Here is a 72,089-nt window from a genome sequence, read left to right on the forward strand (position 1 = left end):
GACCAATAAGCTTGTTAACGTATATTCTCTTCATGGAACAAGGGACAAGTAAAACCATGAGACCTCGTAAGACCTAAACTTGGACCTAGGATGTAACGCTCACTTCACCCACTGGATTTACTGGGAGAAGAAGGTAAGCAGGTGTTGTTTGCCCCATCTGGGACCATTTAAATTGAGCATTTAAATTGAGCATCTCTGGCTGGGCGCCGTGGCTCACCCCTGTAATCCCAGCACTTTGGGAGGCCAAGGCAGGCAGACCACGAAGTCAGGAGTTTGAGACCAGTCTGGCCAACATGGTGAAACCCTGTCTCTACTAAAGATACAAAAAAGTAGCTGGGCGTGGTGACGCACATCTGTAATCCCAGCTACTCTGGAGGCTGAGGCAGGAGAATTGTTCGAACCTGGGAGGTGGAAGTTGCGGTGAGCCAAGATCACGCCATTGCACTCCAGACTGGGTGACAAGGTAACTTCTGTGATATGGTTCTGACCACTTGAGTTTGATCAGTACACTCCCTGATCTCTTCCCAGTTTATTATATTTGGCTTCATGCTCAACTCTGACCTGCACATATCTCAGATGCTAGAATATTATACAATTCATCCACAAAATACCTGTTCCCTCCCTGTCCCTGACCTCCAGACAAGGAAGGGACCTCATTATGAAAAGTGGGGATGATATGGGTTCAAGCAATTCTCCCTGCCTCAGCTTCCTGAGTAGCTGGGACTACAGGTGCCCACCACCATGCCTGGCTAATTTTTGTATTTTTTAAAAAAGATGGGGTTTTGCCGTGTTGGCCAGGCTGGTCTTGAACTCCTGACCTCAGGTGATCTGCCCACCTCGGCCTCCCAAAGTGCTGCGATTACAGACGTGAGCCACCGCACCTGGCCAGGATGATACTTTATAATCCTTGAACGAAATTGAACTAGTTTCTTGGATTAAAAAGAAAAAGAAAATTCAATTCCAGTGAGCAGTAGATCCAGGGACTTCAGGTGTATGCCTAGTCTGTGATGTCTTACATTAGGCAACATTAATAGAAGAAAGTAGTACATCAGTTCCTACAGTTGACTAACAAGATGGACAGCTGTGTGTTCTGAGATGCATGCCGAAGAGAGGTGGAAATGCAAATCAGCATTGGAAATGCAAATCAGCATTACCCTTAACAAAGCGGCATAAGAGTAGCAGAGGCTCTGGAATTCTTTTCCATGATCCTTCAGGTTATTGGCTAAATAAAGCTTCCTGTTGCTAACCTGAAGAAGGGCCTGTGCAGAGGCGGTGTGCTGGGTGATGTCATCCTCCATGGGCCCTGATGTCAGCCTGCTCCACCTCCAAACATTGCTTCTCCTCATCTCTCTCAGATTTCATGTCTTCGCTGATCCTAAGACTAGATCTCCCTTTTTAAAGTAGAAACTGATATTGTAAGATATACTCATGATTGCATTCAAATATACCAAGAGCCATTTCTGACCCTCCACAGGCAGCAAGAAAGCTTTAGGATATTTTCATGTAACTATTCATCAAAACAGAAAAAAAGAAAACTTCAGTAAGTTTGCACACTTATCTATAATTGATCCAGCTCCACATTCTCATAAAATTATTCTCTTTTTCATTTGGCTAAGCTGTCTTCTTACATATCCACTGCTTTTCCATTGTGAAGGGGTGGGGAAGACTTGATTGCTTGCTTCAATGTAAGGTATGTAATTTTCCTGAAAAGCCTACTTACACAGATGCGTTTTCAATCAGGGCTTCAGAGCACAGGAAAAAAATGTTTGATTAATATTCCTTCAGGGGTTTCAACATATGGTTCTGTGTTGAAAGGATTTTAGATAAATCCATTGAGGAGAATGTAACTCTGGGTATGGAGATAATAGTATCTGACCCTCCCGTGCAAATGCAGCTGCTTTAATAGTAAGACAACTGATCCTCTGAGGTCCATAGCTATAGAGCCTTGAAGGCAGGAACCTGATGTCATTCAGTGGGATCTCATTGCCCAGCACACAGTGACAACACAATCAGGGTTTAAATAAAGTTGTTTTGTGCCTAACAAAATCCATAGAAACTGTGGAGAAAAAAAAAAAAACAAAACAGTAATTTTTGAGAGATTCTCTGAAGGCCATATCTGTGTGGTTGGTGCCCATTGCTACATACAATTCCAAACTTTTAAAATAGACCCATTCATCCAGCAAAGATGTTGAGCACTCACTCCTATTAATATTTGTTGAGCACTCCTGTTTGTCCACTGGACAAATAGCTGTTATCTGGCAAGTGGCTGTTAGCCCAAGCTCTTTTCTCTTCTCCCTGAGGACACCAACAGACCTCCTTTCCCAGCCTCCCTTGCAGGGTCCATGGCCAGGTGCCTGGGTTCCAGCCAACGGAATGTAAAGACAAGGTTGTGTCTTCCTAGCATCTTCCTCAGTGTACTCCTGCATGCTCCTTCTCCATTTCAATTGGCCGGAATGGAACCAGCCATGATAACTTTGGAAACCATGTGTTGAGGATGACAGAACCTTTTTCATCCTGGGCCCTTGAAGGATTGCCCAACCTGAACCTGTATGTGAACTAGAATAGAGCTTCTAATGGGCTATGCCAACCCCAAAGAACACAATGGAGATGCAAAGTCAGAGGAGAGGCAGCCTCTCCCCTCAGGGAGCATCCAAACCTACCTTTATGCCTCGACAGAAGAGAGCCACATATATAGAGACTATCCACAATACATGCGATGAGAATGGAGTGGACGATGAGTGATTAACAATCACCAGGTCCTTCAGAAGGCTCAGGAGAAGACTCTGGTTGGAGACAACCAGCAATATACAGCCACAGATCCACTGCCCTCAGGGCTAATGGGATGTTGCCACCGGCCAGGTGCAGAACCTGAGCATCAAGGGACGGATTTCCCGAAGACGGCCAGCTGTGGCCTCTGACTCTTCAAGCCTAACCAAGGCACATGGGCCAGTGCTTGCAAGGACAGGTCCCTCATCCGCAGAAACGATTTCTGGCACATGATTAGTTCCAAAGCACAAAGCATGATGCTTGTTAGAAGGAAACCTATTTCCAGTACGTTCATGTAAAGGGCTTTGGAATCCTCAGATTTTAAGGTACTTTTGTTAGTCTGTTTTCACACTACTCTAAAGAACTGCTCAAGACTGGGTAATTTATAAAGGAAAGAGTTTTAACTGACTCACAGTTTAGCATGGCTAGGGAGGCCTCAGGAAAAGTACAATCATGGCAGAAGGCAAAGGGCCCCTTTTTCACAAGACAGCAGGAAGGAGAAGTGCTGAGCAAAGGGGAAGAGCCCCTTATAAAACCATCAGCTCTTATGAGAACTCACTCACTATCACAAGAACAGCATGGGAGAAAACATCCCCAAGATTCAATTACCTCCACTGAGTCCTGGGTCTCTCTCTCGACACGTGGGGATTATGAGGATTACAATTCAAGATGACATTTGGGTGGGGATACAAAGCGTAACCATATCAGTACTTTTTGTATGTATTTCTCATTTAACCCTCACAATGGCCTTGCTGACCAGTAAGACAACCTGGAGAAGTTAGAACACACATATCTGACACCTGACTCAGTGTCCTTCCCAACAAGGTTCAGTTCCAGTTTATGTCAGGGATCAAGACACTCTTTCCTCAAATAGTCCCTAGAATTTCTTTTTCTTTTTCTTTTTTTTTGACAGAGTTTCACTCTTGTTGCCCAGGCTGGAGTGCAATGGTGTGATCTCGGCTCACTACAACCTTTACCTCTTGGGTTCAAGTGATTCTCCTGTCCCAGACTCCTGAGTAGCTGGGATTACAAGCATGCAACAGTACATCCAGCTAATTTTTTATTTTTAGTAGAGATGGGGTTTCTCCATGTTGGTCAGGCTGGTCTTGAACTCCCAGCCTCAGGTGATCCACCCACCTCGGCCTCCCAAAGTGTTGGGATTACAGGTGTGAGCCACTGTACCCGGCCTCTTTTTCTTTTTTTGAGACAGTTTTACTCTGCCACCCAGTCTGGAGTGCAGTGGCGCAATCTTGGCTCACTGAAACTTCTGCCTCCCAAGTTCAAGCGGTTCTCATGTCTCAGCTTCCCATGTAGCTGGGATTACAGGCAAGTGCCACCACACCCAGCTTTTTTTTTTTTTTTTGTATTTTTAGTAGAAACAGGGTTTCTCCACATTAGGCATGCTGGTCTTGAACTCCTGACCTCAAGTGATCTGCCCGCCTCGGCCTCCCAAAGTGCTGGGATTACAGGTGTGAGCCACTGTGCCCAGCCAGACCCTAGTATTTCTTAATAGCCCCTGCGAACCCACAGACTAGCAGTAGATTAAAGCTCAGTCTGAGACCAGGACCCCACAACAGGTGCTCTGCCCCATCTCAACTAGCCTAGCACCCTTTAGGCAGCACTGCAGCCATGCAGTACAGTAAGAAATCATCACGAGGTCAGGATCAAAATGTCATGATGTCAATCTGAGTCTCATATTCAGTTCCCCAGGCAGAATACGTATGAAAAGGACCTGAGAATTATGAAGAGGAGTGTTGAGATATTTGCTATGATTGTCAGAGTGGTGCTGGGTCTGAGGTTGAACCTGTATGTTTGAATCTCAATTTCTGTAGAAATTAGAACTTCAGGTACCCTATGTGTCTCCTTTCTATATATTACAAACATTCCCTGCATGCCTGGCATGGTGGCTTATGCCTGTAATCCCAGCACTTTGGGAGGCTGAGGTGGGAGGATCACCTGAGGCCAGGAATTCGAGACCAGCCTGGCCAACATGGTAAAACCCCATCTCTACTAAAAATACAAAAATCAGCCAGGTGTAGTGGCATGTGCCTATAATCCCAGCTACTTGGGGGGCTGAGGCAGGAGAATCCCTCAAACCTGGGAAGCAGAGGTTGCAGTGAGCCAAGATTGCACCACTGCACTTCAGCCTGGGTGACAGAGCGAGACTCCATCTCAAACAACAACAGCAATAACAACAAAAAAACAAAAATAATAAAAAAAATTCCCTGCACATTATTTATTTCGATTGAGCAGGTATTTACTGAGCACCTCCTAAGGGAAGGGCTAGCAGACATCCATATGTTCTCTGTATCTTTAGCTGACATCTATATGTTCTCTGTATCTTTGATGGTATGAGTTTTTAGATTGAAAGTTATGAAAATATCCTTCAGATGGAAGATAAAACTCCATCCCTGACCAGGGACTTCCAATCTGAAATAAGGATCTTTACTTCTTTTCACCTTGAACTAGGAATTATTTAAGACATCATCAATTAAATTCAGCTTGCCTGATTGTCAAAGTGAAGTAAAATAATCTCAAATATGGGTTTATGTCAGAAGTACACAGATGCTTTTTGGACACACACTTTCTACGGCTTGTGTTTATTTTCATATGGAACTCTTAAAAGTGGGAGTGTTCATATCCTGAATTTGGGGTTGAGGGAGAAGCAAGAATCTTAAAATAGGCTACTTGAAAATGTTGCCGCTTTTGTAAATAATTGTATGATAACTTAATGAAGTGAAATTGTATGAACCAAAATTGTTAAACTTGAGTGATTTTATTATTTAAAAAGTGAAACATCACGAAGCTCTTAAAAGCTCTAAATGATAGAATACTTCCGAAAGAGTGTAGTTTTATTAGATTTCGATATATAGTACAATGTGTCGTGATAGACTATGTAGTATGGTAGAAAATTACCTGGAAACAAATTGGAGATCCAGTTTATAAATTTTGGATTATCTCTGCATTATTGAGACTTCACACTTCTGGACTTCACTTTTTTTCTCAAGTTCTTTTTTACAAGTTTTAGATTTACGAGAAATTGAGAAAATACTACAGTTAGTATCTCACATCTGGTTTCCCCTATTACTGACATTTTACATCAGTATACTCTCTCATTAATGAATGAATATTGGCACATGATTATTAACTCAAATCCACTTAATTCTGATTTCTTAATTTTTTCATAATGATCTTTTTCTGTCTCAGGATCCCATCCCAGATACCACATTACTTTTAGTTATCCTGTCTTTTTGGGTTCCTCTTGTCTGCGACAGTTTCTCAGACTTGTCTTGCCTTTGGTGACCTTGAAAGTTTTGAGGATGACTGGTCAGGCCTGTTACAGGATGTCCCTCAGTTGGGGTTTTTCTGATACTTTCCTCACGATCAGAGTTATTGGTCATCTCACTTTTTGTAACTGTAAAATGATTACACTTATGAGATTGAATGAGGATGGGATGCGGAGAGGATGCCTGGAAAACAGTGGCAAACAGGACCTGTCCTGAGCATATGATGACAGGGAGTCCCCCCATTTCTCAAGTCCTTTTGTTGTAAAATGTCCTTGACCCTCCGTACAAGTACACAGAACTGAACCAAGCTGAAGGAAATGTTCCACATAGCTTCTTATGAAATTCATTCTAATGTAATGAATAAATTAGATATCTTTTAGCAATTATGAAAGACTTCAAAAACTATTTGTTTGTAATTGCTTTTTCAACCATAGGAAGGGCTATCCTTTCTCTTAAAGATTCATTAATATATTAACATGTGCAGGGAATGCTTTTTCAATCTTCTGCACCAAGTAGGACAACTCAATCCCTAGCAAAGTTATCTAACTATATGGAGGTACCAGGAGTTTAATATTAGAATAATTGACTCCAAATGCCAAAATAACATCCTTTCAAAAAGCAACTAAAGTCAGCTCTATCTATTGCTTCTGTGTTGCTGAAAATCTAGAAATTTGGGGAGGAAATATTGACTGACCGCTGTGGTTTCTACATGCATTTGGTGAGTCTCCCCAACTCAGTGCCAAGCTCAGTGTAGCCACTGAGACTCTGCATGGCTTCAGCTCATTCCTTCAGTGATGAGCTCTTGTTTTTCATGTGAGAATGCAGATCAGGGTGTGTCAGAGCAACAGGAAGACCTTCCAGCAGACCAGGGCCTCCTCACTTGGAAGAAAATTGTGGCTATCACTCTTCAGTGTATAGCAGTCATTTTTAAGTTTTGGTTGGAAATGGGGATGTAAATCTCCCATTGTATCTTTCATTTCTGACTGCTGGTGGGAGAGGGAAGTGGCTCCCTTAATCTAAGCACTGAGAAAATTTAGACACTTTTCCCACTCACTTCATCCCACATCCAAACTGTTAGCAAGTCCCATACCATCTACCATCTAAAATGTGTACCAAATCCATCTACTTCTACCTACCCCTTCCATGACCACCCTAGTTGAAGCTGCCAACACCTTTCCTCTGAAGGACTTGCTTTCCCACTCAATTCACTGCGAGATATCAGCTAGTGTGGTCCCTTCAAAATGAAAATCAGAACACGTTACCCTCCCCTACTGAAAACTACTCAGTGGCTTTCCATTGAGATGGAATTAAAATCCAATCACCCACCACCACAGCTTGGGAGGCCTCGTGTGGTCTAGGCCCTGATTCCAGTTTCCTGTACTCATCCTTCACATGCCAGGCTGCTTCCAGCCCAGGGCCTTTGCACCAGTAAAGGTGGTGATCTTTGCATAGCTGGCTTCTATTTGTTACTCAGTTCTTGGCTCAAATATCACTCCTCCAAAAGGCCTTTCCTGCCAATCTAATTCAGAGTAGCTCTTAAATTACTCTATCACCCTCTCTTAAACTAATTCTCTATGTATGGCAACCAGTTATATCTCTTACTTGTTTATCATCTGGTTCAACACCTTGAATGAAATGAGAACAGAGACCTTGATTGTCTTCTTAACTGCTGCTTCTGCAGCACCCACAATGGGGCCCAGCACATCATATAACAGGTGCTCAATTAGTTTTTGTGGAATGAACCAACACAGAGCTAGAGCTACTCTGCACACTGAAGTAAAAGGCTGTTTTCCTTGGGAGAAGGGCATGTGTATTTTTGTTTACTTTTGCTAAGTCCTGGGAGAGGCATTCCAAAAGATCCAGAATCTGCAGAAAGAGAGGAAATGGGAAAAAGACTTTGAGGTAGGATGAACTGCAGCAAAATTTAAAGCTTCTGTCAATCAACACCATGAGAATAGAAAAAGGCAAGCCACCAACTAGGAAAATATTTGATGTATATATATATATATATATATATTTTTTTACCAAAAGATATAAGCACATATAAGAATTCCTAAAAATTAACAGAAAAAATAATTCTGTCAAACATGGGCAAATGGCTTTAATTGAAGCTTCTCAATAGAAGATATAGGAATAGCCAATAAGCTCATGAAAAAGTGCTAAACATCATTAGATATTAGGAAAATGCAAATTCAAACCACGATGAGATTGACTTCATACACACTAGAATATCTAAAATTTAAAAGGCCTGTCAGTAAAGGCAAGGTGTCTATATAAAAAAGTTAAAATTACAAAGACTGACAGCCCCAAATGTTGACAAAGGCAGGGAGCAACTAGAACTGTCATCTATGAGCAATGGGAGCGTAAAATGCTATAACCACTTTGCAAAACCATTTGGTAGATTCTTATGAATTTAAGTATGTATCATACAAATCCATTTATCTGTGTTTACTCAAGAGTAGTGAAAACATATTTAAACAAAAGACTTGTGCAAGAATGTTTATAGAAGTTATTCATAGTGGACAAAAACAAATACCCAAATATCCATCAACAACTGCACTTCTCAGCAATAAAGATGGATAAAACATGAATTCATATATCAACATGAAAGCATCTCAAAAAAATTCGTTGCACAAAAGAAGTCAAACAAAAACTGTGCGCTATTGATTTTATTTATATGACATTTGTGACAGGTTAAATGAATCTATGGTGAATGACATAAGAAAATGTGTTGTCTGTGAGAAAGGTGTTGGGCATTGACTGGAAGGGGGCACAAGGGAACTTACTTGGGTGATGGAAATGTTGTATATTTTGTTTATATGTTGGTAACATGAGAGAATACTGTCAAAACGCATCAAGTACACTTCAGATCTGTGCCTTTCACTCACTATATGTAAATTTTACCTGAAAAAGTCTAATATGAAAGATAACTACAAAAAAAGATGGAAACTGATTGTCCCTGAGTTGTGCGGTCTTTTGGGGGACTTTTCTGTTCATGTCCAAATGGAACTACTTGAGCTCCTTCCCCATTAGCTGTGGGAAGTCCAGTACTCTACTTGGGTTTTGAGAATTGGTGGATAAACAGCAGAAAGTGTCCTGTTGCTACTCTCTATAAATGTCTGTTATCAGCCCAGCTCTCAAATCCAAAGCATTCCCTGTCCTCCTGCAGCTGCTGTGTGCTCTTCATTCTTGTATTTATTCAACAAATGTTTATTGAGTTTATACTAGTTTCCTAGCACCATTCTACATGATGATCACGACAAGGCCCCTGGTGTCATGACAGTGTTCCTTACAATCCAGTGAAGTACCCAGCCAATTAGCCAACCAATAGTTATCCAGGATAACAGCCACTCTCGTTTCACCTGCAACACAAACACAATCACTCCTTTATTTCTTCTGGCTCCACCAGCACAAGTGATATGGTTTGGCTCTGTGTCCCCACCCAAATCTCACCTTGAATTGTAATCCCCATATGTTGAGGGAGGGAGATGATTGGATCATAGGGGCTGTTTCCCCCATATTGTTCTCATGATAATGAATGAGTTCTCATGAGATCCAATGGTTTTGTAAGTGTTCGGAAGTTCTTCCTTTGCACTTCTCTCTTTCCTGCCACCTTGTGAAGAAGGTACTTGCTTCTCCTTCACCTTCCGCCATGATTGTAAGGTTCCCAGCCATGCAGAACTGTGAGTCAATTAAACCTCTTTGATTTATAAATTACCTAGTCTTGGGTAGTTCTTTATTTTAATAGCAGTGTGAAAATGGACTAATATAGCAAGGCTGTTACACACAGGTCTTTTATTAAAGGCTTGGGGAAAAAGAAAGTGATTGTAGATTAAAATTAGGAACTCCTTCAATTTCTTTTTTTTTTTCTTTTGAGACAGAGTCTGTGTCACCCAGGCTGGAGTGCAGTGGCACTATCTTCAGCTCACTGCAACCTACCCATCCCAGGTTCAAGCAATTCTCCTGCCTCAGCCTCTGAAATAGCTGAGATTACAAGCATGTGCCATCACGCCCAGCAAATTTTTGTAGTTTTAGTGGAGATGGGGTTTCATCATGTTGGCCAGGCTGGCCTTGAACTCCTGATCTCCAATGATTCACCGTCCTTGGCCTCCTAAATTGCTGGGATGACAGGCATGAGTCACTGTGCCCAGCCAGGATTGCCTTCAAATGTAATAGCAGACTTCCCTATTTGTAACAATTTTCTGGCCGTTCTTCACCAAAGGGCTTGCTCTCATAAGATCCCAACCTCTTAATCTCTTGCCTAGTGAGCATTTCCTTCATCTCCTCTTGTGATAAATTGTGTGCCCCCAAAAGGTATGTTGAATCCTAATCTGCGGCACCTCAGAATATGACTTCATTAGGAAATAGGATCTCTGTGGAGGTTAAGGCCATTAAAGTGGGCTCTAATCCAATAAGACTGGTGTCTTTGTCAAAAGGGGAAATTGGAACACGGACACGGACTTGTTCAGAGGGAGGATGACATGAAGAGACATGGTAAGAAGGCCCTGTGAACACAGAGGATTGAGCGATGGTGTCCACAAGTCAAGAAATGCCAAAGATTGTTGGCCAATCATCAGGGGCTAGGAAGAGATAGGAAAGGATTCTCCCCTACAGGTGTCAGAAGGAGTATGGTCCTGTCAACACCTTGATTTTGGACTGCTAGCCTCCATAACTGTGAGGCAATGCGTTTCTGTTAAGTCACCCAGTTTTTGGTAGTTTTTTAATGGCAGCCCTAGAAACCTAATACACCTTCATCATTGAGATGCAAGCTCTTCACCCTCAGTCCACTGGGCTGCCTGTGTAAAAAGCAAACATTCTGCTACTTCACCATATAAGGCAAAATAATTCATTTTTATCTCCCATAGCCTGATCCACCTTGAAGGGTTTTCCAAAGCAAAAACGTCATTTGCCGCTATGATGAATTTTGTCACTTCCCTACACATAAGGAGTGACGGAAAATCATTTCAAAGAGATGAGCCTGGAAGGTCTTGTTGAAGTAGGGGCTGCTGGCCTGGATCTGCCCACCAGAAGGCTGCTCTCACCCATGGAACACTGGGGCTCTTCAGATCTAGTTGGGAAACCCTGGACTAGACAGGCGACTCCCTGTGTGAGTTAGGACGCACTCAGACTTCTAGATTTGAGGTTCAGTTCCCAAAAATCTAAGAGAGAGTACACTGATCCCCTATTTGGGTTTTCTCCCAGGATGCCAGTGCATATGCAGCCACCCTTTATGCTCCCCACTCCCCTTCCTTAAAGGTTCTGCATCAGAGGAGCAGCAATGGGGTGGGCCAATGGGGGAAAGAGATAAATGACAGCATAGAAGAGCCAAGAGAACTTTTGCAACAAATGGATATGGTGGAGACAGGGGAGAGAATAAGAAGACAAAGATGGCACTGAGGCCTTCATTCTTGGTGATGGGTGAAAACAAAATAAGAACAGACATCCTAAGTCACAGCAGAGGCCCAGATCTGAGGGGAATGGAGGTGGTCTTCATCTGGGATTCATGGTGTTACTTTTCCTTCCTTGCCCTTGAGTTTCAACATCTGACTCTAAAAGAGGAAAATGACATCCATAGCCATGGCCTCTCTATAACTGCGAGGGGAGTCAGAGCATATGTCTCCTCATCTAAATCTCATGTTCTTTGTACAAAAAAGAATTCTTGATTTCTTTTTTTTTTTTTTGAGACGGAGTCTCGCTCTGTTGCCCGGGCTGGAGTGCAGTGGCCGGATCTCAGCTCACTGCAAGCTCCGCCTCCCGGGTTTACGCCATTCTCCTGCCTCAGCCTCCTGAGTAGCTGGGACAACAGGCGCCCGCCACCTCGCCCGGCTAGATTTTGTATTTTTTTTAGTAGAAACGGGGTTTCACCGTGTTAGCCAGGATGGTCTCGATTTCCTGACCTCGTGATCTGCCCGTCTCGGCCTCCCAAAGTGCTGGGATTACAGGCTTGAGCCACCGCGCCCAGCCGAATTCTTGATTTCTGAATTCAATGCCTAATAGAGAATTTAAATGTAGTAAAACATCAAACATCAAGAACTTAAATGTAGAAAACCATCAAGCAAATGTAGAAAAGTCACAAGAACGAATGAGTCACCTACAGAATTGATCTCCAAGGCCCAACACAGGTCAGTGACAGTTCAGTTAAAGGTCATGAACAAATACAAATTGTGATTAATTATTTAACTGTAATTTAAGACAAATGTAGTGCAAAGCCTTCCCAAACCAGACACAATCGATTTACCGAAAATAATGTTGTAGTTCCAAGAGACCAGCCAGGCCCCAAATCAATAAAATTACTCCTAACCATAAACCTTTTATTCAAGGCCAATTTATCATCATCAATACCTTTTAACAAAACCAGTGTTTGATGTGCCACTAAACATTCTTTGTGGTTATTTTCCTGAAAAAGGTGATAAACAAAGAGCATAATCTGTCCCTCAGCTCACAGATACCATCCCCTCTGGGTGAGGGTTTTGTTCAAAAGAATGAAAGGGAATCCATTTTTCTATCTGTACTCTTCTGTTCTGAATAGAAACTGCGAGATTCAGTGTTCAATTCAACTCAGTAATCATTTATTGAGCTTCTACAACAGTGGATCTTAACCTTTTTCTTTTGCACATTCTTCAAATGTGCAAAACCTTCCCTGGATGTCCAAGGATAACCCTTGATTTTACTATTTCCTCTCACACTTAAGAACATGCAGCAGAATGCAGAAGAGTGACTGTGACAATATTATGAGGACAATCTCAAATCCATTCTAATTCTTGCAAATAAAAACAAAATGCTCACAGTTTGGTGCCTAAACTACTATTAGAGCCACTTTAACGGCACATTAGTGGTTGAAGACCACAGATGTAAAAGATACTCGGTGTTTGTGATCAAACCCCTTTCCCCAACAGATTATTTTAATGACTTTTACAAAGAATATGCATTCATAGAAAAGAGAGAAATGTGACCTGGAAACCTATTCATTACACAAATGAGCATCTGCTTCCTCCATTAATAGCTGAAAACTCATTCTGCCTTTGCAGTGAGGTTCTGTAAATCTTCATTCCGATCTGCAGTTCATTTAACTCTTCGTGGGGCAAATCGGATTTTCCTGTCAAGTCCTTGGGAGGATCCCCCTGTTGCCCCAATATTCCAATCAGCCTAAAAGGAGGAGACGGGGATGTGGGGAGAGAGCCAGGAGTCAGGTAATAGACAGAGAAGACAAAAGGGTCTGGTCACCAGATTCACTTCTCCTTTGGCCATTTCAACAAAGCGGGCAGTCTGGGGAGACAGTGGAAATGTGGGCTACAGGCAGATTGGTGGGTTTGAATCCCTGCTGCACCAGGACTGGGCCTCAGCCAGAATGCACAGGTGTGGGCCTCCCAGTCATTTATTCCCTCTGATTTTTCAGCATCCTCACCAAACTGCGTGTTCAACACGGTCTTTAACTTTTTATTATGGAAATTTCCGAACATAAAAAAGAGAATAGAGAGAATGGTATAATGCGCCCCATCTGCTAAGACCAGCGCCAACGATGATCAACTCATGGTCAATCTTGTCCATCTATATCCCCAACTCCACCACTCTACTGGGCTAAGAATTCTAATTTACCCCAGATGCATCCATGACTGCTTGATGAACTTTGGCAAATTACTTAAATCTGTGATTCTGTCGCCTGAACTCGGAGGTAAGAGCATCTTCTCCCAGGGAGCTGTGAAGGTTAAATGGGATATTTAACCTGTGAAGGTTGAACGTGAACGTCTTAAGAGCAGAGCTTGAAAGGTGGTAAATGCAACATTAGCTTACTACTATTTCTCTCCTGGAATTCTAAATGTAACCAGTACATCGAACCAGAGGACTCACTAGGTATAAGGATCACATCATTTGGTCTTCTGATATTCCTTGCAATGAATTCCATGCACTGGCGTCTTCTCTGCCCCAATAAAAAACTGGGCAGTTTCTTGGCTTTTCTGGCCATTCTTAGAAAACACACAGTCTCCTGCTAGTCATTAGAATGTAAGTTCCATCTAGAAGTGGAAGTTTACAACTTCATTCACATGTCCAGCCCCTCCTCCTCCTAGCCCAGGCCTGCGCAGGAAGTAGGCTGCACTTGAGCAGCGCAGGCACTGCTCCTCTTCTGCTCTACTTCCCTCCCACCTGTTCGCACTTAACACCCCACCCCCAAACACACACACACCACACACACACACACACACACACACAAACCCCCTTAGGATCTACTGTAGAGCTACAGGAAGAGTGGAAATTTCAGTTGGGGATGTTCCAATTTGACCAGCAGATATTTACACTGACTCTTTTTTGCAGAAGGATTTCTTAATTCTTTGGAGAAATCTTCCCCCGTCCCTGAGGATTTCTTGCTTGTCATTCCCATAATATGGACAAATGGCAGCTGGCTTCTTACCCCTTTGCCACTCCCTAGGAATCCAGCAATACTTCAAACTTCTCTGATGACGGTTTTTTCCCTCTAAGGACTCTATTTTGCAAGACCGAACATCTCTCCACAATGGTATCACCATGTGGACCGAATGGGAATGCTCATGGCTTCTTTACCCCAAGAAACTCTTGGTTCACACCCCAGTTCCTATGTGCCCGCCTGTCAGCCCACTGACAGCAGCTGCCCAGCGTCTCTCTGCTTTTGTTTTCTTTTTTCTTTCAGATGGAGTCTAGCTTTGTCACCCAGGCTTCTGGAGTGCAGTGGCCCAATCTTGGCTCACTGCAACCTCCGCCTCCCGTGTTCAAGTGATTCTCCTGCCTCAGCCTCCTGAGTAGCTGGGCTTACAGAAGCGGACCACCATGGTCAGCTAATTTTTGTATTTTTAGTAGAGATGGGTTTTCACTGTGTTAGCCAGGCTGGTCTCAAACTCCTGACCTCGTGATCCACCCACCTCAGCCTCCCAAAGTGCTGGGATTACAAGCGTAAGCCTCTGCACTTGGCCTTCTCTCTGCCTTTTCTACCCAATAAACTCTGGGGGCACATCCCAGTTCCTATGTGCCTGCCTCTCTGTTAGCTCACCAACAGCAGCTGGTCAATATCTCTCTGCCTTTCTACTTCTCAGGTGGAAGTCAGAGGCCAGTTCAGCCCTACACTGCGGGGAACATGCCTCAAGTTCTCCAAAGAGTGTCTGTGAAAATCCTCAAACTAACCTCACAGTGGGAGCAGATATCCTCACCCTGTACCTGGCAAAGGGTTGGGACTAACAGCCACAATAGCCTGCTCCTGGAGGGTATAATGCATCCCATCTGCTAACACCCGTCTTTAACAATTATCAACTCATGATCAAACTTGTCCATTAGTCCGTGAGTCCTGGTGTTAAGGATTCACATGGACTAGAAGGGTCTGTCCTTCCTTCCAATGCCAGGTGGAAGGAAAGCTGGAGCATCTGCCCAGGCAAGAACATTGCGGCTTTTATCGCTGACGCAGGGCCACATGTGAAAACCTGGCCAGCACATTTGAAAGGCATCTCTCCAACAACTGCTGCAGCCTCCTGAGTCCCAGCAGGGACTGTATGGTGTCCCGCCTTTGGGCTCCCAGCTCAGCTTTCGTGGGTCATGGTCAGATGCTCAGTTTCTCTTCCCAGGAGAAACCACTTGGCAGGTTGGCTGGGTCTAGAAAGCTTCCAACTTTGGCCACATGCTTTGCCAAGTCCAAGATATTCATTGGTTGTAAAATGCTATAACCACACATTAAGATGAGACTCAACCCATTGGTTCACCTGAGGCTTGAGACACTGCATTCCCATGAGACCTCTGTACAGAAATATCAATGCAGATTTTAAAATCTATTTGTGCAGCTTTTAAACACCCTCATCCATGTTGGGGCTGAGACTTGGAAATTGAGTGGGAAGGTTTATGAAGGGGATTTTTGGATTTTTATGGGATTTTTTGCCATTAAAAGTAATGGCAAAACTGCAATTACTTTTGCTTCAACCTAATAAAACCTAAAGGAAGAAAATGTAAGTGAATCTTCGTAAAATATTCAGGTAGAAGAGCGTGACATCAAAGGCAGAAATAAAGGAAAGTAATATCATGAGTGATCTTATGCATTTCTGTGAAAATCAGGAAAACCACCACCACAGACTAAGAACATTGACATCCTGGGAGAAATACTCTTAATCTGTATGAACTTTACTATATAAAGATCTCTTAAAAATAAGAAAAGTATTCTAAGGGGAAAATAAAGAGACATTTATTTCAAAACAGCATAAAAATATGTGAAGTTTTAATCTTAGAATTAATCAACAAACTGAAGGTTAAATAACCACATGATGTTATTTTTCATCTACATGTTGAAGGATAAACAAGAAGAAGAAGTGTTAGTGAGACTGGGGAACTCTCATATATTTCTTCTGGGAATATCATTTGGTACACTATTCCCTAAAAGACATTTCTTCCATATGAATTAGAAACCCTAAAAAAAGTACATGCTGCTCGATGCAGTAGTGGCTGCTCTGGTTTAGGGTAAGGGCTGTATTTCAGACCAGGCTGTGTGCTCTGAGTTCGTGGTGAAACCTACGTCAAGCAAGAGCTGTCACAGGGAGGATGACACCACGGTGGGAAGTGTGGCCTCGCCAGACTCTCTGGGCAAATCTCAATGGACCATACTGGAGCTGATACCCGTATAAAGACCACGTCCTAGAACCCTAGGGCTCCACCCTAATTTGCCTTTCTGTAGCCATCATTTTTCGCTTACTCTGCAAATACATATTTGTCCCTCATCTCCAGAGGGTTAATTTAGAAACCAGAATAAAAGCAAAGGAACATACAAGCAAGTGTTTATTATAAAGAGAATGGATTTGATTTGCTTCTATCTACTCATATTTCTTTATAACAAATATAGACATTCGGGCAGGGTGCAGTGGCTCACGCCTGTAATCCCAGCACTTTGGGAGGCTGAGGTGGGTGGATCACCTGAGGTCAGGAGTTAAGATCAGCCTGGCCAACATGGTGAAACCCTGTCTCTACTAAAACTATATAAATTAGTCGAGCATGGTGGCAGGCGCCTGTAATCCTAGCTTCTAGGGAGGCTGAGGCAGGAGAATTACTTGAATCTGGGAGGCGGAAGTTGCAGTGAGCACTACTGCACTCCAGCCTGGGCGACAGAGCAAGAGTCTGTCTCAAAAAAAAAAAAAAAAAAAAAAGACAAATATAGACATTGAAACACATTCTGAGGATTCCCTACATTTTCCCCTCCGCTCTTTACTGTCTGCATTCTGAACCAAGGAGATATAGAGAGGAGCCAGGCAGGAGATGAAAATACCAACCTTATCACTGACCAAAGCCCATTGGAGATATGGCTTAAGAGCTCAGCGAGGTGCACTTGCTAATGTTTTGCCATTGAATTAGCAGACACTCACCTGGCCGGGACACAGCTAGACACCCACAGGGCTTGGTCCTTAGAGGCAGTCCCTGATAGACCAGAACACACTCTCCCTGAAGGTAGGCAGGCTCAAGAAGAAGAAAGTAAAGAGCTGGACTGGAAACATTCAGGTCATCCTCCAGTAGTCACCTGGAGCAACTGACTTCTCTTCCTCCTGGAAGGAGTGAGTGGCAGATGAAGATAGGAGGTCTCCGCCTGGCTTAGTGGTTCTCAGGCCCATCCTGCCTGCACACCAGAGCTGTCTGAGGCTCCTAAAACAGCACAGACACCAAAACACTACCCGCGGAGGTTCTGATCAGATAGCCCAGGTAGAAATCAGGCACCAGCTTTTAAATGCCCCACAGGTGATTCTGATGTGCAGTCCCTGCTCTAACCAAAGTCCACCCACGTGGAAACCTCATGTGTCAGGGATCGGTGCAGCAGTTTGAATGAGGAGGTGCAAAATACAGCTCCAAGGACAACTTGTTGGAAACATACTACTGAGCCGTCCTAGAAATGATTCTAGAAGTTCCATTATCAACTTTTCCTGTGATTAGCAGATGATCTACCTATATTGCTCCAACTCATGGTTCCCGCCAAGCTTTCTGGATGATGGAAGAATGCGTGAAGAGTAGGTGCAAACAGTGGAGCTCTTGCATTTTTCCCAACTCATTCAAGTCCAGCTGGGGATCTCCATGGTACTGGCTCCTGACGCTGACATGTCACATACAGAGAAACACTGCCGATCTCTCATTCGAAGGCAGAGCTTTTTGTCAGGGTCTACCCCAAGCCTGCATTCAATAGGGCCTAATGGAGACAGCTCATATGAGGTTCCTAATCACACAGTATTTATTTATTTTTTATTATTTAGTTATTCATTTATTATTTTTTTTTGAGATGGAGTCTCGCTCTGTGGCCCAGGCTGGAAGCAGTGGTGCAATCTTGGCTCACTGCCACCTCTGCATCCTGGTTTCAAGCAATTCTCCTGCCTCAGCATCTCAAGTATCTGGGATTACAGGTGTGCTCCACCACGCCTGGCTAATTTTTGTATTTTTTAGTGGAGACAAGGTTTCATCATGTTGACCAGGCTGACTCAGGTGATCCACCTGCCTTGGGCTCCCAAAGTGCTGGGATTACAGGCTTGAGCCACTGCATCAGGCCACTAATTACACAGTATTTAAATTAAAGGGAGATAGATCTAGAGACATCACTGTTTAACAATACATGGGTTGTAAATAATTAGTGCTGATTTGTGCAGGGAAATGGCAATGATTTGTGGGCATTAACCATAACAAAGAAGGCCTTTCATTAGAACTTGCTATGAGTAAAACAAGTATTTAGAAACTGATCCATGCTAATGATCTGTTCACGTACTTGGAGGTCAGGGTTAACTATTATGCACTTCACTCAGATGTGCAAAAATATACACTAGTGTTATTTTCTATCACTGTTCCCCCTGTAGGTCAGAATCCCTGAACTGGGACTGATGAGCTTGGCAGGACCAGGAAGTGGGGCTCCTTTTTTGGTGGTCCCTGGCCCCCTCTTCCAGCTTGATGACTTCTGAATGGAGAGGAAGGTAACTTAACCTCACTGCACCAGGAGGCCAGGAAGTGGCACATTTCCTAATGAAAGGTGTCTGGGGCTCCTTTTCAGTGGTCCTTGGCCCTTTCTAGGTTGATGACGTCTGGGTAGAGAGGAAAGTGACTTAACCTTAACATTGGGGCAGGGAGGACCTCGAGCCCACATGCTGGTCCCTTTGTGTGCTTGGACAGGGCAAGGGTCTTGTCACCTCTCTCCCTGCTTCACGCCTCTTCTGACTTTGAGTTTTGAGAAGCTGACCTGTAAAGGCCACATGCATAGGGGCATCGCAGGAGACGGGAGGGAGGGGCGATGAGGCCAGGGTATTTATTGCCCTCGTTTTTTTCTCTCAAGTGTCACTGGGGGCTGCCTGGTCCTTTGTCAAGGTCTCAGCTGGTGGGAGGTACCCTCTCCATACACCATTCCCCTGTCCATGCACCCTCCCCCTCTCCATGCACCCTCCCCATCTCCATACACCCTTCCTGTCTCTGGCTTCAGTGACCCCCTCAACCCGAGGAGGCTGAAATGACCCTTGCAGGGCCCCTGCCCTCAGACGCACCTTTGGAAACAGTTCCTTTCTCCGCCTCTAGTCCAGGTGTCTTTAACTTCAGTGTTCCCTCTGTCCCTGGGAGAAATTCAGAATCTGGGACCCCCTCAGGCCTCTGAGTCACGTCCTGATTCCACTGGCGCCCGTCCGGCCCTCCTGTTAATGCCTGAGTTATGGAAACTCAGGCAGCTTCCCCAGCACACTCTGGGACCTATGGGCCCCGTGCTGGTTCTCACTAGAGCTGCTGGTCCTCAGGGTCTTGGTCACAGACAGCAGCTCACCCAGCAGCCTTGGCCATGGTGTCTGCCCACATCTGCCACGGGCCCTGGGTGGGCCTGACTTTGGACGCTCAGCCTCCTCCCTCTGGACCACTCCCCGCTGCTGTGGTGACCGGGGCAAGCTGTTTTCCTGGAACCCCAGTGGGACAAAAGCGTCCTGCTTTCCCCTTTCCTTTCTGTTTTTCCAGGGTCTCTAGCCTTTTCCTACCCACAGGAGAGCGCAGTCCGAGGAGGCCTCAGGACTCTGGCTTTCCACTTCTTTGCCCTCCTCGCCTCCCTGCAGCCTGCCAAGTCGAGTGGGCTTTCTCCTCCCTTCCATGCCCCACAGGGGTCTCCTCTAGGTCACACGTGCCCCTTTTCCCATCCTATGAACCTCTTTGCTCTAGAGGGCTCACTCTCTTCTTCCTTGGGACGCTAAGCCATGTGCTGAGTCTTATATAGGGCACAAGGAGAGAAGCATCAATACTGGAATTCCCCCACACCAATGAAGGCTCAGAAAATCATCTTTGGCTAACATTTGGGAAGTATTTTGTTGAGAACTTCAGGCTATAATGATGGTAAAAGCCCTCCTAAAAAAATAACTTGCGAAAACAAAGACAGGCTCCTCCCCATCCCCTGCACCCACCGCAGGACTTCTCAGAGCCTTTACTACACTGCTGTGCTTGAAGGCTCTCTAGGGGGTATGTAGCATGTAGTGTTTGACCACAGATCTTTTCTTTCTTTTTTTTTTTTTTCAAAGATTGTCTCATGGGATGAGTGTTCTGCCAAACACTCTCTGGAAAGCACTGTTCTAATAGGATTAAATTTAGAATGTCAAAGTTCAAAACCATTTCAGAAGATAAGAGCGAGCTAAACATATTTCTCTAAGGCAAAGGGCAGACAGGAAAGTGAGCAGGAGGCAGCATTAAAGCTGAGAGCATAAAACACAGCAACATAGCAGGACCACAAATGGATTAAACCCACTTATTAAAATCCAAGAGTCTCCCTGACATGCTACTTATAAAATACACCCAAAGGGGGAAAAACAGGGAAGTGAAAAATGAAAGGGTGAACAAGTGTACAATGTGCAAATGTTAGCATACATAAAGCAGATAGAAACATAATTGAAGAGAAATTAAATTTCAAGCAAATACTGTTGAATGGGACAAGTAAGACTATTTTAATGGACACAAAATCCAATGCAATGTAAGAAAAGAATTGTGTTAGAACTTTGTGTGTTGAATCAAAACTGGTAAAGCAAAAATGATTTTAATTCCAAAGAACACTGAACAGAAAAGCAATGGTAAAATTTTAAACTAATACTGTCAGTCCAAGAAAGATTAAACACCCAGAAAATACATATGAGCATAGTAGATTTGATCAAAGTAATTAATAAAGAGAAATTTATCGATATACATAAGCTTTTCTCCTTATTTTAAGTGTCCATGAAAATTTAGAAAATTGGTCATAGGCTCACCCCTACAGAACATATATCCCCCAAAAGTAGAAATTGTATAAAACATATTTTTAAACAAAATGCAAACAAACCTACAAATTAAAACCTGGGTTTAAAAGAAAGTACCCAAATCACTCATAAATTCAAAATAAATAAAAATGAAAATCATTTGTCTGAAAACCTGTAGGATTAAAAACCTGTAAATTAAAATATATAATGGTGGGTAACTTAGATGGAATGAAAATGAGAATGCACCATTTTAAAACACACACGTCTTACTGAATAAGGTTATCAGACAGAAAGTCATGACTTTTAAAAAAAGGAATGACACAGTAAGTTTCTAGACTAGATATTCACCTCAGATTGTGTGTGCATGCGTGTGTGTGTGTAGCATGTGTGTGTACGTGTGTGTGATTTGTTTATTTATTTGCTATGATTAAAAAACAAAATTAGTCCTAAGGAAACCAGGAGAAAAGAAATAAAAGAAATATGACAGACATTAGTTAATTGTGAAAAAAGAAATCTATAAATGGAATCAAGAGCTGCTTCTTTTCACAAAATCAGTAAAATGGACAAATCAAATTTAATTTTTAAGAATCCACCATACAAAGACATAAAATTAGAAAGTTGTCATTGTGGTGAGGTGCGGCGGCTCATGCCTGTAATTCCATCACGTTGGGAGGCTGAGGCAGGTGGATCACGAGGCCAGGGGATCGAGGACATCCTGACTAACATGGCAAAACAACTCCGTCTCTACTAAAAAGTACAAAAAAAAAATTAGTCGGGCATGGTGGCACGTGCTTCTAGTCCCAGCTACTTGGGAGGCTGAGGCAGGAGAATCACTTGAACCCGGGAGGTGGAGGTTGCAGTGAGCCAAGATTGCGCCATTGCACTCCAGCCTGGGCGACAGAGTGAGACTCCATTTGAAAGAAAGAAAGAAAGAAAGAAAGAAAGAAAGAAAGAAAGAAAGAAAGAAAGAAAGAAAGAAAGAAAGAAAGAAAGAAAGAATGCGAAGGAAGGAAGGAAGGAAGGAAGAAGGAGGAGGGAGAACTGGTCCCAGAGGGAGGAGGAGGGAGAGAGGGAGGAAGGAAGGAAGGAAGGAAGGAAGGAAGGAAGATGTAATTGTCACCAAAAGTTATAATGCTATTTCCAAAAGCCATGAGCCTACTTAGCAGAAATGAAACTTGAAAATATCAATAAATGAAAATATTCTGTGAGTTTTTTAAATAATAGAAACTTTTCCATGCTCATAATATAAAGACTCAATACAGTTAAAATGGCCATCCTGACCAGAGCAATTTATAGATTCATTGCCACTTCTATCAAACTACCATTGACATTCTTCACAGAACTAGAAAATAATATTTTAAAATTTATACGGAACCAAAAAAGAACCCAAATAGCCAAAACAATCCTAAGCAAAAGAACAAAGCTGGAAGTATCACACTACCTGACTCCAAACCATACTACAGGGCTACAGTAACCAAAACAGCATGGTACTGGTACAAAATCAGACATATAGAGCAATGGGATAGAATAGAGAACTGAGAAAAAAGGCCACACACCTATAACTATGTGATATTTGACAAACCTGACAAAAACAAGCAGTGGAGAAAGGATTCCCTTATTCAATAAATGGTGCTCGGAAAACAGGCTAGCCATATGCAGATTGAAACTGGACTCCTTCCTTACACCATATACAAAAATCAACCCAAGATGGATTAAAGACTTAAATGTAAAACTTAAAATTATAAAAACCCTGGAAGACAACCTAGGCAATACCATTCTGGACACAGGAACGGGCAAAGATTTCATGATGAAGACACCAATAGCAATTGCAACAGAAGCAAAAGTTGACAAATGGGATCTAATGAAACTAAACTTCTGCACAGAAAGAAAACTATCAACAGAGTAAGCGCAAAACCTACAGAATGGGAGAAAATTTTTGCAAGCTATGCATGTGACAAAGGTTTAATATCCTTAAGGAACTTAAACATCTATAAGGATCTTAAACAAATTTACAAGAAAAAAACAAACCCATTAAAAAGTGGGCAAAGGACATGAAAAGACACTTTTCAAAAGAAGATATACCTGCAGCCAACAAACATAGGAAAAAAGGCTCAACTTCACTGTTCATTAGAGAAATTGAAATCAAAACCATAATGAGACAGCATCTGACATCAGTCAGAATGGCTTTTATTAAAAAGCCAAAAAATAACAGATGCTGGCGAGTTTGCAGAGAAAAAAGAAGACTTCTACTTTGTTAGTAGGAGTGTAAATTAATTCAACCATTGTTAAAGACAATGTGGTGATTCCTCAAAGACCTAAAAACAGAAATACCATTTGACCCAGTAATCCCCTTATTGGATATATACCCAAAGGAATATAAATTGTTCTGCCATAAAGACACATGCCAGTATATGTTTATTGTCCCTGCACTATTCACAATAGCAAGATATGAAGTCAACCTAAATGCTCATCAATGGTAGACTGGATAAATGAAATGTGGTACACGTACCCCATGGAATACTATTCAGCCATAAAAAAAGAATGAGATCATGTTCTTTGCAGGAACATGGATGGAGCTGGAGGCCATTATCCTTAGCAAACTAATGCAGGAACAGAAAACCAAATACCATATGTTCTCGCTTTAAGTAGAAGCTAAATGATGAGAACATGTGGACCCATAGAGGGGAACAACACACGCCAGGGCCTTTTAGAGGGTGAAGGGTGGGAGGAGGGAGAGAATCAGGAAAAATAGCTAATGGGTACTAGGCTTAATACTTGGGTGATAAAATAATCTGTATAGCAAACCCCCATGACACAAATTTACCTATATAACAAACATGCACGTGTACCCCAGAACATAAAATAAAAGTTAAATAAGAAAACCTTTAAAACAACAGGGCCACTAATGAAAAAGTATCATAGGCATTTTCAAATAATTACTCTTTAAGGGCTCTGGCTTTAGTTATCCTTTCAAGTAAGTTACATGATTTCACAGGCAATGAGTTTTTGAAACGCTAACCTAAAGCTGATTTCAATGTGGATTAGCACAGCACAGATATGACAATTGTAAATCAGTCTCACGTATAAAGATTCTAATCAAAATTTTACCACAAACCTCCATACTAAATCTGAACATACACATACACAGATATGTAGGATTTATTCCAGGATTAGAAACATGTTATAAAATTGAAATAATGCATTAAACTGACATATGAAAAAAGAAAAAGATATGGAACCATTTCAAAAGCTGTTGACAATGATTTCAATACATTTTAATCCCCTTTCCAGATATAACTTTTTGAAAAGTAGGACTGGAAGGATTCTTGCCTAGCAGATTAAGAATCGTTCTTTGCAAACAATGCTCATTATCATAGGACGAATTCATTTGAGGTGCACTCAGGAGAAAATGAGAATTGTGACTATGGCTACATTTTTTTTTTTTTTTTGAGACAGAGTTTTGCTCTTGTGGCCCAGGCTGGAGTGCAATGGCATGATCTCGGCTTACTGCAACTTACATCTCCTGGTTTCAAGCAATTCTCCTACCTCAGCCTCCTGAGTAGCTAGGATTACAGGAATGCACCACCACACCCAGCTAATTTTGTATTTTTAGTAGAGACAGGATTTCATGAGGTTGGCCAGGCTGGTCTCAAACTCCTGACCTCAGGTGATTCGCCTGCCTCGGCCCCCCAACGTGCTGGGATTACAGGCATGAGCCACCACACTCAGGTATGGCTACAAATTTGTTCATTCATAACAACAAGTATTTGTTGCAGGGCATTATAGGTGTTGAGAACACCTGTAATTTAGTGTTCTGCTATGTCATCATCATGTTATTGCTATAATTGTTATCTCATGATTGTGATCACTATCATTATTTTAGTCATTGGTAGGATGATTATATATCCGTAGTAGTAAAGCATCCTGCAATGTACCGTGTCGGAAGATAATTCATCAAAGTATGTGGATAAAACCAATACCCAAAAGACCTTTCCTATATACTTTAAATCCTGAGTTACAGAGGACATGACAGAAAAAGAATACTATTCACTGTAATAACATGAAAGATTCCATAAAGTACCTCAAAATAATCTCAAAAACAAACATATATGATAGAATTTAAAAGCTGCATTGAGAGCTGTAGAAGAACTATCGAGAGGAAGGAAAGAACAGACATTCCACATTTCTCAGTGGTAAGGCAGATATTGTTAAAAATGTCAATTTTCCCCAAGTTATTTTTTAAGTTTAGACAATACTATAATTTGAATGTATCCCCTTCAAAATTTAGGTGTTTACAATATGATAGTATTAAGAGGTGGGGTCTATAAGAGATGATTAGGCCATGAGGGCTCCTTCCCCAGGAAAGGGATTAAGGCCTTTAGAAAAGAAGCTTCACGCAGCATTAGTTTGGCTTGCTCTCTTGCACTTCTGCCTCTGCCATGTGAGGACACAGCAGTAAGTCCTCCCCAGAGGCTAATGCCATGATCTTGGACTTCCCAGCCACCAGAATCCTGAGAAGTAAATTCGTTTTCTTTCTAACTTACTTAATCTTAAGTATTCTGTTATAGTAGCACAAAGTGGACAAAGACAGATGATTTCAACAAATAAATAGAGATATTTTTGCTTGCTTGTTTGTTAGATAACTTAAAATTATATTCTTTTTGTTTTTTTCTGGAAAAGTAAGCAGACCAAAGAAGCAAATAAACAGTTTTTAAAAGAATATGGTGGGGAAAGCTAGGTCCATGTTAAGATATGGAAGAGACAAACACTCCATTCAGTCACTTGGCCAACACTTATTGCATCCTGGTGTGCAGCAGGCACAGTTGTAGCTACGTGTGAGGCCACAACAGTAAATGAAAGAAAATCTGCTTCTGCCCTCTTGGAACTTAGAATCCTCCACTCCATCAGGTGGTGGGAAGTGCTGTGAAGAAAAGGACACAGGGTAAAGCAGTAGACAGTAACCAAGGGCATAAGGTGGAGCTATTTTTGATTGGGTAGTTGCGCAAATATGTCTCAGGAGGTGACTCAGAGACCTCAGTGAAGAGTAGGCCCAATGGCTATATGGGAGAGGAGAGTTCTGTTGGAAGAAAGAGCACAGGCTTAGGATAAGGGCTGTCTTGACAGGTTTGAGGAACAGCTAAGCTATCAGTGTGACAGGGAGACCTGTAAGAAATGAAGTACTGAGGTAGCCAGGAGCCAATGCATAGCAGAGGACTTTAAAGTGGTGTGTGGTCATTGTCCAAATTTTCCCAGATCTGTCTAGTTTATACCTGCGGACTGCTCCATAATTAATAGTGCTTTCTTCCTTATAGAGAAGAACCAGAACTTTATATGCAATCCATAAGCAAAATCAAATTCAAGCAGGATTGTAGATCTAAGCATGAAAGCCTGTAGAAAAAAAAATCACAGGAAAATAATTTCCCGAACTTGTGTTAAGTAAGCAAGGATTTTCAAGTCAAAATACAAAAAGCAGTAGCCATAAATAAGGTGAACTTGTATTAAGCAAGGATTTCCTAGTCAAAGTACAGAGTGGTAGCCATATATTAACAAATTGAACTTGATCAAGAAATTATGATCATCAGAAGACTATGAGTAAGCCTGGGATATATTGTCCATAAATCAAGGAAGTGTTAAAAGATCACACCCCTCCAACATGACGTGTGCAAACTGGCATCAAGGACATTCCATTGGTGAAGTTCAGGACAGCTCTGTTTCTCAAAAGAATAAAAACAAAAGTGAATATAAACATTGAATATAAAGTGAAAACAGGAGTCCATACTGTCCTAAGCATATAGATGAATGAATAAAGGTAAAACATTTTTTACTGTAGAATGACAAGTAGTACATATAAAAGGCATAATGAGTTTAAAATTGCCGTTTTTATAACCACTATATTAATACTCACTTCAGGCAAGAATTTGGGTGAATCTTTACTGGGAAACATGATATCAACATGGTGTCAATCTCCCTATCGATTATGTATTAATTACATGGAAGGAAAATGAATCTTTTTAGTGGAGAAATCTAGTGGACACCTCTTTGTCTGAGTGATCAGAATGATGTCACAAGCTTTCTGAAGTGATGCATTGAGACGTAGACACAGCCTCAATTATGAAATATTCTGATAAAATAAGTACCTTTAACTTAGTCTTGGAGAAGAAACCAGAAATAGCCAAATTAGAGCACTTTTTACCACATGAATACTCTATATTCTTAAAAAAAAAAGTCAATATCATAGAAAAACAAGGCTAAGAACCTATTTCAGATTAAAGAAGACTAAACAGATGTGAAAATTAAATGCAACATATGATACCACATTAGGAGAAAATGCTATTCCAGAGACATTATTGAGATAATTGCCAAATTTGTATGACAATACATGATATAATATTAATATAAAATGTTAAATTTATTGGATTGGATATAGTAATTTTGAAAGAAAATGTCTTTGTATTCAAGATATACTTAAGTATTCAGCAACAAAGGATTATGGTGTCTACAGCTTACCCTCAGTGATTCACAAAAAAGCTGATTAGTACATAAGTAGGTAGACAGATAGAAAAATACAACAAATGTGGCAAACATTTTACAGTAGAATGGTAACTCATAAATGTAGAAGGCATAACAGAGTGGATTTTGCAACCACTATAGTAATAATTATTCCAGATAAGAATTTTGGTGAATATTGACTGGGGAACATGGTATCAACATGATTCATTCTCAATGATTCACAAAACAGTTGATATATAGAGAGATGGAGAGAAAAATACAACAAATATCATTAATGGTTAACAACTGATGAATCTAGATGAAAAAATATATGATTATTCAGTAGGAAATTCTGGCAACTTTTTTGTAGATTGACATTTTTTCAAAATTAAAAATTAAAAAAATATAAAAAACAGAAATTAAAAAATTAAACCCAAGGAAAAAATCTAGTAGAAAAATGAGCAAAAGCTATTGAATAATTGGCTGATAACTACTTGAAAGTGGGGGTTCACATCATTCATCATGAAGAACAGAATTAACAGTATCCAGTAAATAAACTGTGGATTGTTATGAATACTACACAGCAGTGAAAAGAAACAAGCAATGGCTGAACAACAATATGGATACAATGCACAAACCTAACAGCAATTTAAAAAAAAGAACACCCAGACCAAAGAGTATAGAGCATCTAATCCATTGATATAGAACTTCAGGGATGGACAAAGCTCATCTATGATTTTAGAAATAAGGGCCCACGGGGGCTTCTAGGGTGCTGCTAATGTTTTGATTCTCTCTCTGGGTGCTAATTACACCAGTGGGTTCACATTGGGAAACCCCATCCTACTATATGCTTCTTATGCATGTTTGTTTCTTTATGTTACTATAAGAAATAAAATATTTTTTAAATAAAAAAGGAGGTTTTGTTTGTTTGTTTGTTTGTTTTTTGAAACAAGGTCTTTTTCTGTCATCCAGGCTGGAGAGCAGTGGCACAACAACAGCTCAGTGCAACCTCTACCTCCTGGGCTCAAGTAATCCTCCCATCTTGGCCTCCCAAGTAGCTGGGACCACAGGCATACGCCACCACGCCTGGCTAATTTTTTAAAATTATTTTTGTAGAGACGGGGGTCTCACTACATTGCCCAGGCTGGTTGCAAACTCTTGGGCTCCAGTGATCCTCCCATCTTGGCCTCCCAAAGTGCTGGGTTTACAGGCGCAAGCCACTGCACCCAGCCTAAGAATAATCTTATACTGGAAAAAACCTTTCATTTCAAACTCAAAAGAAGAGAAATAGCAGTCGTTTGCCAGATTACTTCACTCTCGCTCATTTCCCGAAGTACAGACTGGATAGTCCCTGCTATTTGCTCTGGAATTGGAGAAAGATGAGTCATGCTGATGAATGCAGCATAGTTTTGAGAGGAGCTGTGAGTAATTCCCACATGAAAGAGAACCTGAAATCAATCACTGGCTATTAACACAGGACAAGTGTGTGAATTGGTAGCCAAAAAAATAAAACAAAACCTATTCAAACTTGTTTGGAACAGAGGATTTACACTTGAGACATGTGCTCCAGACACAAGTGTGTCTTCACACTGCATCAGTAGGAGTTCCACCAAGCACGGGCTCAAGGCTGTCAAGGCTATTTCAACTGCACAGACAGCACCAGGCTGCCACACACACGGATCTAGGAGTTTCAGTCTTGAGATTCGTAACTGCAATACTATGAATTGCTTTTTTAAAATTCTAGGCAGGGTGCAATGGCTCACACCTGTAATCCTAGCACTTTGAGGGGCTGAGGTGGGAGGATCACTTGAGGAGTTTGAGACTAGCCTGGCCAACACAAGAAGACCCTGTTTCTACCAAAGATAAAAGAATTAGCCAGGCATCGTGGTGTGCACGTGTAGCTCCAGCTACCTGGGTGACTGAGGCAAGAGGATTGCTCGAGCCCGGGAGTTCAAAGCTGCAAGGAGCTGTGATTGCACCACTGTATTCCAGCCTGGGCGACAGAAAGATCTCTTAAATAAATAAATAAATAAATAAATATTCTATCAGCATCCCAGAGTTTGATTTTTACCCTTAGCATTGGTAGCTAAATGACAGTAGAAAGTATTAATAGATTACAAAAGCACGGTACTATTAACCTGAGAAGACAAAGTGAAATTTAAGAACACACCCTCTGAAAGCAAGACCTCCAGTCCAGTCTTGCCATTGCATCCTGCAGTTGGAGGACCTGAAGTCTCAGAAATGTGGTCCAGGAAGGTCACCTCGAAGTCTTGTGGAACAGCAGCACTTGGGTGGTTTCCCATAATTCGGGGTCTCCTCATGTCCAGAATCTTGATTGGTCAGCCCACCCGGAGCTGCCCAGTCTTCTTCTAGCTAAATTCAGCAAATCCTGGAAATTGCTTGAGAATGCCAACCTACAAATTTACAATGAGAACCGTGGAATGAATTTCATTAAGTTGAATACGTTTATGGTCATCCCATTAACAAGTCTCTATGAGAAAACAGTACATAAATGGAAGATGACTTCGTGAGCATAGAATAAAAATAGAAGGAATTCACTGGATGTTCTTAGTGGCTAAAATCAAGGCCCATAATGGCCAGGAAGACAGGGTTTAGGTAGTTATAATGTATGTCAGGCTCTTCTCTAAAGAGGGCAAAATTCGGGTTCAGGAGGGGTTTGGACCTTGGTGCTGCCTGTTTCTGGTTGCATCACCTGGAGTAAATCACCAGATCCACATGAACCTGTGTCCTGATCTATACAGTGTTGATGATTGTGCCTGTTCCCAGGATGAGTGGAAGGACTGAGAGTTGAGATGTGTCATGCTGCACACACATGCTACATGACCAATCTCAGTCTGCTCTGGCGCTTGTCACTTCTCGGGTGCCGAGGCTCACATCCTTTGCAGTATGCAGCGTATACCTGTTCCAAAGGGCGGTATGATCAGAATCAATGTTGTTCCATTGAATGAGATTCCCTCCAGGGTGCCAGGCGTCCCCCAGGGCATACACAGACCTTGAAGTATTGGTCTTCCTTCAGTGCCCACCATACTATTTCAGGTGATGTCACAAGCCTCCTGCATGTGGATGTCACAGACTCCTGATTTACTCCCTGGTTTCTGTTGAGATGAATTCACTGATTCCCATTCCATGTGGATGGATCTTGGTGGCCTTTCCATAGCTTACCAGTTTCCTCTTCCTTGGGTCCTACTGGGCTTTCTTTCTTTTACCCCAAGCCAGTATCTGGGTTTCTGCCAGTGTTGGAAATTTCTAGAAACTGATACCACTCGTGCAGTAGGACCTGAAGTGCCCTGGAGGACAACATTGGCCCCACTCTAGCCCAGTTTGCTGTGTATGAGATATCTACAGCCTTCACTCAGAATACCAACCCACCATGGCATGCAGCTGTAGGTGTTTAGGTAGCTCCTGAGTCTGTGGGTTGGTTGGGGTCAGCTAGCCTGGACTCAGCTTCACTGCGGGTGGCGCGGCACTGTGGGTCTCTCCTCCTCCTAAGACTGGTAGGCCAGCTGGTCATACATATCCCTGGGAAGTGGCAGAAGCACACAGGTACAAGCAGAAACACATATGCACACTCGTGCCTGCTGCATCAAGTGGGCTAACAACCCCCCGGACCAAAGCAAATCACAGGGTTGAGTCCATCATAAAGATGTGGGGAAGTTTCCCTGCCCATTGTGGGTGAGCACCAAGAAGCTACATGGTAAAGGGAGCAGATACTGGGAAGAACACCGCATTCCCATTTGTTCTTATCTGTTTATGAGCTGGTTCAGAGGCTCTCATACCTTCGGTGCCTGGTGCCAGTTTCCCTGAAGGTCCCTGCCACCCCTCATCCCTCCCTTGTTCTGTGTTGCAATTTGCCACTTCTACTCATGCTCATGTCTCCCCTTGCTCCCCTTGCTCCTCATGCTCAGCTCCCCTCTCAGAGCTGCTGACTTCCGTGGCCACAAAATAAGCAGGGTCCCCCATTTCCTTGTCTCACACTGCTCTGAAGCTTTCCTTCCTAACACTTACTTCTGGGGTGAAAGGAAGTAAATTATAGAATCAGAGGACCTCCACAGGCCTCTAAGGACCTGGGGATTCTCGGGTCTACGTTTCTTGCTTTAGCGATGCATAGTCTGAGGCTCTGGCTGGATGGAACTCATGCTTACTTGGCTGGTGAGGAGTGGTCAGGAAATAAATTTAATTCTGCTAACAAAGGCCGCAGGAGAGAAATGGACAGAGATCCTGACTGGCCAACTCATACAAGAAACGTAAGCAGTCAATGAGCACATAAAGAAAATAATATTTTACTTGCATTCATAATCAAATAAATAAAAGTAAATCATGTATATATACATATGGAATTTTACTGGCTACAATTGTTCCAGACACTAAAAGAACAAGCACATTTAGAGTTTATGTAAAACATTAAATAGTACTGATGAATACTGTGAATATTCAACTAGAATAGGACAACTAGAATAGTCCCTCAGTGTGTTCCTTTGGTTAGGTTTTTTAGTTTATTTTGGAGGGGGGAGCATGTTCATTTCAGCTCATCATGAATATTTATTCCCAATGATCAGTTTGAAAAAAAATGGAGCTGAGAGCAGCAGACAGAGACAATCGATCCACAGAAAACAAAGCAGGCAATCCATTGTTGCTAAGAAACGTCATCCTTAACAGAGCAGCAACTTAACTCAAGCCCATCTGAAAACTTGGTCCAGATATTCCAAAGAGGAAGGGGAACCTGCTCCAGGGTGAACCTGCTCTAGGGTGAACCTAACTCAAGCCCATCTGAAAACTTGGTCTAGATATTCTGAAGGGGAAGGGGAAGGGGAGCCTGCTCCAGGGTGAGGAAACCAGTTTGAAGTGGTAAGCAGGGACATGGATCCAGGTAGACACAGGAAGGAAAGATTCTGCAGAAAAGGCTTACATGCAGAATAAAATAACAAGAACTGACTTTGGAAACCTGTTGCATAAAATCAGTACAAATTCATAGACTATCTAAAGATAAACCTACCTGTCATCTTTAAGCCATGGCAACTAGAAACACTGCATTTTATAAGCTAACTGTGCAGCTTTGACTAAGACATAATTAAGCAGTAATTACCTGTTAGCCCTGGAGGACAGGGCTGACTGGACATATAGGTAACGGCATTATGCAGGGAGTATAGCGACTATCGTCATTTTCATTAGACACCTGGCAGGAGGCAATGGAAAGCTTCCACAGAAAGGCTCTTCCTTCCCCACAGGGAGACCAGGGTATGAGAGGCTGCAGATACAGGGCTTCCAATTAGAAGCACAAGACGGTCTGCCCTGTGGTTTGATCCACTAAGACAAACTGGAATTTGTGAATCTTTCACATATATGAACGGATGAAAAGTCAGATCTCAAAGCTTGAGCTCTGGACAAGTGTGTAGAAAGAAACCAAGACTTAGCCAAAAGAAATCAGACCTCCTTGCACTGACAGAATGGACCAGAGCAGGATGGACCCCACAGGAGGGAACTGCAGAGCCTAGAGCTGAGGAACACAGGTCAATTGAACTGTGCTCTCAAGCACACTGGCCCAGGAAGGCCACCACTTCCTCAGGACGGTGGAGCTGCAGAAAGACACACACGCGGGCCACAGGTCCCTGATGCACCCTTAGATATATATAGGCATGATGAATTCTAGGTGGCTGTCTCATGAGCATGGCTTCCACTCTTCTTAAAAAAGCATTTTCTTACTTTCATAAAGATGTCCAGAATTTTCTTTTTAGTTCCTTAGGTGGTGTTATCTATATATAGCTGGATTGGATAGACCCTACTTCCTAATGATTGTCACCATTTCCTGATGCCTGAGTGTGCAAATCTAGAAAATTGCCTATAGGTGCTCTATAAGTTTTCTGTTGGGAAGGAAGGAAAGAAGGAGAAGAAGAAGGAAAGAAGGAGGAAAGGAAGGAAGGGAAGGGAAGGAAAGGAAGGGAAGGGAAGGAAGGAGGAAAACAAAAGAGAAAGAATGAAAGAAGGAAGGAAGGAAAGAAGGAAGGAAGGAACGGAGAGAGAGAGAGAGAGAGAGAGAGAGAAAGAAAGAAAGAAAGAAAGAAAGAAAGAAAGAAAGAAAGAAAGAAAGAAAGAAAGAGAAAGAAAGAAAAAGAAAGAGAGAGAAAGAAAGAAAGAGAAAAGAAAGAAAAAGAAAGAAGAGAAAGAAAGGAGGGAAGGAAGGAAAAAGGAAAGAAAGAAAAGAAAGGAAAATAACAAACTGCTTAAATTGTTGATTAACTTTCTCTCTCTCTCTCTCTCTCTCTCTCTCTCTCTCTCTCTCTCTGTGTGTGTGTGTGTGTGTGTGTGTGTGTGTTTGGATGTTATTTTTATGAGCGTCACTGGAGTTCCATCCCAACCATTGAACAAATTTATCCTAGGAAACACCTTTATGGCAGAGTAGTTTGGAGAAGTACAGAAAAACTCTAATATCCTCTTTGTCTATGGAATGCATTTGCTGTAATAAATTTCCTTTAGTAAAAAATATTTCCAAAGGATTTTTGAAGTGCTTTTAACTGCTCTTGACATTTGAGTGGATATAGCTTTAACAATCATCACCAAAATACTAACTTTATAAATTTAGAAACTTAAATTCTCTAATGTGAAATCATGGTTATAGAAACACTGTGTGGTGTGTGTGTGTGTGTGTGTGTGTGTGTGTGTGTGTGTATGTGTGGTCTGTGGCTTGTGTTTCTGAGCCCAGAATATTCCATGGACTCCACCTCCCCATGGTTTTTGGTCCAAGAAGCAGCCTGCTGCCATGTTCCTGTCTCCTGTCCTCCTACTCCATCCTCATCTGTCTTCCTGGTCTCCCACTGCTCCTTCTTCTGTGGGCTGCACATGTTCAGATCTCTGAGCTTCCACTGTATTTCTTTTGAAAATTCTATATAAGCTGGGCACATCCCTGACTATGCCCAAAGCACTCATGACTCTCAAATCTGTATTTTTAACCTCCTGTTTTCCTTCTGTCTCCCAACTGTGGCAGCCAGACATCCACTCCAGCATCCTAGCCTCAAGTCCCTTCCTCTTCAATCCATCCTCTTCTTCAGTGCATCCTCCTCACTGATCTCCACGTACATTTTTAAAGACTGACGTGTTGTTTTAACCTGTTGCTTAAAGTCCTGCTCATCACCTAGAATATGGTTTGGCTCTGTGACTCCACCCAAATCTCACGTTTATTTGCAATCCTCAGTGTTGGAGGTGGGGCCTGGTGGGAGGTGATTGGATCATGGGGATGAATCCTTCATGAATGGTCTAGGACCAGCACTTTGGTGCTCTTCTCAGGATGGAGAGTGAGATCTTGTGAGATCCAATTGTTTAAAAGTGTGCATCACCTCCTGTCTCTCTCTTGCTCCTGCTCCAGGCATGTAAGAAGGCTTCCCCTTCATCTTCCACCATGATAAGTTTCCTAAGGCCTCCCCAGAAGCCTTGAAAAAGCCAGCATCATGCTTCTTGTATAGCCTGAAGAACCGTGAGATAATTAAGCCTCTTTTCTTTATAAGTAATCCAGTCTCAGGTTTTTTTTTTTTTTTGGAGATGGAGTCTCACTCTGTCGCCAAGACTGGAGTGCAGTGGTGCAATCTCAGCTCACTGCAACCTCCACCTCCTGTGTTCAAGAAATTCTCCTGTCTCAGCCTCCCTGGGAATACAGGTGCATGCTGCCACACCTGGCTAATTTTTGTATTTTAGTTGAGATGAGGTTTCACCGTGTTGTGCAGGCAGGTCTCGAACTCCTAAGCTCAGGCACTCTGCCCACCTCAGCCTCCCAAAGTGCTAGGATTACAGGCGTGAGCCACTGTGCCTGGCCTTCAGGTATTTCTTTATAGCAGTGTGAGAATAAACTAATACAACCTACAAGCTGAAGTGCCTACTCCCATCTCTCCTCTTGTCTGTGATGATTTTTCCCAGCTCTTCTCTTGCTGCTCCCAGACACTGTCGATTCTTCAGTGAACCAGGAATGTGTGGAGCTCCTCCAATGCCAATGTTTTTCATGTCTCTGTGCCTTTGCATGTGCTGGCCTGGCCCTACCACCCCTAATCCCTTCCCTTCCTGATTCCCCTGTATATTCCTCCTCCTCCTCAGAACCTCACTCAGTGCAGTCATTTCTGTTTTGGCCAGGGTCCCTCCTCTGCACCCCTCCTATTAGCATTATTTAAATTTATTTGCTTATGTGTTTGTTCCTCTCCTGGAAGGTGAACCCCTCCATTGACTTCCTCATTAGCATAATTCCCGGCATGTGGTATCTGCCTAGTAAATGTTTGCAGAGTGAGTGCATGCGTGAATGTCTGTGGATTTGGTTCATTGACCGTGGTTTCATGGGGAAAGCAACTGAGGGATATAAGAAGTAGGTGCATTCCTAATAATTTAGGTAAGGCCAAAGGTCAATCTAATGTAAAACTAAGCCAACCAAGAGTACCTGTACTGAGTTGAATAGTGTCCCCAAAATTAATGTTCTTCTCGGAACCTTGGAATGTGACCTTATTTGGAAATAGGATGTTGTAAATGTAATTAGTTAAGGTTCTATTGGAGTAGGGTGGGTCTTTAACTCAGTAGGACCCATGTCATTATAAGAAGAGGAAAAGAGATGCAGAGACAGTGCCATGCAGGGTGAACACCATGTGCCAACCAATAGAAGCAGAGATTGGAGCAACACATCTACAAGCCGAGAAATGCCAAGGGTTGCCAGAAACAGCAGAAGCTAACAGAAAGGCATGGAATAGATTCTCTGCTGGGGCCTTCAGAGAGAGTTTGGCCCTACTAAGAATTTTGACTTCAGACGTCTAGCCTCCAGAGCTGTGAGAGAAGAAATTGTCATTATTTCAAGCCACCCAGCTCGTGGCACTTTGCTTCAGCATTCCTGGGAAACTAATACACCATCTTTGCCTGAGTTCAGTAATTCCTAAGGAGGAGTAAGGGAATAGGATGCTGATAAATTACTGCATCTCTTTGCAAACAGGAAACAGGGTACCACACAAACCAGTTTGTCAACGTGAAATGCGATATGCTGACTAACTAAAACTTTCCTCCACCTTTCTACAAATGCCTCCAAAATAAGGATGATGATTGAGAGCACATCTAACGGAAAAGGCACTGGTGATTGAATGAGTGGCAAAGATTGTGGGCCAAGGCCAGAGTTATTTTCTGTCTTTTCTTTCCATTGATCCCTCGAGCAATTTGGTCTTTCAAACAACCATGAGATTCTGAGTGATCTGTGGGTCCACTTTAGCTTTAAATTCAGTGATTCTCAGAAAAGGGATAGGTCAGAGGACCAGACAATGGCAAGGCCAAAAGACAGGGGAAGGGGAAGAGCCTCAGGTCAGGGGGCAGCTGGGGGAAGGCAGGGTCTGGGGAGGGAAAGGAGGTGAATCCTGGAGTCTGGGAATGCCAGGCTTCCAGGGATCCAGTGCCCTCTTACCTCACTACTGAGGAAATGCCCAGGAAAATGATTCCCTGCCCCCGACCAGGCTTGGCCCACAGCCCTGGCCGCCATGCTGGTTTATGTGTTTGTCTTTCTGAGATGCTGAGTTCTATCATTGTGTTTTCAGCCTGACTGCCTTCAATAGCCTCCTTCCATTATTTCTCCTCTTTCTAGCTCTTTCTTCATTCTACCACCAGCATTTTCCATGTCAAAAACAAATCGTATGGGGCCATTTCCTTTCTTTGACATGTTAGGGCTCGCCTCTGTCCATAGAGGCAGCTCACACTCCTACCGCTCCAGACTCCTGCCCTACCTTTCCCTCCATCTCTACCCAGTCACGCTAAACTTCTAGTTTCCAGAATGCTTTTATTATGAGCCAGACTTTTACCCTTTTGCAGTTATTTATCCTTTAAAATCTAGATCAAATATCAGATGATATTTCAGTTAATTGTGTTCATTTGTCCTCACAAAACTCCCTGAGTAATACCCTCATTCATACTTACGAACTTTTGAACTATTCCATGGCAAAAATTGTAAAAGTATTAATAAAATTTTTTGTTTTAAATAATATCGTTTGTTTCAGTATCAGGAACTCTTATCATTATAATGGCTTCTAAAATGTCTAGATTCTGTAATAAAATCTTAGCCCCATTGGGCTTGCAGATTCTTGGGAAGCTGTAATGTAGGGAGTAGGTAATAAGACATCTCAAACCCAGCTTGAAGAAGTAAACGTTGGCACATTTAAATTGCAGACAATGTCCCTATTTACGATGTGGGATCTTTCACAGTCTTCTCTCAGATTAGCTCTTCCTGCCCCTACCGTCACTATGACAATGCACACCCCATAATGAGCAATGGAGACTTTCTCAAGAGAGCTTGCAGGACTGAGCTTGCCAGCCTAAAAGCATAGAACCATACGTAATTACAGTGTTAATTTTCAGTTATCTGATTACTAATGTTTCTGAGCGTGTCTTTGCAATCTTCTAAGTTTCTTGCGTTTTTTTCTCTAACATGCTTATTCATCGTTGTCCTTTGCCCATTTTTTTTTTTTTTTTTTTCTGTTGGGATGCTTTCATTTCCTTATTGTTTTGCAGGAGTTCTCTGTGTTCTAGATAGCAATCCCCTGTTTATCATAGGTACGGCAAGAATCATCTCCTGTTCTGTGATTTCTCACTGATTTCGTTTACACTGTTCTTTGATGAATGGAAATTATCAATGCTAATGTAATCAAATTAATCACATTTCACCTTCCGGCTTTGCTTTTGAAGTTTTACTGATTCAACTGGTAATGACAAAATGAGGCACTTTTATATTTGCCCAGTTGATTACTTACAGACCGAAAGAAAAAGTGTTTAAGTCAAAGGTGCCGGCATCCCTCAGTCCTTGTCCCATACACCAGAAGGGTGACAAGAAAACAGAAAAGGTCAATGACTGCAATGAAATTATGGGATACCTCACTGGTGAGTAGCAAAGCCTAGACCACAGCTGAGTGGGTGGTTTATCGTCTGCAGTTCTGTAGGCGGCGCGGGCCGGGCGGGGGGTGAGACTGGAAGCCCCAGACCTCATTAGAACCCAGAGAACCCAGGAAACCATGAGACACTGTCTCTTGACAGCCTCCCAGGGGAGACAGGGCAATGGGAGGGCAATGGCCTTGTAGCAGCTCCTCACCAGCCTCTTATCCTCTTGTGTTCTGGGAGGAACACAAGGCATTTTGCCAGGACTCAGATTCAGCTGCAGTTCAAGCCTTTGCCTGAGAGGCCAAGTGGCTACGTGCAAGGTTGCCAGTAACGATGCTCCTTGCTCTTCCAGGTTTGTTAGAGTTGCATCTTAACAAAGGCTTTTTCAGCACATTGGAGATAATTGCGTGATTTTCCTCCTTGAATGCATGAATGTGGTGAGTTACACAGATTCATTTTCCGATTTGAAATGTCCTTGTATCAGAGCAACCCTCATTCTTCATTACAATGAATGCGATGTGCTGTTGGATTTGGGTAACGGACTCTTTATTTGGGCGGTTTGCTCCTACGTTCAAATATATAACGGGCCTATGGTTTTCATTTCGTGAATTGTCCTTATCTAATCTTAGAATCAAGATTGCAGATGACTTATACAATGAGCAGTAGCCTATTCCTTTTTATACTTTCTAAAACAACTTGTGCGATACAGAAATTAACTACTCTCTGAAAGTTTGTCAGGATTCACGTGTGAAACCATCTTGAGGGGGAAGGTCTTCAATGACAATTTCAACTTTTTAAATATTGCCAGTCTATTCTTGTTGTATTTTTTCTTTTTCCAGTTTGGCATTTTATTTTTTTCTGGGATTGAATCCAGTAGCTTTTCACATTAAATGTATACATGCTCCCAATAAAACACTTATTGCTAGACTGTAGTTACTTATTTTTGTTATTTATTTTGATTATTTGCCTCCTCTCCCTCCCTCTCTCTTTCTCTTTCACTCTCTCTTTCTCTTTCCGTATCAGCCTTGCCAGCAAATTATTTATTTTGATAATCATTCCAAAGAACCAGCTTTTGGTTCGGTTAATTTTCTCTGTTGTCTTCCTGTTGTTGTTTCTCGGTTGGATTTCTGCCCTTGCCTGTATTCTACCTTTCTATCTTCTTTATTTGGATTTGCTCTATTGGTCTTTTTTCAACTTGTTGAGGTGAAAACTTCATCAATTTATTTTTAATATTCTTGTTTTCTGATAAATATAAATTGATGAATGTCGTCTCTGGATACAACTTTTTGGATACAACAATTTGGACATGAAATGTTTTCATTGTCGTTCAGTTTTAAATATGCCTTAATTTACTATTTCCTTCTTAACCCATAGACTCTTTAGTAATAGGTTAGTTTCCAAAGATATAGGATTTAAAAACCAGTCATTTGATGTTAATTTGTAACTTTCTTGTGTTGTAGTTGGAGAACAGAGTATGTAAATGTTAATCCCTTAGAGCTCCCTTTGTGATGGACTGTGCATTTTTCTGATAAGTTTTTTAGATTTAGTTGAAAAGCACATGCAGTTCTTTTGTTTGTTTGATACTGAGTTCTATATATATCTAGCATCTCAAGTTTATCAATGGTATTGTGAAAGTCTTTGTATTTCTGCTTATCATGGTTATTTCTGATAATGCTGCATGATTAATCTGTTTCAGGGAAAGATGAGTTAAAGTGTCTCATACAGTTGATTTGCCTATTTCTCTGTCCTTGCATCAATTTTTGCATCTTATATTTTGAGGTTGTGTTGTTTGATACTCATACATTTGTGAGAGAGAGATAATTTTCATTCTATTGCACCTGTTACAGACATACAAATGTAAAACATCCCTCTTTTCTCCTTATAATTTTTTAATTTAAATCCATTTCATCAGATATTGAAGTTTCTACTTCAGCTTTGTTCTGCCTTGTATTTAACTGCTTAATTTTTTTCTAATCCTTTCATTTTCAAGCATTATGTATCCTTTTCACTTTAGGGTCTTTTGTAGACAACACATTGTTGCAATTACCAAAGGCCAAGCCTTCATGACCTGCTCAACTTATGGAGAGATGAGGACTGACTTCAGAGTGGACAGTCCTGAGCTGCCCAGGCGGTGGCATCCTGCCTGTTGCTACCACAACCTTCGTTTGCTCTTCTGGTCAGGAAGAAGCAGTGGAAGGAGCAGTCCCTGGGGTTGAAATTGATCAAGTCTGTTGATTTGGAGGAGGGTGTGAAGACAGGACTGACCAAGAGAGGCTGGGCAGCCACCCCCTGTTCCCATGAGTCTCCTCAGCACCCACCCAGCAGGGATTTTGCCTTGCCCCATGGTATCCTATCCTTATACAAAATCAGCCGAAGATGGCCTCTGTGCGTTGGCCTCAAACTTGCTTATTTCTTCACTACAGGCTGAGACCCGTTAGTTCAAATGCTTGTTGGTGCCAAACTCAGATTTGTACACATCCAATTACTTTAAAAACAGCCCAAACAAGCAAATGTTTAGCCATGTAGAACCTGCCTGCATTGCACATCCTGTGGAGCCTCACCAGAGCTTGTTCTTTATTGACAGAGTTACAAGGCCATGAGCCTATACTGCCTTTCAGACGAGATCAGGTGCGTTCAGGGTGCTATGTCCGCAGATCCATGCTGCTTTTCAGAGTTCTCTGACGCAGGGGATCTGCTGTGCTGCTGAACAACATCACCTAGACATGGAGGCCCTCTCTTCCACCCCCTTCTGCCTTAGGAGTTCCTTTGCCTCCCTCCCCTTGGGAGTAGTGACCCTGCAAAATCCTGCTGTGAGGGGTGTTCTCTACATGCAAAGTTGTCAAAGCATCCCCAGACAAAGCTTGTGTGTGCTACTGCCCCGTGTGGTTATATCTTTTTCCTTGATTAGCCCCTGAATCCCTCGAACCCTTATTCTGGTCAACGCTGGAAGCAATGGCCGAGGCAGTGGTTACAATGTCTGCAGTAAAGTGACAGGTAGTGACTGTGCCAAGGGTATGCTAGCAGGACTTGAGAGGCTGTTCTCTAAACCATCCTCTTGCTGCTGCCTCTTCCCATCTTCAACGCCAGGCTGAGACTTCCACCTGCCCCTGACAGCAGTTTAAGGAATCATCTGCCCTCCTCCCCAGGGGCTTCTCTTGGTTTCACTGGTAATGTTAAAAACATTATTTATTTCTGTGCTTGTTCTCTGGCTTTTACCAGTTAAAAGAACATGTTTTTTTCTGTTATCAAAGTAATACTCAGTTTTTTTTTTAAGTAGAGAAACTTAAAAAAGTGGAAGAAAAGGCAAATATTTTTATCATCCAAGACATGCACAGTTAACAGTTGGGTGCATTTTTTCAAATCTTTTTTCTATTCATTTTTTGTTTTAAAGTTATTATGATCATGTGGTACATTCAAAATTGTGCATAATGGCATTCAAGTCTATTTTTCCCTGCTTGTAAAGAAATTGCATGCTCATCACAGAAAAGCTGCTTCTTAGTGATGTATTGACTGTTCTCATCTAAAAAATATCCAAAGATTCAGGCCCATCATTATGAGTTTTGAAGATGCAGAATCTCACCACCCTAGTTTTTGGCAGTGAAAATGGCCATTATGCTGTTCTATGCATTCACACTGTTTTTGGAGTGAAAAGAAACAATCTTTTTGTTTAGCTGTTCTCATGACACAACCACATATAGCTTGGCCATTATTAGCAAGTATTAGAACAGAATGGTCATTTTTTTAAAGTAGTCATCAACACTGACAAGACAGTCCATCTGAGTTGAGAAAACAAATGGAAGATGTGGAGTTTTTGTATGTTTCCTTAGACCAAGGATCGGAAGTATCCCTCCCCTCACCATGCCTTGGTAAGACCCTGTAATAGCCTTGACAAGACCCTGAGAAGGGGGTGGAAAGATGCAAGTTAATGCTTTCACCAACCAGGAAGAATGACTGTTCCATCAGAACCTGACAAAACTATAGCAAACACCTGTGTGCCTGAAGGGAGAGTCACAACCACAGCAAACACACAAGCCACCTGGAATCCTGAGTTTCTGAGACCCCAGGGGCCCTTGCTTTTTCAGTGATGTGCTGGAGGCGACTTGTACAAGTTTATGAGACCTGATTTTGTGCAAATCTGCCTAGCTCCGTGTGCAGTGAATCGGTACCTTGAAATTGGCTACGGTGGTAGTAGTTACACTACAGAAATTGGCAAATACTACAAGTCAGCCTTTTTTTCCCACTCCTAAAGCCAATTGCTAATCATTCATGAGCACAACACTGCCTTTGATGCTCTGAGACAACAGAATGTAGGAAAAACAAGTCTCACATGATGTGGGACTGGCAGAGTCTTTTGCTATACTCATGTGAACTGCAACTCCCCAGGTGCAATGCGCCACCGAGAAAGAGCCCACCTCCGTTTCTGCTCGGTGGTTTCCTGAGTCTGGTACAAGTGGGAAGAGAGAAGGAGATGGAGGTGGGAGGTTAGGGGTGGAACATGCTGACTGCCTTAAACAATCGCTCCCACATATTAAAGGAAATGCTACCGAATTATTTTGTTTGTAAAGAAAGTGTCATTGTCTTCTTTTTTCTTTGCTCTATGTCTGAAACTTATCTTATCAATTCATGTCTTAAATATTTTTGATATCTACCAGGTACGAAGCACTGTTCTGTGTACCCGGGATGCAGCAATGGACCAGACAGACAAATCCCTGCCTTTACACAGCTTATGTCCCAGGGGTAGAAACCATCAATAAACTCACAAATTAAAAAAAAAACACACACACACACACACACAAAAGCAAAAGGCAGCAGAAGTGCTCTGCTAAAAACAAAGCCAAGTCAGGTAACTGACAGTGAGTGGAAAGGCAGCTTGGCTCAGTCAGGATGGTGGCCATGGAGATGGAGAGATGGCAACAAGTTGAGAGTAAGTGCCAAAGACACCTTACACTCCTGTAATCAGAAAAATGTAAAAGTCAGTGTATTCATCCATTTTCATGCTGCTGATAAAGACATATCTGAGACTGGGTAATTTAGAAGGAAAAGGGGTTTAATGGACTTACAGTTCTACATGGCTGGGGAGGCCTCACAATCATGGTGGAAGGCAAGGAAGAGCCAGTCATGTCTTACATGGATGGTGGCAGGCAAAGAGAGAGAACTTGTGCAGGGGAACTCCTTTTTACAAAACCATCAGATCTCATGAGACTTATTCACTATCTTGAGAACAGCACAGGAAAGACCGGCCCCCATGATTCAATTACCTCCCACTGGGTCCCTCCCACGACACATGGGAATTGTAGGAGCACAATTCAAGATGAGATTTGGGTGGGGACACAGCCAAACCATATCAGTCAGCTTAAAAAGAATATGTAGAAGGATCATCTACTTAAAATATGGAATATGAATAAGTAAGGAGCACTGAGATGAGCTATCAAAAAATAATAGAGACTTCTAAGTGTCCTAGAAATATTACTGAAAACACAAAAAGGAGGTGCTTTTAGAAAAGCCACATGTATTAATTAATAATATTATACTGTATTCTTATTTATTTAGTTGTATTATGTTATAAATGCCAGCTTATATTATCCAGACAGCCTGTGTGTGGCTGAAATGATTTAACCACAACCCACCAGCTCACTCTGGGATCACCTCTTCTATGTCCCTTTCATGCACTCAATTCTGGAACTCAGTTTACTCTCCAAATGGCGGTGGTGGCAAAGGTGATGTAGCCCTTCTGGGAAGACTTCCAGACCTCTCTGATCAGGTCATAGCCCTGCCGTGGACATCTGTGGCACTGCACATCACTCCTTAGTAGTTAATTTCACATCGTTTGTGTCATGAGATGATTGACGCCTGTCTCCTCCATCAGTCTGCAAGCCCCATGAGGACAGGACATGTGTTTACGGAGCCTGCCCTTACAATAGGGACCCCACCAAGATATCTTGATTGAATGGTAACTGTAGAAATTCTGAAGCCACATTTATAATTTCAATTTCCTGCCAGGCAGTCTCTTAATTACAATAAATAATGGACTTTATAAAAAGTTGTATTAATTTACTGATTGAACAACTATATACAGAGCATCCACTGTGCACCAGGGACAATGCTAGGGGTATATGGCTGTGACCACCATAGTCACTGTCCCTTTCTCATAGAGCAAATAATCTTTTTCTCATTGTATACAATTTTCTTTTCAGCAGTATCTCAAGTGTCAGTTGATAATCTGCTCATGCCTTCATAAACAGAGCATGTTTAAAAAGCTGGTTAGAATTCCTTTGCACAACAGATTATGAATTTTATGTATGTAACAACATATCTCATTTTCCTCCTTCATTGGAAAGGCTAGTCACTGCATGATGTTGCCTCTTCAATTAACATGAAACAGAAACCTTTGTTTAATTAGTGCAATGTAATTTGGATCAACTCTTTATTATAACTCTTCCCCCCAATATGACCATCAGGAGGTTCCTATGGTCCTGGCTTTGCCATGTTCGTAAAATCTTATAGAAACTTAGCTGAACCCTGTTGTGTTTATAGTCCAGGAAAATCAATTGAAAAATATCTATATTCCTTTGTAAAAACTATATGTCTGAAATTTACATCCTGCTATCGTGAATTCCTTTGGAAGGTTGACAAACTTCACATTAGCTTAAAACTAAAATGCCCTGTTTGTTAAGAACTTGGAAGAATGACTTTCTCTATAACTAGCAAAAAGAAAAACAGAGCACATGTTTCTTTATGTTGTTTCTCCAGACATAAGTTAGGTTTACATGAGAGAAGGATGCCTAAATTTGTATTCTAAATAATATAGGAAAGAATTCCAAAGCTGTTGCACAGATTGGAGCAATACCATTTTTATTATCAATACATAAATTCCTTCAGATAAAATGTGTCTCTATTTCTTTTTTCTCTCTCTTTCTCAGTATATCTCCTTTCCATTCCTTCCACTGCCAACCTCTCCCCTTCTCACATCTTCACATAACCACACATGCGTGGACACAGGCACAGAAACACGTCACAACTTCAAGGGAAGAGGAAGCCATCCTGTGAGCACTGCAATCAACATTTTCCATCTTGGTTTTCTTTGAATGCATTTTTCTGGAGCAGAAGACTCACAGAAATAAAGGACAATAGGTTCCAAACCTGCTCTCAGCTCTACAGTTCCCAGTTCTAAAAATGTCCATCAAAGCACGTAAATGGGACAAATCTGCATAATCATTGGAAATTAAGAATATGTTCCTTTACATACTGGAAAGCCAGAGGGTTTCCAGACCCACGCAGGACTCAGTTTCCCGGTTGTAGCACATGCTCATTTCCAACAGCTGCCATAACTAAGCACCACAAACTGGGTGGCTGAAAACATCCAAAATGTAGCCTTTCACAGTCCGGAGTCTCCGAGGGAGAATTCATTCTGTGCTCCCCTCCTGGCCTCTGGTGTTGCCGGCAGTCCTTGCTGCTCCTTGATTTGTGGATGCATCACGCAAATCTCTGCCTCCATGGTCACATAGCATTTTCTCTGTGTGTCTGTCTCCAATTTCCCTCTTCTTGTAAGGACACCAGTCATTGGGTTAGGGCCCATCCTAATCCATTATAACCTCATTTTAACTTGATTTTGTCTACAAAGACTCCATTTCCAAATAAGATCATATTTACAGTCATGTGATTTTTGGGGGGATGCTATCCGATGCAGTACCCGACACATGGAATGAGAACTTGAGGGGTGGTCATCATGGTTACCTCCCAAACATCCAGCCCACCAATGGAGAAGAGCCCTCTGGTTTGGGTGGTACCATTCCCACACACATCCAGTTATTTTTTGTTAAGACAGCTGATACAGTTTCATCCTCTTTGTCACAGTGATTATTCAGAAATCAATATGTCGTGAATCACTAATTAGTGATTAGTAACACTGATTAGTTTAGGAGTAGATGAATGACTCCAGTTGGTTTCTTAAAAGGGAAGCCAAGACTTGTATCAATGGTCCAGGAGACAGAAGTCTTTTTCCATCTCAACTGCCAAGGCACAATGATGCAAAGCATAGTGCTGCGGAAGCTGTTCAGCCAACACCAGGAACATCAGCCTGACAGTGAACCCAATGCAAGGGGGGAAAAGTGAAGCATCGGGGAAATGCATCTGGAGCTCTGATCACACCCGGCTGAATTGCCTCTATTGCTGGGCTTCGTGGTTACTGGAGGCAAGACTTTTGCCTTTGATTGTTTGTCAGTTTGAGTGGATTTTCTTTCTCTCTCTTTCTTTCTTTCTTTCTTTCTTTCTTTCTTTCTTTCTTTCTTTCTTTCTTTCTTTCTTTCTTTCTTTCTTTCTTTCTTTCCTTTCTCTCTCTCTCTCTCTTTTCTTTCTCTTCTCTCTCTCTCTCTCTTCCTTCCTTCCTTCCTTTATTTTGACAGAGTCTTGCTCTGTCACCCAGGCTGGAGTGTGGTGACACAATCTTGGCTCACTGCAATCTTCGCCTCCCAGGTTCAAAGGATTCTCCTGCCTAAGCCTCCCAAGTTGCTGGGATTACAGGTGTGCACCATCAGGCCTGGCTAATTTTGTATTTTTAGTGGAGACAGGGTGTCCCGCTGTAGGCCAGGCTGGTCTCGAAATCCTGACCTCAAGTGATCCACCCTCCTTGGCTTGCCAAAGTACTAGGATTACAGTCGTGAGTCACCACGCCCAGCTGATTTTCTTTTATTTATAGATGAAAGCATCCTCTTTGGTAAATTCCTTCTAAGAAAGAATACTTTCTACTGGAATATTCCAGTAGAAAGGAGAAGGGGCCTCCAACAGATGTCCACTAACACCCTGGGGATATAGGACCGGAGGGAGGCTGGGATGAGGTCATTAGGAGTCTGCCCTGAACCCCCACTTTGTTGTTTTGTTTTGTTTGGTTTGGTTTGGTTTGGTTTGAGACAGAGTCTCACCCTGTCACCCAGGCTGGAGTGTAGTGGCACGATCTCAGCTCACTGCAACCTCCACCTTCCAGTGAAACCCCTTTTGCTTCTGCAAGCAGCATAAGAAACCAGGACAGTACAGGCAAGGATTGAAATCTTATTCACATGCCAGTGGCCACACCAAGCAGATAGTTGGCCCAAAAATGAGGAGAACATGGCTTCCTTCCTTCAGTAGGAAATCCTTTCAGGCAGAGACCTGGGTGTGATCTTTGGGAGATCGCCAAGATTTGATTCCTCTTATCAAAGAGCAATGTGCAAAACCCAGACACATCTGGTGGTGGTAGGCTGAGGGGGTTACGCTTACTCATTGCACATAGTGAGCACTCAATAAATGCTAGCGATTGTTACTACTGCATGAGAAATCTCTTCAAGACATATTGTTAAATTAAAACTGCACATTATTGAACAATACACGCACCATGATTAGTTTTATGAGGAAAAAAAGGAACCCACAATACATTCTGTATGTGCAAGCATGCTGTAAATTATAAATTCCCCTAGACAGAGAGCAAGAGGAATACACACCAAAGTCAATAGTTGTTATCCCTGGAAAGTGAAGATGGAACGGGGGCTGGGAAGATGAAGAAACACTCTCACATTTTACTACTGTTCTATTTTAATATATTTTACAATAAAATATGTACTCATGTACTTCCTTGGGTAATTAAAAATTGTTTTAAAATTCTCAGACTTACTAAGAATAAAAAAATGCATATTGGAAAGATAGAAAGATGTTATTTTTGTCCATCAGAGTGGCTAAAGTTGCAGAAATTTGTCATATCCGGGGCTGCTAAGCATCTGAAAAATGAACATTCCAATATTCTCTGAGTAATAGAATTGGTACATAGTTTTAGGAGGAAATTCGACATTATCTTTCCAAATTTAGATGTGTTTACATTGTAACCCTAAAGTGTCTATTCTGGACATTTAGTCTCCAGAAACCCTCCCCCTTACACAAAAGATGGATGTTCAAGGATGTTCTTTGGAGCATCTATGATAGTGGAAAGTAAGAAAGAGTCTAAATGTTCTTCAACAAAGAATGGTTGAGGAAACGTTGGCTCATGTGTAGTGCAGAGCAGTGCTGGGCAGCAGAGCTTCCACAGGTGACGGAAATGCTCCCAGTCTGCTCCGTCCCGCACAGTAGCCACTAGCCACGTGCGGCTGCTGAGCACTTGAAATGTGGTCATTGCAATGGAGAAACTGAATTTTAAGCTGTATTTCATTTATTTTATTTTATTTTATTTTACTTTATTTTATTTTTGAGACGGTGTCTCGCTCTGTCGCCCAGGCTGGAGTGCAGTGGCCGGATCTCAGCTCACTGCAAGCTCCGCCTCCCGGGTTCACGCCATTCTCCTGCCTCAGCCTCCCGAGTAGCCGGGACTACAGGCGCCGCCACCTCGCCCGGCTAATTTTTTGTATTTTCAGAGACGAGGTTTCACCATGTTAGCCAGGATAGTCTCGATCTCCTGACCTCGTGATCCACCCGCCTTGGCCTCCCAAAGTGCGTGAGCCGCCACGCCCAACCCGTTTTAATTATTTTAAATGGAAATAGATCCATGTAGTTAAGGAATACTATATCGGGCAGTGTGGGTCTGCAGACGACAGCTCAGCCAATAAAAAGGAGATAGATATACAAAACTGACATGCAAAGGGATTTTAAAATTGTTAAATGTTTAAAAAGCAAGTGCTGAGCCATTTTATACATCATGCATGTTTTTTGTTTTCAAATATTTGTGTAAGTACAAATATATGTAAGTAAATGCATAGAGAACGTTTTGAAATAATACATAGCTGCTAATCTTTGGGAGAAGAGTAGAAATGGGAAGTGTAGGCAAAGGAACTTTTATATTTGACTTTACATTTTATGACAGTGTAATAATGTGCTACTTGAGTAATTTTTAAAATAATTTTAGAAAAGCAAGAGATAAGCAACATTGAATAAATCACTGTGATGCATATGTAATATTTTGAATGTATTCACACAGTCCATTTCAAATGCCCCAACTTCTTGACATCTTTCTTGACTCTCCAACCAAATCTACTCTCTCCCTCCTTCAAAACCACAAGCTAGGACTCTCCCCAAGGCCCTTGTCATATTCTGCATTAATTGTTCTCAAGTCTGTTTCTCCCCACGAGACTGTCAGTTCCTTGAGGGAAAGACAGTTTCTTCCCTGTCTTATTCATTGCACAATATACCCCAAGCACATTGCCCTGCATGTTATGGATACTCTACTTACTTACGCATGGAATTGGATTTTGAAAGTCTTTTATGGAATCCAGTAATCATTGTTCATTTTCTCCTTTTTAGCAAACATCCTTTTCTTTCCATGATTATAATCAATACCACTTTCCAGGGCAAATGTGTATTCTCCGGCTGATGAGCTCAGCTAGTTAGAATTCTGCGTTCACAAGACCGTAATCCTGGTGAATATCTGTCCTCTGTTCCGTGGCCACAAATGGTACCCCTAATTCCAGCCAGCTGTTACTAAAATGCCAGTTGTATACAATAATAAATATTAGATGGAAAAGCTGGTGGAATCTGCCTTAAACTGTCATGACTATTCTGGGTAAGGAGATATATTTACATAAGCATGCTTCATGAGGGTGATTTCTGCTCTCATCTGCCCTTCTCGCTGACTGCAGACCTCATAAGGAAAGGAGACATGACTCGTTCATCTTTGTATCTGCTTCAGTGCCTTGCATTACTTAGTGCATATGTTTAATAAGGGTTTTTTGAATTGAATTTTACTAAAAATGAGTATTTTGCTGGTGGTGTGTTATTGCAATACATGATAGCTAAGTGGAAAAGCAGCCAGAAAACCAATGTTTTTACGTGCCTTCTATGTTATAGTTCCTATAGTGGGCTTTGAATCCACACTATTTTTAACCCTATAATAGCCTGGTAAATTATTCCATCACTGCTATAAATTTTTAAAATGAGGCAAACAAAGTATGAGTTCAGGGACACCTGGATAATAAAAGGCTGAAGTGATATTTAAACTCATTTAGCATCTAAGCCCATAAAAGTTATTGTTATGACATAAAAGCACTCAGTTTTGTAAACCCAGATCATCCTAGTCTATAACGAGGTATCTGCATGGCCCAATATACCAAGATAGAGTCCATATAGTGTGTGCAAGTCCTAGAAGCAAATCAGCCACACATGAGGTAATTGGATTTGAATTGTGGTATAATTCTGTTTGTGTTTGTTTAAGCATTGCCTGAAATTATAAGACTATAACATTGAGAGGGTTGGTATCCATAAGATAGAAAAGGCAAGCCTAAGGAGAACAGAACTATCGTTCAAAATACTTTTTTTTTTTTTCAGAGAGAGTCTTGCTCTGTTGCCCAGGCTGGAATGAAGTGATGTGACCATAGCTCACTGCAGTCTTGAAATCCTGAGCTCAAAGGGTTCCCCTGCCTCAGCCTCCCTAGTACCTGGGACTACTGATGTGCACCACCTCATCTGGCTTTCTTTCTTTCTTTCTTTCTTTCTTTCTTTCTTTCTTTCTTTCTTTCTTTCTTTCTTTCTTTCTTTCTTTCTTTCTTTCTTTGAGACAGGGTCTTGCTATGTTGCCCAAGCTGGTCTTCAACTCGTGGCTTCAAGTGATCCTCCCACCTCAGCCTTCCAAGTAGCTCACAAGACTATTTTAATGAAGTTGCACTGAAATATGGATGGCTTCCTTTGTAGGATTTAGCAAAAACAAATATGGGAAGGTGAGTTATGTTTTTATTTTCCACTAGTTCCAATGTGAGATGCAGGGGCCATTGAAAATAATATGCTAAGAATGGATAAGGCTCAAGGACAGTATCTCTAGCTAGTTGCACTTTCAGTGAACTCCAGTAGTCAAGGACAGTATCTCTAGTTGAACTTTTAATGAACTCTAGTAGGCACCAAGAAGGCAGACAAAATAAGAAAGAACTTAGAGACAAGGAACTAAGCAGAAGGTTATATCTGGGTGCAGAAAGTTTGTTTTGCATTGTGTTATTTTGCTGACGTGGAATTTATGGAGTATAAATAAAGTGAGGCGGAGGCTCTAGGCGCGGCCGCCATGTTCTCTGTTTGTCTTTGTCTCTTGTGTCTGTTCATTCTCCACCACCCCCGGCACGGTCCCCAATAGTGAGAATGTTGCATGATACATATTCAAGGAAGATCTTTAAAACCAAATTAAACATCCAGACCCAGACAACCAACAGCCCATGCCATGTCTCCTCCAACTCCTGCAGACACATGAATATGAAAATCAAACTTATTATTTTTCCTGAAGAAGCTGTTATGGGCGGCAGAAAAATGGCACCCAAAGGATGTCCACATCTGAATTCCCAGAACCTGGAACTTGTGGATATGTTACCTTCCATGGCAAAAGGGACTTTGCAGATGAAACTAAGTGAAAGATCCTGAGATGGAGAGATTATCCTGCATTATCGGGAGGTGAGTGCAATATACTCACAAGGACCCTCATAGGAGGAAAGCAGGAGTCAGAGTTGGAAATGGTGACATGGCTGCAGAAGCAGAGATTAGAATTTTGCAAGGCCATGAGCCAGGGAATGTGGGCAGCCCGCAGAAGATGGAAACAGCAAGGAAATGGATTCTCCCCGAGAGCCTCCAGAAGGAACGCAGCCCTGCTGACCCACTGTAGGCTTCTGACCTCCAAAACTGTAAGAGAATAAATTTGTGTTGCTTTAAGCCACTGAGTTGGTGACAGTTTATTACAGCAGTGGTAGAAAACAAACACATTTGTCATCCTTCTTACAATAGTCAGAAAAGCTGTAGGAAACAAGTAGCTCATTCAAAAAGAGTACTTGAGGACAATTTTATGAAAGAGTCATTTTCAAGGTGTGGGCAAAGTTGAAGAAAACCAGCAAGGGACAGTGAGGCGCCTCTGCATCAGTCACACCGGGGAACCATTCAGGCTGGACAGTTCTTGGCACCCAGAGTGCAGCAGGACAGCCTGTAGCCGCTGTTTGCCTGCAGCCTGGCACGGAGGCAGCCATGGATAAGTGGCCTCACCTCTCCCTCCTCCCATTCTTTGATCCTTTGCTGGCGCTGCTGCTTGGCCAAACCCAGCCAGAAGCCACAGCATTAGGGGCCCAGTTGAAATAGTCCAGAAAGATCAGCCCCGCAGGACACAGAGTGGAAAGAGAAAGAATAGAAGACATATCTGGTCTTTCTCTACATTCCAGATCACGGTGAATGGTTCCATCATCACCCAACCGCCCATTTGGCAGCCTGGAGTTGCCTCTGCCTCCTCCTTTTCCTTCCGGCTTCAACAGGAAGATTCAGCTCACACAGTCACATAGGTTCGCACTATTTCTCTTATCTCTCGGTGCCCCTACTCAATCACAATGCCTGCACTGCCCCCTCTCAGAACTAACCACCTGCATGAATGGACAGTTATCTTTCTTCTCACACAGTTCTTTATATCATGACTAGATTATCCCTAAACAATACAGAGCACTATTTCACATGCTTTAAACTTAATACAAAATGATAAAAGAAGAAAAGTGATACCTTACTGGAGATGATATTCAGTAATTTGTGGAATATTTTTTTTTTTTTTTTTTTTGAAATGGAGTCTTGCTCTGTTGCTAGGCTGGAATGCAGTAGTGCGATTTTGAGTCACTGCAACCTCTGCCTCCTGGGTTCAAGCAATCCTCCTGCTTCAGCCTCTCCGGTAGCTGGGATTACAGGCACACGCCGCCACACCCAGGTAATTTTTTTTTTTAATTTTTAGTAGAGATGGGGTTTCCCCATGTCGGCCAGGATGTTCTAGATCTCCTGACCTTGTGATCTGCCCACCTCGGTTTCCCAAAGTGCTGAGATTACAGGCATGAGCCACCGTGCCCAGCCAATTTGTGGAATTTTGGCATACACTTTTGTTTTACATAATTGCATAAATTATATTTGTGAACCCCATCATATATATATGAACATACACGAACATATTCCTAGACGGCAGATCTAATTAGTCTGTTGTCACTGCTGTGTAGAACCCGGCTGTGAATTTTAAGAAGCGATGCTTATCATGATGCCCTGAGAGGAAACTGGCTCAACTTTTCAAAGCGGAAAAAAAAAAAAAAAAAAGTCAAGGTATTTCCAAAATCTGTTGTAACCAGAAGCCAAAGTAAAAACCAACAAACAGCAGGAGGGTGAGTTGAGTGTCATGGCCACAAATCTCCGTTTATCTCACTTTGCACACCTCAGTAGCATTCCTAGGATTTTACTTTTTTCACTAAAGATGTGCTGTAATTCTCCACTTGAGAAAAACCTGCACATATTCTCGGTGCTTGGCAAGTTTATGGGGTGGTGATTTTGAGATAGGGAAGCATTATAAAGCAGGACATTTGCTAGTACTGTTGTCAGAATTGGGAGAACTTTTGACAATAGAGCTAAGGCCAGAAAACAATCCTATGAGGAAAAGAAGTTGAATTGATAGGCTCCTCTGCTTACATCACTCAAAAACACAGCGGTTTAAAATGACATATGTGATGCGGTTTTCCTGATTATAAAGCCATATCATACACTGGAGAATTTTAGAAAGCATATAAAAGTGTTTAAGGAAAAATACTCTTCAAAAAACAGCATGATAGAATTCTTTCCAGAATTTTTCTGTAAATACACTTACTTGAGATAGGGGCTTATTCTCTCTGTTACAATTTTGTTTCAATCAGTTCTTTTCATAAGCTATCAAAAGTATGCCCCATGCCACCAAAACTCAAAAATCTTACCATAATTTCAAATCAATAGGGATTTTTTTTTTCTTTTTTTGAGACGGAGTCTTGCTCTGTTGCCTAGGCCATGGTGCAGTAGCACAGTCTCAGCTCACTGCAACCTCTGCTTCCTAGGTTCAAGTGATTCTCCTGCCTCAGCCTCCCAAGTAGCTGGGACTACAGGCGTGCACCACCACACCTGGCTAATTTTTTGTATTTTTAGTGGAGACAGGGTTTCACCATGTTGGCCAGGCCAGTCTCGAACTCCTGACCTCAGGTGATCTGCCTGCCTTGGCCTCCCAAGTAGCTGGGACTACAGGCATGTGTCACCACACCCGGCTAATTTTTTGTATTTTTAGTGGAGATGGGGTTTCACCATGTTGGCCAGGCTGGTCTCGAACTCCTGACCTCAGGTGATCCACCTGCCTCGGCCTCCCAAAGTGCTAGGATTAGTCATGAGCCACTGCACTCGGCCCAATAGGGATTTTTTAAAATGGCTTAATAGGTGGTGTCAGCACAATTTATTAACCAATAGGAAGAAAAGAAAAGGCCAGGCGCCGTGGCTCACGCCTGTAATCCCAGTACTTTGGGAGGCTGAGGCGGGCGGATCACAAGCTCAGGAGATCGAGACCATCCTGGCCAACATGGTGAAACCCCATCTGTACTAAAAATACAAAAAATAAAAAATTAGCCAGCCATGGTGGCATGTGCCTGTAGTCCCAGCTACTCGGGAGGCTGAGGCAGGAGAATTGCTTGAACCCGGGAGGCGGAGGTTTCAGTGAGCCGGTATCATGCCACTGCACTCCAGCCTGGGCGACAGAGTGAGACTCTATCTCAACAACAACAACAACAACAACAACAACGACAAAAACTACAATACTACCACTAGTTCTCTCCTTACTCCAAAATAAACTCTAGATTTTAAAAAATTTAAGTATTAAAAAATGAAAACATAAAAGTACTAGAATCCAGCTTTAGAAGAATATTTATGATTTTGAAGTGAGGAAGTATTTTCTAAACATGCCACAAGACCAAAACTCATAAAGGTTAAAGCTGGACCATAAAATATTAACTTCTTTGTGGAAAAAAAAAAAAATGAGCCAAGCTGAAAGAAAAAAAAAAAATGACAAAAGAGGGATAAAGATTTGCAGGCAATGGGTTACTATGCAAAGAATACTTACGGTCAAAATTAGTTAAATGGCTTAAGGGGTCTGTTCCCAAAAGGTTAGCTACATGTTCAGTATGACATGGTTCAGCTTTATCAAAAAGAGAGAGCGAGAGACAACTAAAGAAATCCAAGAAAGACAACCAAGGAAATGCAAATCTGTGTTTGCTATCAGATTGCCAGATTGTCAATTGTTGGTAATATTGATGGACCCAGTGTTGATGAGTGTGTTGGAAAATGGGCACAGTCATGGCTGCTCACATTTCACTGGCCAAAGCAAGTCCCATGACCACATTGAACTTTAAGTAAGAGGGAAAGTTCTGTTTTATTATGTTCAGAGAGAGGGCCGGTGAGTTCATCAACAGCCCCAATGACTACCATACTGAGTGCTGGAATACTTAACGTGATTTTTTACTTTCACTTTTGTACCTTTCAGTACCGTTGATATAGTTCTACAATTAACATATGCCTTAAAACAAAAAAGTTGGTAATATGGTTTGGATATGTGGCCCCACTCAAATCTCATGTTGAGTTGAAACCCCCAGTATTGAAGGTGGGGCCTGGGGGAAGGTGATTAGATCATGGGAGTGGATTTCTTAGGAATGGTTTAGTAACATCCCCTTGGTGCTGTCCTTGTCATAGTGAGGGAGTGACTTCTCAAAGGATCTGGTCACTTAAAAGTGTGTGGCACCTCCTGTTCTTTCTCTTGCTCCTTCTTTCACCCTGTGATGTGCTGGGTCCCTCTTCACATTCTGCCATGATTGGAAGCTTCCTGAGGTCTCCCCAGAAGCTGATCCTGCCATGCTTCCTGTATAGGCTGCAGAACTGTCAGCCTATTAAACCTCTTTTCTTAATAATTTATCCAGTCTCAGATATTCCCTTATAGCAATACAGGAATGGCCTAATACAGTTAGTAAAATAGCATTATAAAAATAATTTACCAGCTATTCCTATTCAGGAGGCTGAGACAGGAGAATCGCTTGAACCCAGGAGGTGGAGGTTGCAGTGAGCTGAGATCGTGCCATTGCACTCCAGCCTGGGTGACGGAGCGAGACTTCATCTCAAAAATAAATAAATAAATAAAATATTTCTATAATAACTCATTGTGTGACAGAATCATAATTTAGTAATCCAGTATCCTATCTTGGGCATTTGACCTTTTCCAAAGGTTTTGCCATTATACATAACACTATGACAAATATTGTATTGTAAAATAGCTTTACTTGCATTTCATTAAGATAGATTGCTATCAGCAGAATTAGCAGACGAAATGGCATCTATATTTTCTGACTCTCCTTTTCTTATCTTTCACACAACAAAACATAAACTTCATGAGATAAAATGAAAGACAAGGGGAACAAGGAAACTCTGATATCTGGAAAAAAAAAATGCCTCATATGGTTCAGCAATCTGTTGATTTTTTTATTTTTTTATTTTATTTTATTTTATTTTTTTTTGCAGAGCATTGCAGTTTTACAAACTTTTGGGCAATTTTACAAGCAGTGGGGAAAAGACAAATAGAGCATATACCCAGAAGTCAGGCGACCTGAGCCCCTTTTATCAGCTCCTCTACTTTGGAAGCACATCCGTAACTTTGGGCCACTTGCTTAAACTCCCCAAGCCTCAATTATTGACTGCAAAAGAGAGATTAAAATGCTCACCACTCAGTGATGAAAAAAAAATATTTTGGAGAGGTCTATTAAGGGCTAACTCTCAGGCAGGAATTGTTCCAGCTGCTTTTTTTGGTAATTTAATAATGTTGGCTTAAGAAACTGTTGCCAAGAATGGAGAAGGTTGTGAGTTCCGCTGGACAGAAAAGAAAGAGAATCAATGCATCGATTAGAACACATTACTGTGTACGTTTCAGAACAACCTCCTTCTTACTTCCCACTCCCCTCCAAAGCCCAGGGAGCCAACCAGTGCTGGAAAAAAGTTTCTGAAAGGGACAAAGATAGATTCAAGATTTGCAAGTTTCCAAATTCGTCTTTGAGCAAGGATAGACCTCCTTCTTTCTAAATCACTGCTTTTCACTCACGCAATTTGGACTCCGAGGAAACAGTTTTGGTTGTCACACAAGGGATGTAATAGAGGGCCTGACACTAGCATATTTTGGTAGAGACCAAAGCTGCTGCTAAGTGTACTATGATGCACAGAACAGTCCTCCCCCCCACACCACACACAGAATCATCCAATCCAAACTGTTGATAGTGTCGTGATTGAGAAATCCTGTTCTACATTGATGTATTCTAAAATTTGATTCCATTTTTCTCTATTTACCAATCTATTTTATCTCCAAATTTATACATCCATACTAATAACTTCATAATTTTGTTTAGATGTCAAGGTTGACCATAGTTTTTCTTCTTTTTCAGAATTTTATGTTTTATATGTATGTATTTTTTGAGACACAGTCTCGTTCTATCGCCTAGGCTGGAGGGTGGTGGCATGATCTCGGCTCGATGCAACCTCCACCTCCTGGGTTCAAGTGATTCTCCTGCCTAAGCCCCCTGAGTAGCTGGGATTACAGACACCCAGTACCATGCCCAGCTAGTTTTTGTATTTTTAGTAGAGACGGGGTTTCACCATATTGGCCAGGCGGGTCTTGAACTCTTGACCTCAGATGATCCACCCCCTCGGCCTCCCAAAGTGCTATGATTACAGGCATGAGCCACTGCTCCTGGGCCATAGTTTTTATTCTAATTTCTAATTGGTTCTAGCACTTAAGGCCTTTACCAGCACTGGCATTTTTAACAAAATTTTAGAAGTAAAACAAAACCAGGCAAAAAAATTTTAAGTGATGCTTCAATTAATGAAAGGAATTATCTTGTAGTTATAACCTATTTAGAAAACAATACTCATGGACATTTTGCTTATACAAAACCATAGAATTTGCACGAAGCTATCCCCAGATGAAAATTCTGTTTTAAAAGATTTTATCATGCGGCAAAAAAAAGAGAGAAAAATATCAATAAGCCAAGGATTTCTCTTTAGATCTAAAACAGGAGAAAAAAGAAAAAAGAAAAATCCCAAAGGAAAAAATAACAATGACAAAATCAGAAATTATTAATTACAAAAATTAAATAAAATTGTTAAATAAATTCAAATCAATTGTTCAAAAAGGCAATGACAATATGCAAGTTTCCCAAACCAAGAGGATCATAAGACAACCTCAGATGATTGGTAAAATTGAAGTTCCAGGTCTTCCTACCACCCCAAATTAAAATCCAGAACATTTGGGGAGAGGCCCTGAAATCTGTATTCTTAGCCAACACTCCAGGTGATTCTTAAAAATGGATATCCTTAGGAAACCCTGAATGTAGTCACTCTTTAGCAAGGCTAATTAAGAAAATAGGAGGAAAAGTCCAAATATGGAGCTTTACACATGCAAGGTGATTCAGAACTGCATTTATGGAAAAGATTTTAAAAGTATGAGAGAATGAAATGTCATCTATTACCAGAAAACCCTTCTACGCCTGCTCTGAGTTTGCTGCCATTTACATTCTGATAATGGATATATTGAATCTCCTAAATTTGTCCTCCTTGTCACTTATTTATCTCTACACGCCTGTTACTTATTTGTCTCTTCACTTTTGCTTTCTTCATTAATCTCTGCAGACTTTTCCTCTGAGAATTTCAGGGAATCTCATCTAACCTTCTCTGCCTCCACCGACTTTTTTTCTTTTAATTCACTAGTTGTACTTTTTATCAGGACACCCTTTTTTTCTGCCCTTGTGTCATTCTCTACTCACAGATACAATATCCATTGAAAACACAGATGGAGAGCACGCCAGAGCTCTCCTCCTGCTTCCGGGAATAAGCCTATGTCATGCCCAGGAATTAGGGAGTCATGATACGGATGGTATTTGCTCTGAGTTCCTAGACCAGTTTCTTCCAGAGCCATCATCACGGGCCTTTTCAGATGTCCTGTTGCTTTTCTTAGCTTGCTTAGCATGCCGAGGGGTTCTGATCTGTATCCAGGGAGCACCGGCAGTGAAAGTGGCTTCAGTCAGAGACGGGGCGAGATTGTGCAGGATCCTGCTGAAAGTGTCTCAACCCAGATTTATCATGCTTTTTACTTCGGCAGGTCAGAGGTTGTATTCTCTGCAAAAGACGTCATAGCTGTACTGAGGCAGGCTGGGTCAGTGGCCACTTCTCTAGCGGCTGTGGAGCCTCTGGTTAGCAGCTGGTGGTGGCAGAGCCCAGTGTTAGCTCGCTCCTGCCTGTACTTGGAGACACTGTGATGAGCGCCTCCATGGACCCCCTGCTCCGGTTGCCGGATCCAGGACACTTACCGGGAGGGAGAGTGGCTCCTCCTCGCTGCCATGCCATCACAACATCTCCAGGGACAGGCAGGGGCTCTGTAACATTATGGGCGCTGCCACCCCTGGCTGCTAACCAGGGGCCCCACAATGGCTGGAGAATGCCCGGTGACCCAGCCTTCCTCGGATCAGCCATGAAGCCATTGGCAGAGAACGTGACCTTGCCTCTTATCTCTGTAGCATGGACCACAAGGTACAGATGGAGGTTGCGATTGCCTCCCCAGGGAGGGGGAGACACACACACCTCAGCATGTCCCCATTCCTTTCTCGCCTTCTAATTTCCCTTACATGAACATTTTGCAAAACTCCCTTGCAGTTTCTGGCATGCTGGTGAAATGCACCCTCCCCGGTCTCCAGCGCTCACGTATGTTCTTCTCTTTTGGGTTACTTTCTGGATTTGACATTGGGATGGGGGAGGCATGTTAGAGGCATATGCTCCCTTCGCTATTTTAACTGAAAAGCTTACAGTGTTCTACTAAAAGGGAGTTTTCTTTTTCTTGCTAAAAGTGGAACCAAACAAGATAGACACGGCACAAACGAGTATCTGAGGTGAGAAACAGCAGATGGCAAGGAAACCGGCTTCCAAAGGTCTCATGGCTCCACTGCAAGGGATGGCAGAAGGAGCCCAGGACAACTCAACCCTATCCCCTTTCAGATGGCGACCTCCCTTCTCTCCACTCCTCCAGGCGACTGCCCGCCTTTCTGAGAACAGCGCAGTGGGAGGACCACCTTTCCACAATTCGAGTCTTTAAAGCAGAAGCCTCCCTACTACGATTTCACTTTACAGGGTTGAGGTCTGATTTTCACAGGAAACTCATGTCACAGATGCTTTCCTTTCAACCCAGATCCAGTTATTGGAAACAAAGATGTACGTGTCACACACACACAAAAAAACAAAAAACCAGAAAATAGTTCAAACAAAGAGACAGTAGAAAATGAAAATCTCTACCATTTGTCGAAGGGCCCATTAAGCTCATTATTTGCTGAAAGGCAATCTTTCGGCCGTCTTTTGTCAGTTCCAAGTTTAGAACCGCACATTCAGGATGTGAAGGTGGAAATGAAGCTAAGAGGGGCTTGACTGATGCTATTTTTAAGCCAATCCACGTGTTCTCATGGGATGGGAGGGGAGATGCAAATATTCATTAGGAAAGGAGCACCTCATTGGCTGGAAGCTCTGCTTCTGCTGCCTCTAGCACTGGCACAGCTCGGAACCATCCCATAGCCCTCCCAGCCCCAGAACACCTCAGTGTCCCATGGCTGGCTTCCTACTGTGGCTGCAGCTACTTCTGAACACCTGGCAGGGCTTCCCTGGCCTTACTACCTACAGTTCCAAGGGTCCCTGTGCAGTCCTCCCCTCTTCTCCATTCTTCAGCTTTTCCAAGGTTTCCACCTTTCATGACATAGAAAAACGAAAAGTGAGCTCATTGTAACCCACAGGGTTGGGTATTCTTGATCCCTTTGACTGGGTAAGCAAATCACTTTTGTTGGTTTTTCTAACCTGTTGGCCTCTGATACAAAGAGCCCCTCTAGCAGTAGAGCTGGTGTTCACAAGTGGGGCCCTGGAGCTGGAGTTCCTGGCTTTGAACACCTGCCCCACAATTTCCTGGTTGTATGACCCTAGAAAAGACAATTGGCTTCTCTAAGCCCCAGGATGATCAACATACTTACCCCAATAGAGTAATTGTGATGATCAGAAACTATTATTCATGGAATGCTGCCTAGAATGAATGCTGTGCTCCAAAAATTCATGTGCACCTGAGATCTGCGAAGGTGACCTTATTTGGAAATAAGAGATTTGTAGCTGTCATCAAGTTAAGATGAGGTCATATTGGATTAGTGTAAAAAGAGGGAAATTAGGACCCAGAAACACACAGAGGGAAGATGGCTCTATGGTAACAGAGACACAGATTGGATGACCCTATCATAAGTAGCTATTACTTAGGACCAAGTGAAAGAATGTCAAGAATTGCTGGCAACTACCAGAAGCTGGAAAGAGGCAAGGAAGGGTATTTCCTTAGAGTCCTTAGAAGGAGCACAGCCCTGCTTCCAGCCTCCAGAGCTGTGAGTCAAAGTCTGTTGCTTAAACCACCAAGTTTGTGGAATTTGTTACAAAAGCCTTAGCAAACTAATTGTAGATCCTTTCATATAGTACCTGGTACATAGTAAGTGAACAATCAATATATAGGTGTTTTTGTATTAGCCTGTCAATGTATCTAAACATAGTAGATGTTCAATAAATGTTTATGAAAAAAATATGTAATGTTAATACATCTCCTTGCTGTGTATTTTAAAACATATTTCTAAATAAGTCTTTATGCAGAAAAAATTATAATATTATGATATTTAATGTTAACAATTTTTAAACAATTTTAAACCTAAGATTAGTACAATGAGTAAATTTTGGTATCTCCATATGGCAGAATTATATATATTCTGCAATAATTAAAAAGCATTTGTGGCCAGGCATGGTGGCTCACACCTGTAATCCCAGCACTTTGGGAAGCCAAGGCACATGGATCATGAGGCCAGGAGTTTGAGACCAGCCTGGTCAACATGGTGAAACCCCATCTCTACTAAAAATACAAAAAGCAGCCAGGTGTAGTGGTGCATGCCTGTAATCCCAGCTACTCAGGAGGTTGAGACAGGAGAATTGCTTGAACCTGGGAGGCAGAGGTTGGGGTAAGCTGAGATCGTGCGACTGCACTCCAGCCTGGATGACAGAGCAAGACTCCATCTCAAAAAAAACAATTTGTAAGGATTTTAATATTATTAAATATTTTGACATAAAATACATTATTTCAATGTAGAATTTTTTAGTATCATAGAAAATAAGTTATGATGAAGTTAAATGAAATGATAATATAACCCTATTAGGTTAATCTATATTAAAATATGCATTAAAAGGTTGGAGTAGTTACCTACAGGTCATTATAAGTGATTCTTTTTCTTTATTTGTGTGCTCATTTTCATATACATTTGCTATAGTGAATGTGTTTTACATTGATAATAAACAGAAATTTTACCTTTAAAAAACCAATTCAGGTAGCAAAATATACATGTAATGTAACAGCATATACCTTCCCATTCTTCCTTATATTGTGCCATGGATTTTATAAACCAGAGTGATTTGTGCTTGTGTATCTAAAAACAGTATTTGCAAAACGAATTACTTTGGACCAAGTTTATATCTACAGCATGAAGAGTAATCATTTGTTGGCTTGAAATGGCATTGTATTTTGCAGAGAGCTATGTTCCTGTGAAATATTAACTGAGGTCCTGTCTCAGCTTGATAATATAAAATGTGTGAAATAAATCAATCAATAAGTACTGTTTTAATGATCATGATGTGCTTGTTCTTGTACTAGGCACTGGTGGTTGAAAAGAAATTTAACCAGAGAGTTTTAGAGTACAAAGAAGCATTAATGATCACTCATTTCAACATTCTACCCAGAAAATGAATGTTCTCTATTATAAAGGTAGTTGGGCATTGTGATAAAGCGTAACTGTGGTGGACTCCAATGATGTATTCGTGTTTTATGTGGTTCCCTCCCCTTGAATTTGCTCCAGCCCAGTGATCCTTTTTCAACCAACAGAATGTGGCAGAAGTGATGCTACGCCAATTCTGGGCTTAAACCTTAATCAGGCCTCGCGACTTCTCTTCTGTCTGGATGAAGGTAGACATAACATAAGAACTACCGGTGACCATCATGCTCTGAAAAGCCAGCCTAACCATGTGCAGAGGCCACATGGAGGAAAACCAAGGCCTCCAGCCCACAGCCCCAGCTGAATTTCTAGCTGCAGTCAGCACTAACCTGCCAGCTATGAGTGAGGCCATCTTTGAAGTGGATCCTTAGCCCCACTCAACCCACCCAGATGATGCCACATGAACTGCCCCTGCCGAGCCCTGCCCAGATTGCAGAATCATAAGAAAATAAATTTAAAAGGCTTTGTTTAAGTCAGTAAGTTTAGGGTTAGTTTTTTTTTGGCACAGCAACAGATAACCAAAGCAGATATCTCGTCTCAGCTTAAACACTTTTAGGAACAGAAGACTCCACGCCTCATAAAGTAATCCATTCTGTTTCTTAATAGCAACCGTTATTAGAACATTGTTCTCTATATTTAACCAAAATCTGCCTTCCCGTCACTCACAACCTGTCTCTACGGTAAAGTCAGTCTGTGTGCCTGCCACATGGCAGCTCTTCCAGTTTTTTCAAAGAGTCATGGTCTTTATTCCCCACACCTCCAGTTCCCATTGCATCCCGCACACCCAGGTTGCACATGGACAAGTCTTTTCTTTCTAGACATAAACATCTCCAACTCCTCCATGTCCTGATTCTTTCCCTACACAGCTCAAACTCTTATTAGTAAACCATATGCTACCTAGAAACACATGTGGGACCCACATCACTATATAATAAAGTGATACCACCTAAAAGTGTTCCAGAGCCAAGTCAAGCAATCTTCTCTACGCATCCAGTTTGTCTTGTGGGTGGTGGGTATGTGTGCACATATATAAGGTTATTTTTGCTCTTGTTCTAAAATATTTCTGAGAGCATGGGAAATGGAATTACTCTGGTAGAACCACAAATTGAATAACTAGACCAGAATAAGTTATGGGCCTTGCATGTATCTGAGAGAAAATGGGTGGAATGTTGAATGTGGTCTCCCACAGCTGCAGAATGTGAGCCTTTCAATGTTTTCTTTGCCTTTCAATTCATGGCTGCTCGGAAACATTTTTCTCAGATATTTACTCACTAGGCTGAGCAAGGGGGTTGGGTCGATTGGAGGTAAGTATGGAAGCAAGGAGAAGAGCTAGGGGCTTGCTGCAAGGAAGGCTGAAGCAGGCTGAGAACTGGAATCACAGGCACAGGGAGGGCTAGGGCCTGGGTGTCCCAGTCCAGCCCCGGGGCATCCACAGAAACAGGGCCTGTGATGCTGCCTCCCGGAGGGGCTGAACAAGCAGGGGGTGGGACTGTGCGAGCAATGGAAGTTAAAAACTAACACAAGAACAGAAAAGCAAATGCTACTTTTTCTCACTTATAAGTGCGAGCTAAGCACTGAGTAAACGTGAACACAGAGAAGGGAACAACAGGTGTCGGGGCCTACTGGAGGGTGGAGGGTGGGCAGAGGGTGAGGACTGAAAAACTACTTATTGGGTACTATGTTTATCACCTGGGTAATGAAATAATCTGTACACCAAGCTCCTCCTACACGAAATGTACCCATATAACAAACCTGCACATGTACCCCTGAAACCAAAAAAAAAGAAAAAAAAAAAAGAGAACCCGAGGGATGAATGCAGAGCCTTGGCTGCTAGCCTATGATCTCCACGGACCCTCGGCTGCTCGCCCGTGGATCTCCACGGACCCTCGGCTGCTCGCCCGTGGATCTCCACGGACCCTCGGCTGCTCGCCCGTGGATCTCCATGGACCCTCGGCTGCTCACCCGTGGATCTCCATGGACCGCTGAGTCACCTACTTCAATCCATCAGTGTGGAGTTGGCAATGAGATTTTAAAGCCTCACCCCCAGGCTTTTCTCAGCTCCTGGCTTTTAGGTTCCAGTTTAGGGGACCACAAGGGTAGTCACAAGAGCAAAACAGCTGAAAAAGAAGTGAGATAAATCTCAAAGGGGACCTGAACTTTCTTCCTCCTCCTTATATCCAATCTGTGTCTGACAACCATCCCTGGAGGCCTGGCACTGGCCTCAGAGGAAGCAGGAAACCCGACGCCAGCCATTACCCCAGTGCCGTCACGGTGCAGTCACGCCGCAGCGGCTCGTTTACACCAGCACCAGACTCTCAGCTGAGTGCTGTTAGCCCAGTAGACAGATGAGGAGGCAAAGCTCCAAAGGGCCACGTGACTTGCTCATAGTGGCAGAGCCAGGTTTCAAAATCAAGCCTTTCTTTGTGCTGCACCACTGGGCTGCTCTGATCGGACGACTGCCTCTGCTCTGTGTTCCAGAAGCTAAAGGTTTTGCCCAAGGCCTGCCAAGGGTGGTCTTTCTCTCAAGTAATCAAGGCCCCAGTAGGCCTTCAAGGCGCCTTGGCTCTTTCGTGATTTAGTCACCTACATGGAGAAACTCACAAACCCTCCCCCAGGACATGGCCAAGGTCATAAGAAGGTCACCATGTAGAGAACCTCAGTGCCTTGGCATTGGTGACCCAGGTCTGGCTCACAGCTGCGTTCATCCCTGGGTGGGACCGGTGCCCACGAGACCGAAGCCTTTGCCTCCATGGCTTCCCACTGGATTTGGTGTTGCCCAGGCTAGTCTCCTTCAGTCTTCTCCCCTTTGTTCCTGAGGCTCCAGGGCTCCCCAGTGGGTCTTCAGGTAAGATAATTTGATCCTTTGTTGTAAATGAAATGGAGAAGAAATGGGCTCCATCAAGCAGCAGCTAGCCATTGTGGCTTGCATTATTTATGCGAAAGATACGAACATTTCTGCCTCTAATCCTAATGAGACCAGTTCGAGGGAGAACCCTGGGATTCATAAATTTGTCTACAGAGCAGAATTCATAATAAAGCCAAATGTGAGTGCAGAGTCAGGCATTTCTTTTGTGTGCGCGATTGTTACTTCAGAGACAAAAAGCTTCAGATGTCAGGGAAAAAGAAAGATAAACTATTTAGAGATGAACAGATGCAAATGTAAATAGTTACTGGAAGATAAATGGAAATGCCAGAGCCATAATGCATAGAAGGTTTCAGGGGGAAAATTACAGCTCAGATCCAAAGAGGATCAGATAAGATAGACGATATCGCATGTAATTGTAATTTACCCTAATCCTCACTGGGAAAGAGACGGAGAAAGCTTGACTTCATGTCTCTCTCCCCGGGTCTTCAGTTTCCCTCCAGTAACACTCAATTTGGAGTTACTCCGTTGATGTTGATCTCCAAACAACTGTCCACTTTTCAGTCGTCCCATGAGCCTGCCCATCATGGCCCTCACCTGGACAGCTGTAGCCAGTCTTCTGGAGCTCTGCTGTTTACCCCCATCTGTTCCTGGGCTGCCAGGACCACCTGGCTGGACACATATCACGTTCTACCTCTCTGGACTGCCTGTCTGCTTCACTTTAGGCCAGTTTTACATATCTGCTTTAACTCTCTTCCCCAGTAAGCAGACATATATGTGTGCACATGCCCATCCACACAACACCCAGACACACACAACATCCATATACACACACACACCAGATACACACACACATACACACACCCCATCTTTTTTGGTACACTCTGGAATGGTAACCTGATCCAGATATCTGATTTTTCCCTTTGCCTGCTTATGACCCTGGAATCTGGTATGAGCCACCCTGCCTTGCAGGTTTGCAGAAATTCTTCCACCCCACGAGCTGTCTCACTGTGCAACTGTAAACATGTTCCTGTCTACAACTGGGAATGTAGAAAGGTTGAAGTCAAGTTCATTCTGAATAGTAGAGACATAAAGCTGGAGTATTTTGAGCAGTCTGAAGAGAGACCCCTTCCCAAAGACAATTCACCTAATGCTTGTCGTGGGGTCTGAAATTGCAGCATGAATGAATCACAACATTGACATTTTAATCGAAGAGTAAATCTATGTGTGCATAAGATAAAATACGTAAAAGGGATTTTTAACATTTGTCTGTAGGGACTTCAGCAATGTGCTCTTAGATGATTCTTTAGGGCTCCATTGTGGCCTCCTCACTCAGTGGCTCTCCAGACCTGTCTGTTGGGGAGGGTTCCGGCAGCATGTTGGTGGGAGGGGTAGGACCGGGTCACTTCCTCATAGATGTAAGTGCATTGGTTACTCAGTAGACTAGGGACTGGGAGGGCAATGTGCTTTTTCAGCTATGGAGAGCTTGAAAACTCTACAAGCTGGAAGAGTTCAGTTCGTTTCTCTCAAGGAAACAATGGCACAATGTCTAGAATATGCCGTGGCAAGAGTTAGCTTTTACTGCATTCACTCAGATCGTTTGTCAAGACATTCATGGGGCTCCAGAGAGCACCTGGTGGTTCTCAGTAGTGTGATCAGCGTGGGGGCGCCATCCCTGTCGCAACAGGAGACAAGACTGAGAATGGGATTTGGAGTCAGCAAGAACTGGGTTCAATTCACTTAGTGCTGGACAGTCTTGAATTAGTAACTTAACCTCCTGACACTCGGTTTTCTTGTCTGTCAAGTGAGGCTGATAACAGAGCCCACCTCAGTCATTTGGCCAATGAACCCCGTGAACAGAGTGCAATCATAAGCACGGCATGCAGTAAATGGGCCACACCTTTCATCAGCAAATGTGCTCAGTCACTAAGTTTCCTGAATCATCCACAATAGAAACTCTCCCCAAATCGATCATCTTAGGAAATTGATGAGTCAAAGGCATTAATAATATTACTAATGACAAGTCATAGACAAACACCTTGTAGAGGCTTCAGGCTCTGGGGAACGGAACAGCAGGAGGAGCACAGGCTGAGGGAAGAGGGGGTCCCCGGGGGCATGCCGACACCCTGACACTTTGTCTCAAGGTGAGTGGTTCTCACTCCAGTCGGGGGGACGAGAGTGGTCCTTCATATTTATTTTAAGAGATTTATTCTATGGGAATGGTATATACACTCTTTAACAGTGGACTTTCCAACCACATTTTGGAACTCCAAGGCAAATAGCCTAACTTAGAAAGGTTCCGAGCGCCTGGTTTTGAATGCTGACCTGCCTCTTCCTAGCTCTCTGCCTTTGGCAAGGAACTGGGCCACCTTAGCACCCTATCTGTGGAAAGGGGGTACCTGTCACTCCTGCCACATAGGACCTTGTGCGAGCTGGACAAGTTCACCCCTGCAGAGTGCTCACGACAGCACTTAATGTTCAGTGAGCGGCTATCATTATGATTGCTGTATTGTATTCGTTCAAACAATATTTTCAGAGTGCCTATTTTGGTGCATCAGGCGCTGGACTCAGTGCTAGGGTGGTCCCCACCCTCTGCCTCCAGGGAGCTTGCACTCTTCCAGTGCCTTCACTTCTGACCTGGGCCTTGTCCCCACTCGGGCTACTCAATGACACTTGGGGCATTCTCTCCCCTCTGCATGCTGCATCATCCACTTTTCCCTGTCTATGAGATTACTCCCATCTGCACAAAAACATGCTATCGTGTCCTCCGTATTCATAAAAACTCCCTTGACCCACATTCTCCTCAAGCAACTAACCCATTTTGCCACTTCTCTTTGTAGCATGTTTCCTCAAATAATTGTCCTCACTCAAGGTTTCCCCTTCTTTCTGAAACCCTCTCCGTTTAGGCTTTTACCCCTATCCTCTCTGTGGAGCTGCTCTTTTGAGGTCACCAGGGACCCTCTTATTGCTAAAACCAACAACCAACCCTTAGCCGTCTTCCCTAATCTGCCAGCAGCTTTTGACCTAGTGATCACTTCTTCCTTCCTGGTGCACTTTCTCCCCTCATCCTCCAGACGCCAGGCTGCTCCCAGTTCCCTCCTGCCTCAGTAGAGCACCTCCTCAGTCACTTCAATGGTTCCGTTCAAATCCCTAACTTCTTTGTGTTGGAACAGTTGAGTCCCCTCTCCTCTCTATCCACATTCACTGCCTAGAGATGTCATTCAGCCTCATGGCTTGAGGCATCCTCTGTGCTGACAGCTCCCTAATCTGTAATTCTAAACTGTTCCTCTTCCCTTAACTCCAGTCCCCTATCCAACTGCCTACTCAACGCTTTCATTCAGACGTGTAGTTAACATCTGATATGGCTTGGATATTTGCGCCCTCAAATATCACATTGAAATGTGATCTCCAATGCTGGAGGGGGCCTGGAGGTGTTTGAATCATGGGAATTGATCCTTCATGAATGACTTGGTCCTCTCCATGAGTAATGAGTGAGTTCTCACTCTATAAGTTCGGGCACATTGGCTCATGCCCATAATCCCAGCACTTTGGAAGGCCAAGGCAGGTGGATCACCTGGGGTCAGGAGTTCGAAACTCGCCTGGCCCACATGGTGAAACCCCGTCTCTACTAAAAATACAAAAATTAACTGGGTGTGGTGGCAGGCACCTGTAATCCCAGCTACTTGGGAGACTGAGGCCTGAGAAATTCTTGAACCTGGGAGGCGGAGGTTGCAGTGAGCTGAGATGATGCCACTGCACTCCAGCCTGGGCGACAGAGCAAGATGCCATCTCAAAAATAAAACATAGGCCAGGCATGGTGGCTTACGCCTGTAATCCCAGCACTTTGGGAGGCCAAGGTGGACAGATCATGACGTCAGGAGATTGAGACCATCCTGGCTAACACGGTGAAATCCCGTCTCTACTGAAAATACAAAATATTAGCAGGGCATGGTGGTGGGCGCCTGTTGTCCCAGCTACTTGGGAGACTGAGGCAGGAGAATGGTGTGAACCCAGGAGGCAGAGCTTGCAGTGAGCGGAGATTGTGCCACTGCACTCCAGCCTGGGCGACAGAGCGAGACTCTGTCTCAAAAAAAAATAATAATAATAAAATAAAATAAAATAACAAATAAAAGAGTGTGGCACGGTTCCCCACTCCCACCATATGATGTGCTCCTCCTGCTTCACATTCTGCCGTGAGTAAAAACTCCCTGAGACCTCATCAGAAACCAAGCAGATGCTGGCACCACGCTTCCTGTAATATAGCCTGCATAACCATGAGACAATTAGACCTCTTTTCTTTATACGTTATCCAGCCTTGGGTATTTCTTCACAGCAATGCAAAAATTGACTAACACAACATCTTAAGTTTAACATGTCCAATGTCAGACTCTAATGTTCCCCCTACCTCAGTCTATTCCCCTGATAGCTTTCCCAATTTTAATAAATTGTAACTTCATCTTTCTAGTTGCTCAGGCTAAAGAGTTTGAATCATCCCTGATTCTTCTTTTTCTCATATTTCACATCTCATGCACCAGCAAATCCCATTGGCTACACCCTCAAAAGATATCCAAACATGTCTGGGGTCCAGCTGTTTCTCCCATTTTCACCACTACCACCCTGATCCAAGCCACCCCACGTCTGGTCTGGAGTATTGCAATAAAAGCCTCTGAGCTGTTCTTCCTGCTTCCTTCCTTCTCTGTAGGTGAATCTTTTAAAACATCATCACCCCACTACATTTGGGGTGGTCTGATCTGCAGCAGTGGGTAACTGTAACACACATCTTTATTTTATTAAGTAAATTCGGTTCAGACCCCCACTCAGTAAGGCTCACTAAGGCTGTTAGGATATTCTATTTCAGCCATGCTTTGGGCGAGGGGGTCCTTTCATCATCCTTGGGATGTAGAACAAGAACTTTAAATAATTTTTTGTCCTAATTACTTTGTGAGTCATCCGTCTTCAGCAGGAAGTCCTCTTTTCAGGCAAACCCTGGGGCTTATCATTCACAAACGCTGATTGATCTAGGCTCTGTTCAGACCCAGAGAACACAGGAGGGAACCAGACAGAGCAAGTCCCTGACTGCCGGTAGCTTACCTTTTAGTGAAGCAGCCCCGCAGTAAATAAATCAACAACACTGACTAAGTTTGAAACCTTCTTACATACCAGGATGGATTTGTTGATAAATTTATTACTTTACTGCACATCCTCTCATTGTGCAAACCATGGGAAGTCTTCGATATGCAAAGAATTCACAAAGGCAAACCAACAAGGAAGGATGACCCAACTCTTATACATTGAGGCACGTGTGTGTGCCTTGACTAACATGTCCCGTGCAGTGAAGCTTTGTTCTCACTTTGGGATTGGTCTTTGTTTCCCCTGACACCTGCATTAGAAGTTTGTCTGATCCTTTACCTCTGCCAATTGGTTATAATCTGAAAACAATCAGGACTGGAAATGTAGGAAGCCTTGGTGTAATCTAAAGACCTATCACTAATGTGTACCTTTCTTTTTTTGGTTAATTTCAGGCTTTAATTGCCCATATAATTGTCTTTTTAAATGTACTTGCAATCAAAGACACGGACTATAAAATTTAGGTCAACCGTAGATTAAATTGTGGAAGAAATGAAATTTTCTAAATTTGGTCCCGTCTCTCTCTCTCCTTTCATCTTTGCCCCAAATATCTGCATTTCCTCCATTCACTCCTCCCATTCCTCCTATAGGGTTAGATGAACTCAGGGGAATCACACAGCCTGTGGTTCCCCTGAACTCCTCCTACCCCCATATTTCTGAGATCTCCACTTCCATTCTTACCATCCAAGCATCTCGTAGGACACTTTCCAATTTAACAGGGAAAACAGCCCCTAGACTGTGCGTCATGAAGGGGCCTTCAGGGATGATTTCATCCAGTCCCCTCATTTTGAAGCTGAGGAGTCTGAGGACTAGAGAGATGGGGTGATTTGCC

The sequence above is a fragment of the Rhinopithecus bieti genome, unplaced genomic scaffold, assembly GCF_001698545.2.
Source record: "Rhinopithecus bieti isolate Rb0 unplaced genomic scaffold, ASM169854v2 scaffold_19482, whole genome shotgun sequence".
Lineage (NCBI taxonomy): Eukaryota > Metazoa > Chordata > Mammalia > Primates > Cercopithecidae > Rhinopithecus > Rhinopithecus bieti.